Here is a 72,089-nt window from a genome sequence, read left to right on the forward strand (position 1 = left end):
TTCATGTCCAACTTTAAAATGTTTGTGTGTGATACAAGCACAGGCTTTAAGATTGTGTTGTGGTACTGTAAGACCATCCCCTGTTTCAGCTTTACTGGTTGAAATAGGGCAATTGCCCTTACAGGGACAGAGGCTGAAGTTGATGTTAACAAATTGGATTAATTTGAGGGGGCAAAGAAATTATCATCCTGTGCTAGAGGACAGTTGGGAACATCACAAAAAGATTGTTTTTAGTTTCAGGTGATTGGGTTCATATCACGGTGGGAATATGGGTGTATCTGATGATCCAATATGTCCCACTGTAGCTTTCTCGGTAACCCCATTTTGTTTTTTTTTCCCCAATGACTTTAGTTAATTATAGGTTACACAACTGGATTCTGTTCGGCCTGAGAGTCTATTGGTTCATGAGTATATTAATGACAGTTATTATCATACGGTAACTATTTTTACAGATGGATTGAAACATAATTTAACTGGGAATGTTGGTGTGGCTGTTTTCTTTGTGTGTGTGTGAGTTGCAGGTAATGATAAAGAAATCACTTACCAGCCATTTATGGGTATATGAAGCAGAATTCTTTGTCAGCATTACAGTGGGTGGAGTAAATTGCAGACATCTCACCTCTCCCGGAAGTTCTGGGAGTCTCCCGCATGTCGAAAGTGGGTCCCTGACGCCTGAAAATTATATACAATATCCCAGAAATCGACTTTTTTTTGAGAGGGACAGCGAGCATCCTGATTGGACTCTCTTCATGCTAAGCGTGGTCCCCAACTACCGGGCCACGAGGAAACAATATAACCGCGCCCCCGCCTCCCCGGGGTCAGCCGGTCTGCAAGAATATTGTCAATATTTAACCGGTCTGTGATGCAAAAGAGGTTGGGGACCCCTGATTTAAACTAGCTGGCTGGCTGCCAAGGAGCTATGCTATTGATGTCCAACGTGATGAGGCCAAACTCCCTGTAGGCTTGCTTAATGTTGTAATAGAATAAACATGATAATATAATAGAATGTAAGTACATATTTTAATGTCATTTGCTGCATATAACCAACGGTTTACAGATTAGACAAAATCACTAAACAAAGTATTACATACACCCCTGGAGGTCGAGGGGGTGGGGGGTGGAGGGAAAATGGGATTGCAGGGGGGGCGGGGGGTGGGGTGCTACCTCCCTGAAATGACTTTTTGCAGGGTGGGTTGTCTGAAATTGGTCGTTGCAGACTTTTAATATGCTCATAATCCTTTTCGGATTTGATGAGGCTCAAAACAGGTCATTCTAGCAGTGGGTCAGATTGACTGTTGGAAACTCATCAAGCAGTATTTCATGTACAAAGTTTGGTTTATGTGTCTGCACATTATGGACCCTGCACAGCGCACTGGTGAGGGAAATGATCAGGCTGACTGTTTAGCAACAAAACCTGTTGGAAGTTCAACTGTGGATATCGACCTTCCACTTAGCAAATTAGAAGTTATGGGGTTGGTAGTGTTAAGAATTGGGGACTTATGCAAGACTCGTAGGATAAAGGACAGGCACCTTTACAGAATACATAAACCAGCTGGGTTTATAGAAGAAGGGCTTTAAACAAGAACGGTAGAAATAATATTGACACGACTTAGAACTGCCAAGTCTGTGCTTAATTATGCCTTGTATCTAATTGGAAAACTTCATTCTGTGTCGTGTACATATTGTCATTATGAAACTGGTAAACACATACTATTTCAGTGTGAAGCAGATATGGCTGAAAAAAAAAATCAAATGCAATCTTCAGTACAATCTTTTGGGGGGGGGGTTGGTAGTTTTCAGATAAAAACTTTATTAAGTTAACGGACTGACTTTAAATTAATTCGCAGTATTGAACGGGCAAAGGCCTATAATAACGGTAACGTCACAATTATATCGGGGAGATCAATATGCAAAGGGTTGGTAAAATCAGGTTGTTGTTTAATCACGATAGGGCATTTGCTGAATACCTACGAGATGGATTTTTAAAGCAGATTGTGTTTGGGCCGACTTGTGACAAAGACCATCTTGGATTGGGTGTTGTACAATAACCCTGATCTTATTTGGGAGCTGAAAGTAAAGGAACCGTTCGGAGGCAGTGATTATAATATAATTGAATTCGTTCTGCAATTTGAGAGGGAGAAGCCTAAGTCACATGTATCGGTCTGGCAATGGAATGAAGGGAATTACGGAGGCATGAGAGAGGAATTTGCCCGGGTGAATTGGAGGAGGATACTGTGGGGATGTTGGCTGAACAGAGGGGCTGACGTATCTGGGAATAGTTTACAAGGCGCAGGAGAGACATGTCCCACAGAAGAATTTCTCAAATGGCAGGGGTAGGAATTGGTGGCTGACAAGGGAAGTTCAGGACTGTGTATTATCTAAGGGAATGGCATATAATGGCAGGATACTGGGTAGTGTGGAGGAGCAGAGGGATCTGGGGGTACATGTCCACAGATCACTGAAAGTTTCCTCACAGGTAGATAGGGTAGTTAAGAAAGCTTATGGGGTGTTAGCTTTCATAAGACGAGGGATAGAGTTTAAGAGTCGCGATGTAATGATGCAGCTCTATAAAACTCTGGTTTGGCCACACTTGGAGTACTGTGTCCAGTTCTGGTCACCTCACTATAGGACGGATGTGGAAGCATTGGAAAGGGTACAGAGGAGATTTACCAGGATGCTGCCTGGCTTAGAAAGTATGCATTATGATCAGAGATTAAGGGAGCTGGGTTTTACTGTTTGGAGAGAAGGAGGATGAGAGGAGACACGATAGAGGTGTACAAGATAATAAGGGGAATTGATAGAGTGGATAGACAGCGCCTCTTCCCCAGGGCACCACTGCTCAATACAAGAGAACATGGCTTTAAGATAAGGGATGGGAAGTTCAAGGGGGATATTAGAGGAAGATTTTTTACTCGGAGAGTGGTTGGTGCGTGGAATGCACTGCCTGAGTCAGTGGTGGAGGCAGATACACTAGTGAAGTTTAAGGGACTACTAGACAGGTATATGGAGGTATTTAAGGTGGTGGTTTATATGGGATGCAGGGTTTGAGGGTCAGAAAAACATTGTGGGCTGAAGGGCCTGTACTGTGCTGTACTATGCTATGTTCTGTATAAGGTAGAAAAGGTGAGCAGGATGTTGGATTATTGAAATGCTCATAAAATCCAACAAAAGGCAACGAAAAAAGCCATAAGAATGGTAAAGATGAAACATGAGGGCAAACTAGCCAATAATATAAAGCAGGATACTAAAAGTTTAGTTTTCAGTTACATGAAGAGTGAAAGGAAAATGAGAGTTGATATTGGACCACTGGAAAATGATGCTGGTGAGGTAGTGATGGGGACAAAGAAATGTCAGATCAACTTAATGAACACTTTGTATCAATCTTCACTGTCTTTCCCAGTCAGCACCGCCCCCACTTGTCCCATTTAACCTGTCTCAGTGCGGGTGGACTTTAGGACCCGGGGGAGCTCAGGACCCGCCGCCCGCGGCTGCTGCTGAATCCGCGGTGTTTCTGTTCTGTTGTCGGATGCGGTGAACGAGTTAAAATTAACGGATCGATAATTCTCATCTCGAGTTTATTTCACTCTCCGCACATTTATATTTACAGGGACTTTACTCCTGACGCCGGTCCCGGGACCCGACCCGTTTACAGATCCGGAGCGGAACCGGAGCAGATTCTCAGCCACTGGTTTTCATCCCGAGGCCAGAAGAAAGGATAAAGTTTCCCCGTGAATTTATTCCCAGTGAAGGTGTGGAGATGGGACTTGGTCTCCGCGTTGTAAAATGAAACTGTCCCGGACTGGTAACTGAGATAAACTCCCACCCTCCCGAGGATGGAACCGGCAGCGAGACGGGACTCAGGGGCGGGGCGAAACACGTTACAATCCCGATGTAACACGTCATCAACCCGCCCGATGACCCAGAATCCGGTCTCCGGTCTCAGTCTGACCCGTCTCTTCCTCTCCACAGACTCTGCGGCGACTCCCAGACACCAGAACCGATTCTCCGCCACCTCCACCTCCCAGTAATGTCTCCCCGATGTGAATCCCTCCGATCCCAGCACACATTCCCAGTCTGTGAATCTCTTCCCGGTGTCAGGGAGATCCCTCCGGGTCCGGGTCCGGGTCCGTCTCACACTCTTCCGATCCTCAGACACCTCGAGCTCCGGATTCGCCGTTTCCACATCCAGGGTGACAGAGACTGGGGGGAGAAGCAGAGAATTAGAGAGTCCCCGGGGATCGGGGGGAGACTCGGGCAGCGTGACCCCGGGGATCGGGGGGAGACTCGGGCAGCGCGGCCCCGGGGATCGGGGGGAGACTCGGGCATCGCGGCCCTGGGGATCGGGGGGAGACTCGGGCAGCGCGGCCCCGGGGGTCGGGGGGAGACTCGGGCAGCGCGGCCCCGGGGATCGGGGGAAGACTCGGGCAGCGCGGTCCCGGGGATCGGGGGAAAGGCCGCTGGGCCTCAGGCGCGGTCGGGTGGCCGACGCGAACCTTTCCCGAGGTTTGACCCAACGAAAGCGGACAGATAACTAATGTCTCCCCAGGGATTTCCGCTGGACGGAGAGCAGAGATTTCCCGATCAAACAGACACAAAATGCTGGAGGAACCGAGCGGGTCAGGCAGTATTTGTGGAGAGAGATGGACAGTCTCCGTTTCGGGTCGACATCTTCCCTCAAGAACCGAAATAAATAGGGGAGATAGACAGCAGAAACGAGTGCGGGAAAGTGGTGGATTAAGATGGGAAAGGGGTGGGTGAATAGATTTAAATTGGAGGTCACGGAGGCCCATCGGCCCAACTAGTTTGTGCTGACCAACTTGCTCTAGTGAGCTAGTCCCATTTGCCCATTATTCCTTTCACCTTTTCTTATCCACGGTCCTGCCAAGATGTATTTTAAAACATTCTCCCTGTACCCATCTCTACAGTTGATCAAGGGCCCAGTGTAAACAGAGATAACCCTCTTCCCTGTCCACTGTACCATGAATTTTAGTGTCATTAAAAAACCTACTAACTATGTCACCGACATTATCATCCAAATCATTAATAGGAATGACAAACAACCCCGGCCCCAGCACCGACCTCTGCAGGTTACAGTCCTCCAGTCCTCTGTGTTTAAGAGACACTTGGACAGACACTTCAACAGGCAAGGCACAGAAGGAGACTGACCTAATGCTGGCCAATGGGATGAATGTAGATGGGTAAATAGGTCAGCAGAGATGTGATGGGTCGAAGGGCACATTTCTATGCTGTACGGCGATGGCTCTGTGAACTGAATGGATAAGAACCCCCAAACCCCCATCTCCCTTCGGGTGCTCAGAATTCCAAACAGACAGTGACCCCTGACCTTGACTCCTCAGACAGGGGAAACATCCTCCCTGTATCCTGCCTGTTGACCCCAGAAGAATTTTTTGTTTCCCTGAGATCTCTTCTCTTTCTTCTGAACAGAGAACAGGGAACATGGAACATAGAACCATACAGCACAGGTACAGACCCTTCATTCAATGTTACCATTCATTTGTGAGTGTGAAGTGTGGAGTGGGGGAGTGTGAAGGTTCGAGACAGTAAAGGAGGTGATAATGGGAACCAGCAGTGGAGAGATAAACGTCAGATTGAACCAGAACCAGGTGGGGGAGGCGTGGAGAGCCTGTGGGTGAACTGTGCGTGTAGACGTAACGAGAAGCTGGCGGGGGACAAAGATGGAGATGAGGACCTCTTTGTCCCCTTTCCCACAACCCCATCGCCTGCAGCCCCTCATTTGGACGGGGGAGAATTTGCAGGGACCCTTAAACAACACAGGTCCTGATGCAGGATTTCAGCCTGAACCATCAACAGTTCACTCTTTTCCATAGATGCTTCCTTGCCTGCTGAGTTCCTCCAGCATTTTGTGTGTGTGGCTTCACCTTAAATATACTCAATGAAATATATTCCCTGTGGCGGATTCACTATCCTGTGGATAAAGGAATTCCTCCTCATCTCTGTTCTAAATGGACATCCTCATGTCGGAGGCTGTGCCTTGTGTTCTCGACCCACCCACTACAGGAAACATCCTTCTGACATCCACTCTCTCCGGGTAGGTTTCAATGAGATCAGGCCAAGACCCTTCATCAGGACCTGTGTTGTTTGGATTACCAGCATCTGCAGATTTTCTCGTGTGTGATTTTTAAAGCAGAAGTTGATATGTAAACTTCTTGATTAGTCAGGGTGTCAAATGTTATGGGGAGGAGGCGGGAGAGTAGAGTTGAGAGGGATAATAAATCAGCCATTCTTCTAAACTCCCATGAGTACAGCCCAAAACCATCAAACACTCCTCATATGTTAACTCTTTCATTCACAAAATCATTCCTGTGAACCTCCTGGACCCTTTCCAATGCCAGCACATCTTTTCCGATATAAGGGACCCAAAACTGCTCACAATACTCCGAGTGTGGTCTGACCAATGCCTTATAAAACCTCAGAATTACATCCTATTCGAGTCCTCTCGAAACGAATGCTAACGTTCAGCTTGCCGACCTTAACACTGACTCAAACTGCAATTAACCATTAGGGAATCCTGCACAAGGACACCCAAGTCCCTTCTGCACCTCTGATTTTTGAATTTTCTCACTGTTTACAAAATCGTCTATGCCTTTATTCCGCCTGCCAAATTGCATGCACGACTTCCCTACTGGATAATCCATCGATCACATCTTTGTCCATTTTCGAATCTGTCTCTGTCCTTCCCCAGACTCTGAGTTTCTGCGGCGCTATCTTCCCCTTCACCTAACTTCATCTCATCTGCAAACTTGGCCACAAAGGCAACAATTCTGTCATCCAAATCATTCTTTGTCTATCTCGGCTTTGTGTTCCTCGAAAAATTCCAACAGATTTGTCAGGCAAGATTTCCCCTTCAGGGAAGGCATGCTGTCTTTGCCCTATTTTATCATGTGCCTCCATGCACCCAAAAGCAGTTCCATTAATACTGAACTCCCAGCATCTTTCCAAGCACACCACATCCAGACTAACTCACCTGTAATTTTCTTTCCTCAGCTGCTCTCCCGTCATAAAGAGTGAATTGACATTTGCAATTTCCATTCATCTTGAATGTCCAATTATCTAGTGATTGCTGAAAGATCATTACTAATGCCCCCATATTCTCTTCAGCTAACTCTTTCCGAACACTGGGGTGTAGTCCATCTGGTCCAGGTACCTTCAGACCTTCAATCTTCCCACGCACTTTCTCCTCAGTAACATCAGCAACACTCAATTCTGTCCCCAGACACTCTCACATTTCTGACATACAGCTGGTATCTTCCACAGTGAGGATTGACACACAATATTAAATAAGTACTTCGACAATGTCTTTTGTCACATGTCTCCTCTCCAGTGTCAATTTCTTGGGGTCCAATATCCACTCTTGCCTCTCTTTTACTCTTTAGAGTTTTGTGTCCTCTTGAGTATTGTAGGCAAGCTTTCCCTCATATCTCATTTTCTCTCCTTCGGGCTTTGTAATTGCTTTCTGTTGATTATCACAATCTCCTCAATACTTCAACATCCTGCTAATTTTTGCTCTATTGTATGCCCTCTCTTTCACTTTTATGCTGTCTTTGACTTCCCTTGTTAAACAAAGTTACCTCATCCTCCGTGGATAATACTCCTCCGTCTTTGAGATTTATCTATCCAAATTGCCCCCAGAAATTCCAGTCTTTGTTGTTCTGCAATCATCCCTGCTGGCGTCCCCTCCCAATCTACTTTGGTCAGCTCCTCCCTCATGCCTCTGTAACTAACTTTACTCCACTCTAATACCGATACATCTGACTTTATCTCCCTCTCAAACTCCAGGGTGAATTCTATCATTTTATGATCACTGCTTCCGAAAGATTCTTTTCCCTTAGTCTCCCAAATCATATCTGGTTCATTATACAAACCCCACTCTAGAATTGCCTTTATTCCATTGGGCTCAACCAGAAGTGGTTCTAAAAAGCTACTTTGGTGACATTCTACAAATTCCCTCTCTTGGGATGCAGCACCAACATGATTTTCCCAATCTACTTCCATGTTGAAATCCCCCATTCCGACTGTCACATTGCATTTTTTTTTCCATTTCCTAGTGTAATTTGTATCCCATTTCGATCCTGGCTACTATTTGAAAGTTTGTATATAATTACCATCAGGGTCTTTTAACACTTGCAGTTTCTTAACTCTACCCACAATGACTCAACATCTTCCAATCCTATGTCACCTCACTCTAAGGATTTCATTTCATTTTTTACAACAGGCCCTCCCCCATCCCCTCTGCCTACCTGCCTGTCCTTTGAATACAAGGTGTATCGTTGAATGTTGAACTTCAAGCCAGGATCTCCTTTCAGCCACAACTCAGTGATGCCAACAACGTTGTACCTGTCAATCTCTACCTGTGCTACAACATCATCTACCTTATTCCGTATACTGGAGCATTCAAATATAACACCTTCAGTCCTGTATTCATCAGCCTATTCGACACTGTCCACATGAGCTTAAGCAAGGTCTATGAGGGACCAATATCCTGGCAGGGAGATTAGCGACGGCTACTGAGGTGACTTTAAACTAGAATGGTTGGGGGGTGGGAATCAAATTAAAGAGGCTAGGCGTGAGGAGGTTAGTTCACAACAGGGGGATGGGAATCAGTGCAGAGAGACAGAGCGGTGTAAAGTGAGGGTAGAAGCAAAAAGTACTAAGGAGAAAAGTAAAAGTGTCAGGCCGACAAATCCAGGGCAAGCATTAAAAAGGGCCACTTTTCAACATAATTGTATAAGGGCTAAGAGAGTTGTAAAAGAGCGCCTGAAGGCTTTGTGCGTCAATGCAAGGAGCATTCGTAATAAGGTGGATGAATTGAAAGTGCAGATTGTTATTAATGATTATGATATAGTTGGGATCACAGAGACATGGCTCCAGGGTGACCAAGGATGGGAGCTCAATGTTCAGGGATATTCAATATTCAGGAGGTATAGAGATGAAGGAAGGGGAGGTGGGGTGGCGTTGCTGGTTAAAGAAGAGATTAACGCAATAGAAAGGAACGACATAAGCCGGGAAGATGTGGAATCGATATGGGTAGAGCTGCGTAACACTAAGGGGCAGAAGACGCTGGTGGGAGTTGTGTGCAGGCCACCTAACTGTAGTAGTGAGGTCGGAGATGGTATTAAACAGGAAATTAGAAATGTGTGCAATAAAGGAACAGCAGTTATAATGGGTGACTTCAATCTACATGTAGATTGGGTGAACCAAATTGGTAAAGGTGCTGAGGAAGAGGATTTCTTGGAATGTATGAGGGATGGTTTTTTGAACCAACATGTCGAGGAAGCAACTGGAGAGCAGGCTGTTCTAGACTGGGTTTTGAGCAATGAGAAAGGGTTAATTAACAATCTTGTCGTGAGAGGCCCCTTGGGTAAGAGTGACCATAATATGGTGGAATTCTTCATTAAGATGGAGAGTGACATAGTTAATTCAGAAACAAAGGTTCTGAACTTAAAGAGGGGTAACTTTGAAGGTATGAGATGTGAATTAGCTAAGATAGACTGGCAAATGACACTTAAAGGATTGACGGTGGATATGCAATGGCAAGCATTTAAAGGTTGCATGGATGAACTACAACAATTGTTAATCCCAGTTTGGCAAAAGAATAAATCAAGGAAGGTAGTGCACCCGTGGCTGACAAGGGAAATTAGGGATAGTATCAATTCCAAAGAAGAAGCATAAAAATTAGCCAGAGAAAGTGGCTCACCTGAGGACTGGGAGAAATTCAGAGTCCAGCAGAGGAGGACAAAGGGCTTAATTAGGAAGGGGAGAAAAGATTATGAGAGAAAACTGGCATGGAACATAAAAACGGACTGTAAAAGCTTTTATAGATATGTGAAAAGGAAAAGACTGGTAAAGACAAATGTAGGTCCCCTACAGACAGAAACAGGTGAATTGATTATGGGGAGCAAGGACATGGCAGTCCAATTGAATAATTACTTTGATTCTGTCTTCACTAAGGAGGACATAAATAATCTTCCAGAACTAGTAGGGGACAGAGGGTCCAGTGAGATGGAGGAACTGACCGAAATACATGTTAGTAGGGAAGTGGTGTTAGGTAAATTGAAGTGATTGAAGGCAGATAAATCCCCAGGGCCAGATGGTCTGCATCCTAGAGTGCTTAAGGAAGTAGCCTAAGAAATAGTGGATGCATTAGTGATAATTTTTCAAAACTCGTTAGATTCTGGTCTCGTTCCTGAGGATTGGAGGGTGGCTAATGTAACCCCACTTTTTAAAAAAGGAGGGAGAGAGAAACCGGGGAATTATAGACCGGTTAGCCTAACGTCGGTGGTGGGGAAACTGCTGGACTCAGTTATCAAGGATGTGATAACAGCACATTTGGAAAGCGGTGAAATGATCGGACAAAGTCAGCAAGGATTTGTGAAAGGAAAATCATGTCTGACAAATCTCATAGAATTTTTTGAGGATGTAACTAGTAGAGTGGATAGGGGAGAACCAGTGGATGTGGTATATTTGGATTTTCAAAAGGCTTTTGACAAGGTCCCACACAGGAGCTTAGTGTGCAAACTTAAAGCACACGGTATTGGGGGTAAGGTATTGATGTGGATAGAGAATTGGTTAGCAGACAGGAAGCAAAGAGTGGGAATAAACGGGACTTTTTCAGAATGGCAGGCGGTGACTAGTGGGGTACCGCAAGGCTCAGTGCTGGGACCCCAGTTGTTTACAATATATATTAATGATTTGGATGAGGGAATTAAATGCAGCATCTCCAAGTTTGCGGATGACACGAAGCTGGGTGGCAGTGTTAGCTGTGAGGAGGATGCTAAGAGTATGCAGAGTGACTTGGATAGGTTAGGTGAGTGGGCAAATTCATGGCAGATGCAATTTAATGTGGATAAATGTGAAGTTATCCACTCTGGTGGCAAAAATAGGGAAACAGATTATTATCTGAATGGTGGCTGATTAGGAAAAGGGGAGGTGCAACGAGACCTGGGTGTCATTATACACCAGTCATTGAAAGTGGGCATGCAGGTACAGCAGGCGGTGAAAAAAGCGAATGGTATGCTGGCATTTATAGCGAGAGGATTTGAGTACAGGAGCAGGGAGGTACTACTGCAGTTGTACAAGGCCTTGGTGAGACTACACCTGGAGTATTGTGTGCAGTTTTGGTCCCCTAATCTGAGGAAAGACATCCTTGCCATAGAGGGAGTACAAAGAAGGTTCACCAGATTGATTCCTGGGATGGCAGGTCTTTCATATGAAGAAAGACTGGATGAACTGGGCTTGTACTTGTTGGAATTTAGAAGATTGAGGGGGGATCTGATTGAAACATATAAGATCCTAAAGGGATTGGACAGGCTCGATGCAGGAAGATTGTCCCCAATGTTGGGGAAGTCCAGAACAAGGGGTCACAGTTTGAGGATAAAGGGGAAGCCTTTTAGGACCGAGATTAGGAAAAACTTCTTCACACAGAGAGTGGTGAATCTGTGGAATTCTCTGCCACAGGAAACAGTTGAGGCCAGTTCATTGGCTATGTTTAAGAGGGAGTTAGATATGGCCCTTGTGGCTACAGGGATCAGGGGGTATGGAGGGAAGGCTGGGGCGGGCTTCTGAGTTGGATGATCAGCCATGATCATAATAAATGGCGGTGCAGGCTCGAAGGGCCGAATGGCCTACTTCTGCACCTATTTTCTATGTTTCTATGTTTCTATGTTTCTATATCGATGATAGACCACAGTTCGGGTATTGTCTGCATGTCCACTTCCCCGAATATAGTGAAACATAGAAACACAGAAAACATAGAACACAATAAAGACCCTTTGGCCCACAAAGCTGTGCCGAACATGTCCCTACCTTAGAACTACCTAGGCTTTACCCATGGCCCTCTATTTTTATAAGCTCCATGTAGCCATTCATGAGTCTCTTAAAAGACCCTATCGTTTCCGGCTGCAGCACCACCACCAGCAGCCCGTTCCATGCACTCACCATTCTCTGCATAAAAAACATACCTCTGACATCTCTGTATCTCCTTCCAAGCACCTTGAAACTATGCCCTCTCATGCTAGCCATTTCAGCCCTGGGAAAAAGCCTCTGACTATCCACACGATCAATGCCTCTCATTATCTTGTACACCTCTATCAGGTCACGTCTCATCCTCAGTCGTTCCAAGGAGAAAAGGCCGAGTTCACTCAACCTATTCTCATGAGGTATACCCTCCCCCCAAAAAAACAGGCAACATCCTTGTAAATCTCCCCTGCACCCTTTCTATGGTTTCCACGTCCTTCCTGTAGTTGCAGTGAGGTGAGCAGAATTGAGCACAGTACTCCAAGTGGGCTGACCAGGGTCCTATATAGCTGCAATATTACCTCTCGGCTCTTAAACTCAGTCCCACGATTGATGAAGGTCAATACACCGTACGCCTTCTTAACCACAGAGTCAACCCGTGTAGGATGTCATTACACTGGACAGGAAGCTTCAGGAGGATGTTACCAGGACTGGGGGGTTTGGATTAAAAGTGGAGAGTGGATAAGCGTGGGCTATTTAGCTGTAGTGTAGGATGTTGAGGGATGACCCCTTATCGAGGTAAATACATTCACAATGGGCTGAGATAAAGTGAGTCTTTTTCTGAGAAATGGGAGTACAGAACCAGAGGGCTCAGATTGAAAGTGAGAGGGAAAATTTTCATGAGGGACCTATGGGGTAACATTCTCACAGAGAGGGAGATGGGCAGATGGAATTTGCTGTCAGATGCTGTAGAAACAGCTAAAATTAAAATATTTTAAAATAAATTTACACAGGTATATAGATAGGAAATGGTTAGAGGGATATGGGGTAAATACACACAAGGGGGACATGCTCAGGAAGACACCTCAGTCTTGCAGATGTATGAAGTGGTTCGTGGGTTCAAACCCTCCCAGATCATCCTCCTGAGGAATCTCACCCGGGAGTCTGTCTGTGAACTGTTGATGTGACGTCACATCAGAGGGCAGCTCAGTGCACAGAACAGACAGACTGGGTAAGGACGGCAGATTTCATTCCTAAGTCAGAACGTGGACCTATTTCTTTGACCATGTGTCACACTCAGATATTATGTGTGTGTATGTGTTACTCTATACGTGTGTGTGTTACTCTGTGTGTGTGTGTGTGTGTGTGTTTTTGTGGTAAATATCAGTGTGTTTGTGTGTACACATTGAAGGAGTGTGTGCACATTGAAATATTTGTATGTCACAGTGTGTCATCACATGTCTGGTGTGAGCAGAATTTGGCCATTTGGCCCACTGTGACTGCTCCACCATTCAATCACGGCTGATCCTTTTCTTCTCCTCCTCAGCCCCACTCCCCGGCCTTCTCACCACAACCTCTGATACTGTGTGCAATCTAGAACCTGTCAAGCTCGGCCTTAAATATGCCCAACAACCTGGCCTCCACGGCTGCTTGTGGTAACAGGTTCTGCAAATTCACCACCCTCTGGCTGAAGAAATTTCTCTGCGTCTCTGTTTTTAAATAAGACGCCCCTGTATCCTGAGGCTGTGCCCTCTTGTCCCAGACTTCCCCACTATGGGAAACATCCTTCCCACATCTACTCTGTCTTGGCCTTTCAACATTCGAAAGGTTTCAGTGAGATCCCCCCTCATCTTTCTAAATTCCAGCGAGTACAAGCACAGAGCTATCAAACGTTTCAAGTCTGATAACCCTTTCATTCCCGGAATCTTCCTTGTGAACCTCCTCTGGACCCTCTACGATGCCAGCACATCTTTTCTCAGATGAGGAGCCCAAAACTGTTCACAATACTCAAGGTGAGGCCTCACCAGTGCCTTATAAACCCTCAGCATCACATCCCTGCTCCTGTATACTAAACTCCTGGAACTGAATGCTAACATTGCATTTACCTTCCTCACAACTGACTCTACCTGCAAGTTAACCTTCAGGGTGTTCTGCAGAAGGACTCCCAGATCCATCTGCATCTCAGATTTTTGAATTGTCTCCCTATTTTAAATAATCTGCATATTATGTCTCCTACCACAATGCATGACCATGAATTTCCCAGCATTGTGTATCATTTGCCACTTTCTTGCCCAGTCTCCTCATCCAAGTCCTTTGAAGCCTACCTGTTTCCTGCACTACCAGCCCCTCCACCAATCTTATTATATGCTGACTTGTCCTATCTTGTCCAGTATCACCAAGTATTCCATAACCTCATACTTAACAATTGACACTAATGTCTTCCCAACCACAGAGGTGAGGCTAACTGGTCTATAACTTCATTTCTACTGCCTTCCTCATGACTAAGAGTTGGGTGACATTTGTAATTTCCAGTCCTCTAGCACCATACCAGAGTCCAACGATTTTTGAAAGATCATTTCAAATGCCTCCACAATGTCTACCGCTACCTCTTTCAGAACACTAGGGTGCAGTTCATCTGGTCTGAGTGACTCATGTCCCTTTTTGAGCCCCTTCTCCCGTGTAACAGTAACTGCACTCACTTCTCTTCCCTCGCACTCTTCAACACCTGACACAGTGCTCATGTCTTCCACAGTGAAGACTGATGAAAATACTCATTTACTTCATCTGTCATCTCTTTGTCCCCTGTTATTATATATCCAGCCTCATTTTCTAGTGGTCCTATATCCACTCTCATCTCTATTTTATTTTTTTACAATACTTGAAAATCAATTTGATATTGTTTGTTTGTTTGATCTGCTGCGTTCGCCAGCAACTTTGATGTGTGTAGCTTGATATTGTTTGCTTACTTCTTTTATAAAGACAGGTGTGTAGATAGGGCCTGAAGGATCACTGGAGACCCAAGTCACCCCAACAACAAACTGAGCCAGTTGCTACCATACAGGAACTGGTATGGCAGCATAAAAGCCAGGACCAACAGGGTCTGGGGACAGCTTCTTCCACCAGGCTATCAGACTGATTAACTCGTGCTGAGACAACTGTATTTCTATGTTATATTGACTAGAATGTTATACATATTATTTATCATCAATTGCTATAAACTGCACATTTAGATGGAAGATTTTTACTGCTTGTTTATAGAAAGGGTGTAAGTAATAAAGCTAATTCAATTCAATATCATATTTCATTTTTCCCCTCCCAATCATCTTTTCAGTTCCTCTCTGTAGGTATTTAAAAGCCTCCCAATTATAAGACCATAAGACAAAGGAGCAGAAGTTGGCCATTCGGCCCATCGAGTCTGTTCCGCCTTTTATCATGAGCTGATCCATTCTCCCATTTAGTCCCACTCCCCCACCTTCTCACCATAACCTTTGATGCCCTGGCTACTCAGATACCTATCAATCTCTGCCTTAAATACACCCAATGACTTGGCCTCCACTGCTGCCCTTGGCAACAAATTCCACAGATTAACCACCCTCTGACTAAAAAAAATTCTTCGCATTTCTGTTCTGAATGGGCGCCCTTCAATCCTTAATTCATGCCCTCTCGTACTAGACTCCCCCATCATGAGAAACAACTTTTTCCCATGCCTTTCAACATTCAAAGTGTTTCAATGAGGTCTCCCCTCATTCTTCTAAACTCCAAGGAATACAGTCCAAGAGTGGACAAACGTTCCTCATATGTTAACCTTCTCATTCCTGGAATCATTCTAGTGAATCTTCTCTGTACCCTCTCCAACGTCAGCACATCCTTTCTTAAATAAGGAGACCAAAACTGCCCACAGTACTCCAAGTGAGGTCTCACCAGCGCCTTATAGAGCCTCAACATCACATCCCTGCTCCTATACTCTATTCCTCTAGAAATGAATGCCAGCATTGCATTCGCCTTCTTCAGTACTGACTCGACCTGGAGGTTAACCTTAAGGGTATCCTGTACGAGGACTCCCAATTCCCGTTGCATCTCAGAACTTTGAATTCTTTCCGCATTTATATAATAGTCTGCCTGTTTATTTTTTCTGCCAAAGTGCATAACCATACACCTTCCAACATTATACTTCATTTGCCACTTCTCTGCCCATTCTTCCAATCTATCCAAGTCTCTCTGCAGACTCTCTGTTTCCTCAGCACTACCGGACCCTCCACCTATCTTCATATCGTCAACAAACTTAGCCACAAAGCCATCTATTCCATAATCAAAATCGTTGCAGCCCCAACACTGATCCCTGCGGAACACCACTCGTAACCGGCAGCCAACCAGAATAGGATCCCTTTATTCCCACTCTCTGTTTCCTGACAATCAGCCAACGCTCTATCCATGTATGTAACTTTCCCGTAATTCCATGGGCTCTTATCTTGTTAAGTAGCCTCATGTGTGGCACCTTGTCAAAGGCCTTCTGAAAATCCATATATACAACATCCACTGCATCTCCCTTTTCTAGCCTACTGGTAATTTCCTCAAAAAATTGTAATAGGTTTGTCAGGCAGGATTTTCCTTTAAGGAATCCATGCTGAGTTCTGCCTATCTTGTCATATGCCTCCAGGTACTCTGTAACCTCATCCTTGACAATCGACTCCAACAACTTCCCAACCACCGATGTCAATCCTATTAATTTTCACTTTGTTGTATGCCCACTCTTTTGCATTTACATCAGCCTTATCAGCCACAATTGTACTATTTTGCCATTTGAGTATTTATTTATTTTTTAAATATATCTATCCTTCACCTTCCTCATTTTCCCAGAATCTGATATCATTTCTGTTCTGCTGTCATTCCGGACAACATCTCCCCCCAATTTACTTTGGCCAACTCCTCTTTCAGGCCACTGTAATTTCTTTTACTCCTCTGGAATACTACAACGTCAGACTTTACTTTTTCCTTATCAAATCTCAAGTTGAACTCAGTCACGTTGTGAGCATTGCCTCCTCAGGTTTTTTTCCTAAGATATCACCTGTGGTTCAATACATAACATCCAATCCAGTAGAGCTGTTCCCCAAGTTGGCTCAACGACAAACTGCTCTAAAAAGTTATCACATGGCTTTCAACAAATTCACTCTCTTGAAATCCATACCAACCTGATTTTCCCAATTGACCTGCTTGTTGAAATCTCCCATGACTATCGTAACATTGTCTGTTTCATCGGCCGTTTCTATTTCCAGTTGTAATCTGTGGTCCACATCCAGCTACTGTTGGGATCCTGTATATGACTGCCATCAGTGTCATTTTCACTTTTGCAGTTCCTTCACTCAACCCACAAGGAACCAACATCTTCCAATCCTATGTCACATCTTTCTATTGATTTACCAGGAGAGCCATTTCACCCCTTCTGCCTAACGTCCTATACCACCGATACATTGTGTAACCTTGGACATTCAGCTCCCAACTACAACCATCCTTCAGCCATGATTCAGTGATGGCCACAACATCAGACCTGACAATCTGTAATCGAGCAACAAGATCATCCACCCTATTTCTCACACTCCATGCATTGAGATATAACACTTTGGGTACTGTATTTCCTATCCTTTTTAATTCTGCATCCCTAATGCACTAATACTCACCCTGCTGGCTGCAGTTTTGTCCTCATATCTGTCTGCCCCATCTGACTGTCTGACTGCACACTATCTTTGCATTTTTACCATCAGTCCTACCCCTTCACTCGTTCCTAACCACCTCAACCCCCCCAACAAATTAGTTTAAACCCTCCCCAACAGCTCTATCAAACCTCTCTGTGAGAATAGTGTTCTCCGTCAGGTCCAGGTGCAACCCGTCACTTTTGAGCAGGTCATTTCTCCACCAGAAAAGATCCCAATGATCCAAACACCTGAAGCCCTGTCCCCTGCACCAGCTTCTCAGGCATGCTTTAATCTGCCAAATTATCCTGCTTCTACCCTCACCAGCACGTCGCACAGGCAGCAGTCCAGAAATTATAAACCTGAAGGTACTGCTTCTGAGCTTTCTACCAAGCTCTCCAAATTCTATTTTCAGGACCTCTTTGTTTTTACTTCCAATGTCATTGGTCCCAAAATATACCAACATATCCAGCTGTTTTCCCTCACTCTCTAAAATGCTGCAGACACGATCCGAGGCATCCCTGATTCCGGCACCTTGGAGGCAACATACCATTCGGGTGTCCCGTTCACATCCACAGATTCTCCTGTCTGTTCCCCGACTGAGTCCCCAATCACTACCGCTCCCCTCTTTTCCCTCGAACAACAGTGAGAGTTGCTGATCCAGAAGGGGGAAGACCTGCATCAATCAGAGTCTGCACTCACAGCGCACGAAGGACTTGTGCATTTTTCTGACAAGCCCGGTGACCACACTGATGCCCGCTTTTATTCCCTGCAATATCATCAAGTCAGTATTAATTTCCCAGCTCCTGTGGTAGGATTCAAACTCATGTCTTGGCGTATAAGTGCAGTGGCCTGGGATCAGGACACAGTGGTTCATCTGCCAGTCCCGTGTATTGTGACCCTGTGCTGGTGTGTTCAGGGGTCTGACATCTCCAGCTGACTATGTGACAGTGACACCCCCGCCCCAGTCGGTGGGGTTGATGTGGAATAAACTTCAGTTCCACTTCAACCCAATATTACAGCAATCTTTGCCTCAAATTTGAACTTAATTGTGATTTCACAAACAAGAAGAAATGAATCTTTGTAAGTTTTACCTCGATTAATGGCATCAAGTGTTTCTCTCAGCACTGTGTTCAACAAATAGAGGTGATCGAATTTTTCAACCGGTAGGGCCTCATCTGTCACTGACAATTCCGGGACATCATCATTAATCCTGTAAATAATAAACTGATGGTGATAAACTGCTATTCTAAACTATTTTACAAATCCATACAGTGTTTCAGTAAAGAGCAGGTCCTACCTCTTGTTCTGACGAGCTTCCTCCTGAAATAAATAAAAACACAAATCTGAATAGACCGAGACTGTCGACATCCTGAATTTCATCCAAACCATTACAAGGTGTTGAAAATTCCCAGTCCTGCAGTCACTCACACACACAGACAATACAGAACCAGGGGTTGAAAATTCGCACTCCTGCTGTCACTCACACACACAGACAATACAGAACCAGGGGTTGAAAATTCCCACTCCTGCAGTCACTCACACACACAGACAATACAGAACCAGGGGTTGAAAATTCGCACTCCTGCAGTCACTCACACACAGAGACAACACGGAACTAGGGGTTGAAAATTCACACTCCTGCAGTCACTCACACACACAGACAATACAGAACCAGGGGTTGAAAATTCACACTCCTGCAGTCACTCACACACACAGACAATACAGAACCAGGGGTTGAAAATTCCCACTCCTGCAGTCACTCACGCACACAGACAATACAGAACCAGGGGTTGAAAATTCGCACTCCTGCAGTCACTCACACACAGAGACAACACAGAACTAGGGGTTGAAAATTCCCACTCCTGCAGTCACTCACACACACAGACAATACAGAACCAGGGGTTGAAAATTCCCACTCCTGCAGTCACTCACACACACAGACAATACAGAACCAGGGGTTGAAAATTCCCACTCCTGCAGTCACTCACACACACAGACAATACAGAACCAGGGGTTAAATTACAGGAAAGGTTTCTGAAAGCTGGGCCATTACTGAGAGGATGAAACTTGCAAGGAAGACAGGACAGGTCATGCATTTTCATCTGGATGAAGCGTTAGAATGATGAGATGGGCGAACTCAAATCAGTGATGGATTTGATAATGAATCCGATAAGAAATTTAGTGAAGAGGATGTGGAACTCACTGGTACAGGAGTGGTTGAAGTGGAACAGCAGAGATTGAATGTCATGGGTAAACTAGATAAACAGATGAGGGACCGTGGAGATCAGAGCACTGTCGCTGGGTGTGGTGGGTAGGTGGGAGGAGGCTCGTGAAGCAGGGAAATTGATAGCAGAATATGGACCGAATGGCCTGTTTATGATGGAGAATGGGATGTAATCCCGTGTGAAATTTATCTGAAGATGTAGAGTCGGTGAATGTATCCGTAATCTGGCGGAAACCGGATATAGCGGATAAATCTGATGTGTGGGTCACATTCTTTGTTCTCAGTGCCTGACAGAGAGACCATCACACCCACCGCACCAGGCACACTCACAGTCTGTGACTGGAACTGTGTGTCAATGTGAGATTTAGAGAATATTTAATGTGATAATCAAAGACACAATCAGCTGCTCTGCGTTGTAATCAGAGTAAACCATTTCAGGGAAGATTGGATTCTGTTCTGGGATGTACAGAAGTTGTGGAAGTCCAGTTTTGGGACAATAGCAGCACTGAATAGTTGTATCAATTTTCTGGTGAGACAGTTCACTGCCGTTTGTCCATGTTGTGTGTAGGAGCAACGCATCTGTTTTCTGTCTACATTGTATTCTGAGTTACATGGTTATTATGGTAACTAGTCACGTGAGTGGGGTGTGGTAAAAGGAAAAGGTGAGGTATTAGTACTTTGTTCTGGGCTGTTTTGAGCTGCGGACAGATGGATGGCATACCTCTTGTTGACCAAGTCGCTGCAGTTTAATTTACCATTAATTACGCTTAAGTTTCATCGCTTCAAGATTGTATGTTGCTATTGAAGGATGGAATATATATCTTTGACATTTTGGAACATGATTATTGGAGTGATCGGAAGGTGCAACATACTAGTATAACAAACTGTGTGAGGTCGCCAGCAGCGGCAACTGATTTGTTAGAAATGGCCACTGTTTACTTCAAATATTCCACTGTTCATTTAGTGTCCTTTGACAGAAATAAATTGAAATATAATCCCTCACCTTGAGAAATATCACACTGTCTTTTTGATCCATCTGTTCCTTTATCTTTGAGATTTCCTCCTGAATAATCCTTATATTCTTTTGTATCTCTCGAAGATTTTTCTCCATTGGATTGAGAATCCTCTCCTCTTCCTCCCTGAGATCCCTGAGTAAACACTGCTCTTTCTCAGTGATAATCTGACGCAGTTCAGTAAACTGGGATGTGATGTGGGTCTGAACGCTGTGTGACTGTTTCTGTCGAATGAAAGGTGAAGATTAATTTACTGTATTGCTGTGTGAATTTTCTTGATGACATTAAGGTGACCATTCGGTCCATTGAAGACCATGCTAATTCTGAGAGCATTCCCGTTAACCCTATTCCCTCAGATTTTCCTGAAACCTATTCTCCGTCATTAACCCATTAACTCCCACCTGATTCACATACAGCATCCCCAGACTTCACAGGGTTAATTGTAATTAACCATTTTTCCAGCCTATCCTTGGGATGTGTCTGAAACTGTCGTGGTCACAGGGAGAACATGCAAACTCCACACAGACAGCACCAGAGATCAGGATAGAACCCAGGTCACGGGAGCTGCGATACTCGGCTATTCTGCATTAAAGGGAGGAAAACTATACAGTAATATCAGAAGTTCCTCTCAGGAAGCCTCACCCGAACTCCGGAAATCTTCTCTTTCTGTTGCTGTTCCTTTTCCTGGAAGTCTGATTTCGTTTTTGTGAGAGAGTCTAAGGAAGATTTCAACTGATCCTGGAACGATGGAAATAGAAACGAAGATGGATGAAAAGAAACAGGTGATCAATCTCGATTATCGCACAAAATGCCGGAGGAACTCAGTGAGTCAGACAGCATCTGTGCAGGGGAAATAAACGGTCGGTATTTCGGGATGAGACCCTTCATTCGGACTGGGAAGCAATGGGGCAGAAGCCGGAATAAAAAGGTTGGGGATGAGAATCAGCTGACAGGTGACGGGTGAGACATCGTGAGGAGGGTCGTGGGGGAGGATGATGAAGAAAGAAGCTGAGAGGGGGCAGGTGGAAGAGGTAAAGAGCTGAGGGAGGATTCTGATACGAGAGGAAAATCGAGCATTGAAGAAACGGGAGGAATTGGGTCCGTTTGGGCCCTTGAATTTTGACGAGGGAGGCGGGGCAGGAGTCAGGTGTAGCACTTGTACCGCTTCCAGGTGGCAGTGCCGGGAGGTAGATCAGTGGGAAGGAGCGAGTGGATAAGGGAGTTACGTAGAGAGCGATCCCCACAGAGAGCGGGGAGCTGTGGGGAGTGGGTGGGGGTGGGCTGTGGGAGGGAAAGCTGTGCTTGCTGGTAGAATCCTGATGGAGATGGCGAACGTTGCGGAGAGTAATATGTTGGTTATGGAGGCTCGTGTGCTAAGTAGGACAGGACAAGCGAGGATGGGGTGAATATCAAATTCGGGTTAGTTTTACCTTGTAGATTTTAACAGCTTCTTTAATCAGCGTGAAGCGGTGCTCTTTGTGATCCTCCGCAGCTGCACAGATCACACAGATCAGTGTCTTGTCCGTTTCACAAAACAACTTCAGTTCTTCCTCATGTTCCTCGCAGTGAAGTTTACTTTCCTTCCCTTTGGGGTTCAGGTGTAGGTTTCGAACTTTTTCAGCCAGATTTGCTAAGGCCCGACTGACTCTGAGGGTGCGGTCAGCAAACACCTCTCTACATTCCGGGCAGGAGTTTCTCTCCTCCCTTTCCCAACACAGTGTGATACAAGAGCGACAGAAGTTGTGCCCACACTCTAGGACAACCGGATCGGTGAAGAAATCCAGGCAGATGGGGCAAGTTACCTCCTCGGTTAAACTCTCGACCTGTCCTTGCGAAGCCATGTCCGGGTTGAGAATGCTTTCAGTTTCGGGGAGCTGCGGATCCCCTGCAGTACCGCGATTGTCCACTATACGCGCTGCAGTCTCAGGGAATCATGTTGCTGCCTGTGTCAGTGGGGAAAAAAATCATGGTGATTTCCACACCAGTGAGGGATTGGAAACACGTTAAGCAGGTCGGAAGTGAAAAAAAATAACTCGGCCATGGACTGCCCAAGCCCGGGTGCAAAAGGAGGACGGTTGGTTATGGGGCGAGCAACTTCATCCCGTAAAATCCCAGTGCGACAGAAACGTCAGCTGAATCTCCAAAGTCCTCAACCCTGCGATTGCAATTCCTTTCCCCTGGAAGTACCTCGCAGAAAAAAGCGCAGGACTGAACATTCCACGTTATTTTGTTTTGTGAAGTCCTGAAGAAAAGTCCAGACTTTACCCATTTCTGTCCCAACTCCAATAGAAGGCTGGTTTCCATAACTCTGGACAGAGCCCAGAAGTTGAGCAAAATAAACTTAATTCACCATAAAATATTCACAAGGATAAAACGTGCAATTCCTTTACCCGAACATCAGTGAGTCTTCTGTCACGCAGCTACTGTGGCACAGGCCCTTGCATCTTTCTCCACATATCTTCGCCAGCCCACAGTCCGCAAAGAGGTGAGTGACCATCTCGTCTCCACTGCAGTAATCTCGGGGCAGCGCGCTGTGGGAGGGATCTCCGGGCATGCAGCAAGGATCAGACTGGGAGGCCCCTCTCGCCGCCAGCCAGGTAAGATTTGTCACGATGATCAAAGTAGTTCATCGCCCTCCAGATGAGCCGACACACGTATTGGATACGGCCCGGTACATCACGGTAAAGCCCTCCCAGCCATTGAGCACATCTACATGAAACGCTGTCGGAGTAGAGCAGCATCCATCATCAGAGATGCTCACCACCCAGACCAGGCCCTTTTCTCGCTGATGAAATCGGGTAGAAGGTACAAGAGCCTCAGGACTCTCACCACCAGGTTCAGGAAATAGTTCCTATCCCTCAACCATCAGGCTCTTGAACAACACTCACTTGCCGTTCATTGGGATGCTCCCGCAACCAATCATCGTACTGGGCTTGGATCAAAATTAGTGACATTAGAGATGGTTTGTCTGAGACAGATCGCGTTGGGCCTGTCTCAGAATTAGAGGGATAAGAGACACCCACAGTCTCACAGGATATCGACAGGGTGGTGGCAGGACTGATGTTTCATCCCGCTTGGGTGTGGAACCAGGGGTCACAGACTCAAAATCGAGTTCACCTCCGCTGGACTGAGATGGGGAGAAATTTCCCCATCCAAAGCGCAGTGAATCTTTGGAATTTTCTCCACAAGGTTTCTAAATTGATTAGACATATTTGGGGGCTCAGCGGTGATGGGAACGTCGTACGAAAGTGGCGCTGAGGTCAAAGGTCAGGCATGTTCTCAGTGAAAGGCAGAACAGTCGCAAAGGGCCGAATAGCCACGCATGCTTCTATTTCTTACTTTCTAAAACACGAGTTTATTTTTGCGCCTTTCTCTCCCTTGATCTTCAGCCTGTCGGATTGCACAGGGGAGCGGTGAGAGCTCCAGAGATCCATCAGCAGCCGCTGCGGTTATTTCATGTCTCATTATTTATTGCTATTGATTTATATTTCATTTGCACAGTTTGTCGTCTTCAGCACTCTGGTTGATCTTTCACTGATCCTGTTATAGTTACTATTGCATAGATTTTCTGAGTATGTCCGCAGGAAGTGAATCTCGGGGTTATATGTGGTGACTTATATGTACTCTGATAATTAAATTTACTTTTAACTTTGAGCTTGGGGGAACTTCCATTGATTCTGAGAACAAACTGTGACTGACAGCTCCAGCTCACCGCAGCGCCCGCCCTCAGACACACTCACAGCCAATCAGCGAGTCCCGCTGGGAGAATGTTGCTCCCATTGGCTGAGGAGTGTCAGTGGGCGGGACGGTGAGCGCTCGGAGCGGACTGGGGAGAGGCCGGAGATTGGGAGCTGCACCTCGGGTAAAGGCTGCAACACCGGCCGGGGCCGTGAACCCTTCCGATGGCAGAGATGAAAAGACTGGCGGGGATTCAGTGAGATGTTTCAGCCACACAGAGGGTGCCCGGCCGTTCCCGCCGTGGATCGGGGCCTGTTGTCCGGAGCTGCCTCCCAGACCCGACCCCTGCTGCTGGGAGACGGGAGCTGCCCCGCAGCGGCTGCCGGTGGATCTCCGGTGCTCTCAGCGCTCCGCTGTGCAATCCGACTGGCTGAAGGCCAAAGGACAACGAGACACAAAGGTAAACTCGGACTTTAGGAAATAAGAAACAGGAGCAGGCCATTCGGCCCCTTGCGCCTGTTCTGCCTTTCACTCAGAACATGCCTGACCTTTGACCTCAGCGCCACTTTCCTGCAACGTTCCCAGCATCGCAGGGCCCCTAAATTTGCTCTTTATATTTAGAAACCTTGTGAAGCAAATTCCAAAGATTCACTGCACTCTGGGCGGGGAAATTTCTCCTTATCTCAGACCTGCTAAGCTGACCTCAGATTTTGTGACCCCTGGTTCCTCACCCCAGCCAGAGGAAACATCATTCCTCCCTCTACCCTATCAATAATCTGTGTGACTCTATCTCTCTCAGTCAGACCACCTTTTATTTCTCTAAGTTTGAGACAGGCCCAGTCAGTGTAATCTCTCTGAGGACACTACCTCACCCCCCAAATCAATCTGGGAAACCTTCTCTTCATTCCCATCATCCCACAGGCTGACTCTGGGAGGGAGACCAGACCTGTGCACAGTGTTCCATATACGCTCTCACCAGGACCCCATATACCCTCAGAGGAGATCTTTATTCTTGTATTCCAACCTTCCTCCCCATTCAATGCTCTTCATTTAATATCGATCTCAAACGGTGAACAGATACAACACACCCTCAGCCATGAATTTAAAGGGCAGGTGGTGCAACAGTTTTCGCTTCATACCGGGGGCCACGGAGCAAGCAGGGAGTCACAAAGGCAGGAGTGAGTGTTGTGTGTCTGAGTCGAAGGCGGGACTGAAAGGGGCAAGTTCTGAAAAGGGAAGCACAAGAGACTGTCAATGCTCGAATCTCCAGTAAGAAACATGAGGCTGGAGGGACTGAACGAAATCTACAATTCACTTTCCGGGTCCAGATCCTTCATCTGGACTGTCTCATCCCGAAATGTTGATAGTCCACAGTTGCTGCCCGATCCGCTGAGTTCCTTCAACAGAACGTTTTGATTTTTTCTCGAGGTCTAAAGAGAGTCAGACTGGGGTGTAAAAGTGGGCTTCAGTAAATATTGAAAGCAGCTATTAAATTAGTTCATACTATGTAACTGGGGATGTGGAGAGACTATTGTTCTGTGAGGAGACAGATGCAGTGGTGATGACGGACCCGTGGCTGCAGGAGAAAACACGGGATTGGACATTCTAGTTCGCAGGGGGGGAAATATTTTTTTTGTGAAATCCTGAAGAAGCTTTCTGACTTTACCCATGTCTGACCCAGCTCCAAGGGAAGTCTTCACAACTCTAAACACAGCCCAGAAGTTTATCAAAACAAACTTTATACACCATTACATTCTTCACAAGGGTAAATCGTGCAATGCCTTTATCCGAAGATCAGTGATCTTTTTGTCATGCAGCTGCTGTGGCCCAGGTCCTTGCATCTTTCTCCACATATCTTCACCAGCCCACAGTCCGCAAAGGGGTGAGTGACCGTCTCGTCTCCACTGCAGTAATCTCGGGGCAGCGCGCTGTGGGAGTGATCTCCGGGCATGCAGCAAGGATCAGACTGGGAGGGCTCCTGTCGCCGACAGGCAGTTAAGATTTACTACGATGATCAAGCAGTTCATTGCCCTTTGATGAAACTACACAAGGTATTAGATTCGGTTCAGTCCATCTCGAGTAAAGCCCTCCCAACCATGGAGCTACACGAAACCCTGTCGCAGCAAAGCAGAATCCATCATCAGAGATACTCACCACCCAGACCAACCTCTTTACTCTCGGCTGCAATCAGGTAAAAGGTACAATGGCCTCAGGACTCGCAACACCAGTTTCAGGAACAGTTGCTACATCTTCAGTGATCACCTTCGTTTCGCTGAACACATATGCTCTGTCCGCCAGAGAAAGCAGGATCTCCCAGTGGCCACACATTTTAATTCCACATCCCATTCCCATTCTGACATGTCTATCCACGGCCTCCTCTACTGTAAAGATGAAGCCACACTCAGGTTGGAGGAACAACACCTTATATTCCGTCTGGGTAGCCTCCAACCTGATGGCATGAACATCGACTTCTCTAACTTCCGCTAGGCCCCACCTCCCCCTTGTACCCCATCCGTTATTTATTTTTATACACACATTCTTTCTCTCACTCTCCTTTTTCTCCCTCTGTCCCTCTGACTACACCCCTTGCCCATCCTCTAGGTCCCCCCCCCCCCGGCTTGTCTTTCTCCCCGGACCTCCTGTCTCATGAACCTCTCATATCCCCTTTGCCAATCACCTGTCCAGCTCTTGGCTCCATCCCTTCCCCTCATGTCTTCTCGTATCATTTTGCATCTCCCCCTCCCACTCCCACTTTCAAATCTCTTACTCACTCTTCCTTCAGTCAGTCCTGACGAAGGGTCTCGGCCTGAAACGTCGACTGCGCCTCTTCCTATAGATGCTGCTTGGCCTGCTGCGTTCACCAGCAACTTTGATGTGTGTTGCTCCAACCTCTTTACTCTCGGCTGCAATCAGGTAAAAGGTACAATTGCCTCAGGATTTATAGAAACATAGAAACATAGAAAATAGGTGCAGGAGTAGGCCATTCGGCCCTTCGAGCCTGCACCGCCATTTATTATGATCATGGCTGATCATCCAACTCAGAACCCCGCCCCAGCCTTCCCTTCATACCCCCTGACCCCTGTAGCCACAAGGGCCATATCTAACTCCCTCTTAAACATAGCCAAAGAACTGGCCTCAACAGTTTGCTGTGGCAGAGAATTCCACAGATTCACCACTCTCTGTGTGAAGAAGTTTTTCCTAATCTCGGTCCTAAAAGGCTTCCCCTCTATCCTCAAACTGTGACCCCTCGTTCTGGACTTCCCCAACATCGGGAACAATCTTCCTGCATCTAGCCTGTCCAATCCCTTTAGGATCTTATACGTTTCAATCAGATCCCCCTTCAATCTTCTAAATTCCAATGAGTACAAGCCCAGTTCATCCAGTCTTTCTTCATATGAAAGTCCTGCCATCCCAGGAATCAATCTGGTGAACCTTCTTTGTACTCCCTCTATGGCAAAGATGTCTTTCCTCAGATTAGGGGACCAAAACTGCACACAATACTCCAGGTGTGGTCTCACCAAGGCCTTGTACAACTGCAGTATTACCTCCCTGCTCCTGTACTCGAATCCTCTCGCTATAAATGCCAGCATACCATTCGCCTTTTTCACCGCCTGCTGTACCTGCATGCCCACTTTCAATGACTGGTGTATAATGACACCCAGGTCTCGTTGCACCTCCCCTTTTCCTAATCGGCCACCATTCAGATAATAATCTGTTTTCCTATTTTTGCCACCAAAGTGGATAACTTCACATTTATCCACATTAAATTGCATCTGCCATGAGTTTGCCCACTCACCCAACCTATCCAAGTCACCCTGCATCCTCTTAGCATCCTCCTCACTGCTAACACTGCCGCCCAGCTTCGTGTCATCCGCAAACTTGGAGATGCTGCATTTAATTCCCTCAGCCAACCCCCACTAGTCACCGCCTGCCATTCTGAAAAGGTCCCGTTTATTCCCACTCTTTGCTTCCTGTCTGCTAACCAATTCTCCACCCACACCAATACCTTACCCCTAATACTGTGTGCTTTAAGTTTGCACACTAATTTCCTGTGTGGGACCTTGTCAAAAGCCTTTTGAAAATCCAAATATACCACATCCACTGGTTCTCCCCTATCCACTCTACTAGTTACATCCTCAAAAAATTCTATGAGATTCGTCAGACATGATTTTCCTTTCACAAATCCATGCTGACTTTGTCCGATCATTTCTCCGCTTTCCAAATGTGCTGTTATCACATCCTTGATAACTGACTCCAGCAGTTTCCCCACCACCGACGTTAGGATAACCGGTCTATAATTCCCCGGTTTCTCTCTCCCTCCTTTTTTAAAAATTGGGGTTACATTAGCCACCCTCCAATCCTCAGGAACTAGTCCAGAATCTAACGAGTTTTGAAAAATTATCACTAATGCATCCACTATTTCTTGGGCTACTTCCTTAAGCACTCTAGGATGCAGACCATCTGGCTCTGGGGATTTATCTGCCTTCAATCCCTTCAATTTACCTAACACCACTTCCCTACTAACATGTATTTCCCTCAGTTCCTCCATCTCACTGAACCCTCTGTCCCTTACTATTTCTGGAAGATTATTTATGTCCTCCTTAGTGAAGACAGAACCAAAGATTCGCAACACCAGTTTCAGGAACAGTTACTACACCTCAATGATCAGGCTCTTGAACAATAGAGGATAATTGCACTCACTTGCCCATCCATTGAGAGGCTCCCACAATGAATGATCTCACTGGGCCTGTCTCAGAATCACAGAAATAAGAGACAGACACAGTCTCACAGCATATTGACAGGGTTGCGGGAGGAATAATATTTCCTCCCGCTGGGGTGTGGAACCAGGCGTCACAGACTCAAACTCCGAGCTCACCTCAGCAAGACTGAGCTAAGGAGAAATTTCTCACCCAGAGTGCAATGAATCTTTGGAATTTTCTTCACAAGGATTCTAAATTTAAAAGACATATTTAGGGGCTAAGTGATGATGGGAAAGTTGCAGGAAATTGGCCCTCAGGTAAAAGATGAGGCAGATTCTCAGTAAAGGGCAGAATCAACATGAGGGGCCGAATGGCAACGCCGGCACCTGTTTCTTATTTATAAGCACGAGTTTACCTTTACCCCTTGTTCTCCCTTGGCCTTCAGCCCATCAGATTGCACAGGGGAGCGGTGAGAGCTCCGGAGATCCACCGGCAGCCACTGCTGTTATTTCATGTTCTCGTTATTTATTGCTATTTATTAAGATTTTAATTTGCACAGTTTGTTGTCTTCTGTACTCTGCTTGTTGTTTCACTGATTCTGTAATAGTTACTATTCTACGTATTTTCAGAGTATGTCCGCAGGAAAATGAATCCCGGGGTTGTACGTGGTGACTTATCTGTACTCTGACAATAAAATTTACTTTGAACTTTAAGCTTCGGGGAACTTCCTTTGATTCTGAGAACAAACTGAGACTGACATCTCCGTCTCCCGGCAACAATCCGTCCTCAGACACACCCACAGCCAATCAGCGAGCACCGCTGGGAGAAGCATGCTCTCATTGGCTGAGGAGTGTCAGTGGGCGGGACACAGCGTTCAGCGCGGACCGGACTTTGGAACCGGGAGCGAGTGGACTCGGGGAGAGGCCGGAGATCGGGCACGGCACTTCGTGTAAAGGTTACTTTACTTTATTGTCGCCAAACAATTAATACCAGAGCGTACAATCATCACAGCGATATTTGACTCTGCGCTTCGCGCTCCCTGAAGTACAAATCGATAGTAAATATTAAAAATTTAAATTATAAATCATAAATAGAAAATGAAAAAAAATGGAAGTAAGGTAGTGCAAAAAAAGAAAAAACCGAGATGCAGGTCCGGATATTTGGAGGGTACGGCCCAGATCCGGGTCAGGATCCATTCAGCAGTCTTATCACAGTTGGAAAGAAGCTGTTCCCAAATCTGGCCGTACGACTCTTCAAGCTCCTGAGCCTTCTCCCGGAGGGAAGAGGGACGAAATGTGTGTTGGCTGGGTGGGTCGTGTCCTTGATTATCCTGGCAGCACTGCTCTGACAGCGTGCGGTGTAAAGTCAGTCCAAGGACGGAAGATTGGTTTGTGTGATGTGCTGGGCTGTGTTCGCGATCTTCTGCAGCTTTTTCCGGTCTTGGACAGGAGAACTTCCATACCAGGTTGTGATGCACCCTTGAGGAATGCTTTCTGCAGTGCATCTATAAAAAATAGTGAGGGTTTTAGGGGACAGGCCAAATTTAGTTAGTTTTCTCAGGAAGTAAAGACGCTGGTGGACCTTCTTGGCAGTGAACTCTGCTTGCTTGGACCAAGTCAGGTCATTTGTGATATTGACCCCGAGGAACTTAAAGCTTTTGACCTGTTCCACTTGCGCACCACCGATGTAAATGGTTTCGTGCAGTCCGCTACTCCTTCTGAAGTCAACAACCAATTCCTTCATCTTGCTGACATTGATGGATAGGTTATTGTCTTCGCACCAGGCCACCAGGTTCTTAATTTCCTCTCTGTACTCAAACTCATCATTACCCGAGATACGGCCGACAATTGTGGTGTCATTGTGGTTGCAACAACTGCCGGGGTGTTGAATCCTTCCAATGGCAGAGTTGAGGAGATTGGCGGAGATTCCGTGAGATGCTACAGCTACACGGGTGGTGTCTGGCCTATTCTCGCCATGGATCATGGAGTCCTGTCCGGAGCCTCCTCCCAGACCTGTCCCGTGCTGCTGGGAGACGGGAGGTGCCCCTCAGCGGCTGCCGACGGATCTCCGGATAGCTCACTGATCCCTTGTGTAAATTGACAAGCTGAAAGCCAAGGGACAACAGGGCGCAATGGTAAACTCGTGCTTTTTAAAATCAGAGCCAGGAGGGTCTGTGGCCGTTCGGGCTCTCGCGCCTGTTCTACCCTTCACTCAGAACATGGCTGATCTTCCATCTCCGCGCCACTTTACTGCACCGTTCCTATCAGCGCTGAGCTTCCAAATTTGCTTTCTTGTCATAAGGTGGGCGCTGGGAGCTGACCCAAATGCAAGACACAGACACTGAAGCACTGACAACAGGACAGCACAAAAATAAAGGACGGGACGGGTCGCAGACCAGGAGTTGGGACAGGAACACAGACTTCGCTAGGGAAGCAGGACCAGAACGAGGGACTGGGAATAAGGAGCCTGGGCGTGGACTCCGAGCCAGAGACTGGACAAAGACCCTGAACCCAGGACATGACGAGGCTAGGGTGCCTGTAGACTAGGTGATGGCGTGACGAGGCTTGGGTTCTTGGAGACCAGGCGAAGACGTGACGAGGCTTGGGTTCTTGGAGACCAGGCGAAGACGTGACAAGGCTAGGGTTCTTGGAGACTAGACGAAGACGTGACGGGTCAAGGGTACTTCGAAGCAACTCCTGGGCAGGACGCGGGACTCTACGCCACGGAGGCAAAGACAGGGAAGGATAGACCCAACCGTAGGGTAACGGCAAATGGCCTGACTTACACGACGGAGGCAAGGGACTGGAAGGGACAGAACCAACCACAGGGCAACGGCAAGACGGCCTGGCTTACCCGGCGGAGGCAAGGGAAAGGAAGGGACAGAACCAACCAAAGGTTAACGGCAACCGGTCAGGCTTACCCGGCGGAGGCAAGGGACAGGAAGGGAGCTAGGTCCGGAGTGACACCAAGACTCGATGCGGCCGATAACCTCGGCAGGCTGTGGAGCAGCTGAATCCATATCTCGATGACTGCGCTAAGCTTCCACCAGTGGGTTGTTCCAAGGGGATACTGACGAGAAGAACCAGCAACCACACTCGATCCCAGGGCCACTTATATTCCCAGCCCCAAGATGAGCATCAGGCTCTCACGTTTAAGTCCAACCGAAACAAGGGACGGCTGGAAGACCCGGAGTCCGGAGTCCGCGGACCGGACCGTGAACCGGAATGCGGACTTCAGACCGGACCATGACATTTTTAATTAAATAGAAATCTCCTCATATCAGTCCTGCTGAGATGACCTTGGATTTTCAGTCTGTGAGACCTGGTTCCTCATCTCAGCCAGGGGAAGTATCATTCCTGCGCATACTCTGTGAGACTGTGTCTGTCTCAGTCAGACCACTTGTTATTTCTCTCATTCTGAGACAGTCCCAGTCAGTGTAATCTCTCCGAGGACACTACCTCAGCCCTCAAATCCACCTGGGAAACTTCTATTCATTCCCTTCATCCCACAGGCTGACTCTGGGAGGGAGACCAGACCCATGTCCGCTCTCACCAGGACCCCATATACATCCAGAGAAGATCTTTATTGTGGCATTCAAACCTTATTCCCATTGAATGTTCTTCATTTAATATCGAGCTCAAACAGTTATCAGATACAACACACCCTCAGCCATAATTTATTTCACATTTTATTGATTTACAACATTGAATCACAGTGTACTTAATTCGGCTTTTTCCGACACTCATCGACAGAAAACAAAAAAAAACCTTTTCTCTACAGTGATTGCATAAGTAGTCCCCTCCGTCAAGTCAGTGCCATACGCCTCTTTCGAAGATTTGATATCATTTTTACCTACACAGCCTCCCCATCCCATCTGAAGATCTTGTATTGAAGAGTGCATCTTCACACTGCCGCTGTTTGTCAACCAACTACACGCTCCTCAGCCCCATCACTCCGGTTCTCATCCGCTGCCAAATTAGTTTCAACTCTTTCGAACAACTCCAGCAAACCTACCCACTCGAGGGGATATTAGTCCCCCTCGATTTCAGGTGTAAACAATCCCTTTTGTACAGGTCCTAGGTTCGCTGGTGTTCCAAGAATTTGAAGTCCCGCCCATTCGCACCAAATTCGCAGCCACACTTTGATCTGTCAAAATATCCCATTCTTACCTTCACTGGCAGCTGGCACAGGTAGCAATCTTCCTTTGAATTAGTTTATAGTTTCAAAGGTATAACTGGAACAAATTCGTCCTGTCCATCACGGGTAAAGCCCTCTCCCTCAGTCAGCACATCTACATGAAATATTGTCAGGGGTAAATCCCTCTCCCCTAGTCAGCACATCTACGTGAAATATTGTCACAGAAAGCAATTTCCATCCTTTTATCCCCAACACCAAGGTAATTCTCACTTTACCCTGCTGACATCGGAAAAAGGTACAGGAGCTTCAGAACTCACACAACCAGTTCAAGAATCGTTGTTACCCCTTGTTGGAAACCACTGTTTACGGTCAAATAATGCTTTAAAAAAAAATAAGGTTTGTACTTTTTAAGAAACTCCTGCATCTTTCACAGTATCTGACGTTTCATCGCCACTTACTGGCAGAAAGCGGTAGAACAGTCTGTACTCTATAATGAACTATAGATATGATTAAATCTCGTCTCATTCATGAACTCAAAGGTTCAGAAAATAAACAGAAATCGAACAGCCTGAACCGTTAGACATTTGAACTAGAGGAGATAACTTTACAACTCAACTTCACGCGCTCCATCATTGAATGGATTTTGCAACTAATGGACTTTTCACTGCATATTCTCGATATTATTGCTTATTTATTTATTTATTTATTTATTTTTCTGTTTACACAGTTTGTTGTCTTCTGCCTTCTCGCTGAGTGCCCAAGTTGGGCAATTTTTTCACTGGTTTTGTTATGGTTAATTTTCTTTATATTTAATGTGCATGCATATCAGAAAATGGATCTCACGGTTCTATATGGTAACATATATGTACGTAGATAATAAAACTTACTTTGTACTTGTCTTCTTATCGTCCGCAATCGCGGCCCCAAAGCCGTCAATTCTTTCATCCAAGTCGCTGCTATAAATTGTGAAAAGAAGCAAACCCATCACCGACCCTTGCGGCACAACACCAGTCACTGACAGTCAACAAGGAAAGGCTGTCCTTATGCCAATTCTTTGCCTTCTCCCAGTTAGCCAATCTCCTCTCCATGATACACGCACGAAACGCTGGAGGAACTCGACTGGCCAGGTGTGTGTTGCTTGGATTTCCAGCATCTGCCGATTTTCTCTTGTTTCTATTCATGTTCGTACCTTTCCTGCATTAGCATGGATTCATATTTTAAATAGCCTGATGTACAGCAACTTGCCAATGCTTTCTGAAAATCTATATGCACAGCAATCACTGACGCTGTTTTGTGTATCATACTTGTTATTTCCTCCAGGAAGTCGGAACGGAGCGGAAGTAGATTCGAGACCCGTACACCTAAACCGTGAGCGAGGTTTGGTCAATCTAAGCCCCAGACTGATTTGGAAAGGTCAGGAAGGGGCCGAAACGTGGCGGAGAGATCCCGGCCCAGTGTGCATCGATGCGACAGGGCCAGGATCGGAGAGCAAGGAAGGAACTGATGTTTGGACGACTTAAATGCCAGACTAGATAGATTGAAAACGCAGGGTGTCCTGACCAGAGATACGGGTCAGGCTGGTTCTACAAGCTGCTCCACGATGTTTACTCGCCTCTGTGGTGAACCGAGCCTGAGGCTGTGGCCTGTTCCGGCTACTCCAGACTTCCTGTCTCTGGCCTCACTTTCATTCCGAATGCATTTGTTCACTTTTATTGTTTGCGTGATTTGTTTTATTTATCTCTCTGCACCTTGGGTGTTTCACAGAATTTTTATGCTTTTTACAGTTTCCTGTTTTGTGGTTGCCTGCAAGGAGACGAATCTCAAGGTTGTATAATTTATACATACTTTCATATTACATGCACTTTGAACTGTAAATTCCAATAAACTTCTCAGGAACGATTTCTCCTTTCGAAATCTTTGCTGACTTTGGCCTATTTTCTCGTGTGCCGCGAAGTGCCCGGAAACCTCATCCTCAATAATAGACTCCACATCTTTCCAACCACTGAGGTCAGGCTAACTAGCTCGTAATTTCCTTTTTTCTTCTGCCTCCCTGCCTTCTGAAAGAGTGAGGTAACACTTGCAATTTTCTAATGCTCAGGATCCATTCGAGAATATTGTGAGAATTAAAGGATGATTACTAATTTCTCCACGATCTCTTCAGGTACCTCTTTCAGGCACATAGGATGTAGTCCTCTATTCCAGGCGATTTATTTACCTTCAGACGTTTCACCTTCCCAAACATCTTCTCTGGCAAACAACAACTGCGCCAATTCTGCCCCTGACACTCTCGAACTTCCTGCATACTGGTAGTGTCGTCTGCATTGAAGACTGATGCAAAATACTTATTCTGCTACTAGAGAAAATATATTTCTTGGTACGAGAGTAATTCGTATTGCTGTTTCTTCTAATACAAGTCCGGTTCCCTTTGTATCTGTCTAACTCTCATCACAAAATGCACTAAGAATAGTTGGCACTGCAACGGTTCTGGTATCAGTTGCTGTCGACCCCACCATGGGACAAGGTACTGTACACACTGAAGATCTTGGAGCTCCGGAGCGACTGGGTTTGAGTTGCCTGGGACACATGCTAACACATGGCCTCCTTTCTGATTTGTATCCATGACAACAGCATCATTACATTCACAATGAAATTGTAGTTGAGCTGGAGCCCTTTTCTCCTGAAGCAGGACGTAATGTGTAACAACTGTCTCCAACAAAATCCTGGCTGTTACCAGTAGGGAAAGTCTCGACCCACTTGCTGAAAATATCCACTGTCACTGGGATATATTTCAGTCTACTTCGGGATGGAGGTAAAGATCCTAAAATATCGATCTGCATGTTAAACCATGGTGTGTCTTGAAACTGCTTTTCTATCCGATTTATCTGGGTTATACTGGGCCCAAATCAAACAATTCTGACCATCATGTTCTACATCTCCTCTCATTTTCAGCCACGGTCGCAGCTTATTCAGCTGTCCCATAGTACTATCTGTGCCCAAAGATGTCCTGCTCCCAATGCGTCATCTGGTTTCTTTCACCGTCTGGCACCACAAATCTACCATTATTGAGTACAATCCCATTCTGTATCTGTATTCCCGGATATTTCCTATACTATGCAGAATTCTCTCCTCTCTGTACCTTTGCTAACTCCTGGTCCTGTTGCTGTACCGTGACTATGTCTATAGACATACGGTTTGCTGGTTTCAGTGTCGCCCCTCCCTCTATATCTGGATTCCATTTCCCCACATCTTGCTGTCAGTTTTTGTTGAACCCATCAGCCTTCCTGTTCCCTCATGGGGATGTCCTTCAGTGAGCTTCGCGGTTTTCACTCCATCCGTCTTTCATCTTGCCGTCTCAAGTATCTACTTCAACAAGGGTGCTGATGGTAAAGGTTTACGATCTGCTCAGACATAACCGCTCGCCTCCCATTCCGGTAAATATTCAGTCAAACTGTTACAAGAATCCATACTATCTGAGTGTATGACTGATTCTGAAGGATATCTGCCTGGATGCTGACAACAAAAGCTATAGCAGCAAACTCTGTTGCTTGTGCCCTCATTTTTTGGGTAACGTGATTGCAACACTTTCCATCTCTACTCCTTCCTCACCCTCTATATATATATCTACCACATCCTGTATGTCTCTCTCCACCCTGAACTGATCAAGCAACAAATATACTTAAAGAGGAATTTCCTGGTCGAATGACTTTATTTTCCTCTCCTGATTTTAATATGGGAATAAATGGTCCATTCTGTACTTCTACTACTGTCTTCTGACACTCATGAGGTTCACCCGGTAAGTTAAATTGTCTGCGAGCTTGTTTGTACTGTTAACACTGTTACCAACGACATTACGATCCTATAATAACAATGTCCATCGGACTAGTCGAGTTTGACTGACTGTTCCATCTTCGATACGACCATCCATTTGGAGTATCCACTGTTAAAATATTCAGTGGATTGAAAACCACGGCATTTGTGAAATGGTTGACTGTCCAAAAAATTGCTAACAGATGCTGCTCGCATGTTGTATATCCTTGTCCGACCGGAGTAAGCGTTCGATATGCGTACACCACTGGCTTCAGTCGGCCACGTGTCTCCTGAAGTGACAGAGCAGATATTGTGTTATTGTTGGTCGTAGCCTCCAAACGGAATGGCTCAGAAGTGATTGGGGTCTAAATAGCAGGGGCTTCTACAGGGCCAGTTTAAAGATCTGACACAACCTTAGTGTGTTCTGTTTTCTATTTCCATTGAACTTATTTCTTCAGAAGCTCCGTAAGTGAGTAAGCTTTGGTGGCAAAACCATCTATATGGTTTCTATAATTCCCCACCAAATCGAGAAACGATCTCAATCCCCTCAGATCAGTGGAGAGAGGTAGGTTTACAATTATATCCACATGCTGTTTATCAGTCTCTTGTCTCCCAGGGGTTATGACCACTCCCCAGTAACTAATCTGCTGCCCCAAGATTTTAACTTTTCACGGTTAACCTTAAAACCTATCTCCTGTAACACTTGCAGTAGTTCTTTAAATAACTCATAATGATATTCTCGTGTCTTTGTACAGTAGGTAATGTACATATCGAATTAAACACTGGGGAGATGAAAAAGCTTTCATCTCATTTAGCAACCACTGATTGGAAATGGAGGTCTAATTATGAAATAATTATGGCAAAGCATCCATGTATATTGTTGTCCTCTCCAACTGAAATCAGTTTTATACTGACACCCTCCTTTCAATGGAACAGACCGAAATCCATTACTTATTTCCAATACTGTGAACCATTTTGCTACAGTATTCTGCTGAATCATTGTCTTGGGGCTGATGGCTTGTAGAGACAGTTAAAGGGATAACTTTTTCAGTTCCCAGTCTCCAACTAACAGCAGATTTCTGAACTGGCCATATGGGTGAATTAATTGCAGATGCTACTTGATTCGAAATTCCCTGCCTTAACAAACTCTGACTAATCTCCTTACATTTGTTACAGAAATCTGCATTGCTTCTGGAGTTTTGTGATCAGGGCCTTCTGTGCATAATTCTCCTTCATTCTGCTATTGTCGTGTTTATGGTTAGCAAAAACCGCCTGGCAATCTAAAATAATTTGTCTGGCCTTTGAGTCCTCTGTTATATATTCTGCCTTCATCCACATCTCTCCGTGAGTACATATCCTGTCCTCATGTAGTCCGATTAGAATGTCGATAGGGGCCTGCTTTCTATTAACAGTAACCCGCTAAATCCTAAAATTAATCATATCAAAAGGCGAATCAAAATCAAATTAAATCAAAGTTTAATTATCAAACATACATGAATACAGCGAATGAAACAATATTCATCTATGGTCAAGCAACACACATCAAAGTTGCTGGTGAACGCAGCAGGCCAGGCAGCATCTATAGGAAGAGGCGCAGTCGACGTTTCAGGCCGAGACCCTTCGTCAGGACTAACTGAAGGAAGAGTGAGTAAGGGATTTGAAAGCTGGAGGGGAAGGGGGAGATGCAAAATGATAGGAGAAGACAGGAGGGGGAGGGATGGAGCCGAGAGCTGGACAGGTGATAGGCAGAAGGGGATACGAGAGGATCATGGGACAGGAGGTCCGGGAAGAAAGACGGGGGGGGGGTGACCCAGAGGATGGGTAAGAGGTATATTCAGAGGGACAGAGGGAGAAAAAGAGTGAGAGAAAGAATGTGTGCATAAAAAAGAGTAACAGATGGGGTACGAGGGGGAGGTGGGGCCTAGCGGAAGTTAGAGAAGTCAATGTTCATGCCATCAGGTTGGAGGCTACCCATACGGAATATAAGGTGTTGTTCTTCCAACCTGAGTGTGGCTTCATCTTTACAGTAGAGGAGGCCGTGGATAGACATGTCAGAATGGGAATGGGATGTGGAATTAAAATGTGTGGCCACTGGGAGATCCTGCTCTCTCTGGCGGACAGAGCGTAGGTGTTCAGCCTCATCTACGGTCAAGCTGCAAATCATTCACAGTAAATTCAAAATAGCGAGCCAAAAATATGGTCACGTAAAAAAAACATCCACACTGCCCGATGCCCTGACCAACTGGTCGAGTACTACTGACACAATTCCCAACAGTGCACATTGTAACTTATGTACACAATCCAGCCTGTTATTCCACTGATCAAACGTTGGAGGGCAGAGCCGACAGCAGAGGCCAGCCCCCTATAGCATAGACGCCACGCTACACCGCCTCTCCTCAGGTGTCCTCCCTGGACTGCAGTAACAGGCAACCCGCGGCTTCAGCCCTAGTCTAGGCTGCAGCACCTTTCATAATCAATGTCCGACAGGGTCTTGCGACCGGAAGAGAAGCATCCACAAGTTGCCCTGCACGCCGCCTTCATGCATCAACTCTGATGCCTCAGTTGCACTCCTGTAGCAGACAGCAAAACAGTCTGCACCTAGTCCAGCACCTCTGTCACAGAGCAGATCACTGACAGAGACACAGTAACACGGTCTGTACACGTTCCAACTCCTCCGTCACAGAGCAGATCACTGACGGAGACACAGTAACACGGTCTGTACCCAGTCCAGCACCTCTGTCATAGAGCAGATCACTGACGGAGACACAGTAACACGGTCTGTACGCAGTCCAGCACCTCCGTCACAGAGCAGATCACTGATGGAGAGACAGTAACACGGTCTGTACCCAGCCCAGCACCTCCGTCACAGAGCAGATAACTGACAGAGACACAGTAACACGGTCTGTACCCAGTCCAGCACCTCCGACACAGAGCAGATCACTGATGGAGAGAGAGTAATACAGTCTGTACCCAGTCCAGCACCTCCGTCACAGAGCAGATCACTGATGGAGAGAGAGTAATACAGTCTGTACCCAGTCCAGCACCTCCGCCACAGAGCAGATCACTGATGGAGAGACAGTAACACGGTCTGTACCCAGTCCAGCACCTCCGACACAGAGCAGATCACTGATGGAGAGAGAGTAATACAGTCTGTACCCAGTCCAGCACCTCCGTCACAGAGCAGATCACTGATGGGGAGAGAGTAATACAGTCTGTACCCAGTCCAGCACCTCCGCCACAGAGCAGATCACTGATGGAAAAAGAGTAACACGGTCTGTACCCAGTCCAGCACCTCCGCCACAGAGCAGATCACTGATGGAGAGACAGTAACACGGTCTGTACCCAGTCCAGCACCTCCGCCACAGAGCAGATCACTGCTGGAAAAAGAGTAACACGGTCTGTACCCAGTCCAGCACCTCCGTCACAGAGCAGATCACTGATGGAGAGACAGTAACACGGTCTGTACCCAGTCCAGCACCTCCGTCACAGAGCAGATCACTGATGGAGAGACAGTTACACGGTGTGTACCCAGTCCAGCACCTCCGCCACAGAGCAGATCACTGATGGAGAGACAGTAACACGGTGTGTACCCAGTCCAATACCTCCGTCACAGAGCAGATCACTGATGGAGAGACAGTTACACGGTGTGTACCCAGTCCAGCACCTCCGTCACAGAGCAGATCACTGATGGAGAGACAGTAACACGGTCTGTACCCAGCCCAGCACCTCCGTCACAGAGCAGATCACTGATGGAGAGGCAGTAACACGGTCAGTACCCAGTCCAGCACCTCCGACACAGAGCAGATCACTGATGGAGAGACAGTAACACGGTCTGTACCCAGTCCAGCACCTCCGTCACAGAGCAGATCACTGACAGAGACACAGTAACACCTTCTGTACCCAGTCCAGCACCTCCGACACAGAGCAGATCACTGATGGAGAGAGAGTAATACAGTCTGTACCCAGTCCAGCACCTCCGTCACAGAGCAGATCACTGATGGAGAGACAGTAACACGGAGTGTACCCAGTCCAGCACCTCCGTCACAGAACAGATCACTGATGGAGAGAGAGTAACACGGTCTGTACCCAGTCCAGCACCTCCGCCACAGAGCAGATCACTGATGGAGAGACAGTAACACGGTCTGTACCCAGTCCAGCACCTCCGTCACAGAGCAGATCACTGATGGAGAGACAGTTACACGGTGTGTACCCAGTCCAGCACCTCGGTCACAGAGCAGATCACTGATGGAGAGACAATAACACGGTCTGTACCCGGTCCAGCACCTCCGCAACAGAGCAGATCACTGATGGAGAGACAGTAACACGGTCTATACCCAGTCCAGCACCTCCGTCACAGAGCAGATCACTGATGGAGAGACAGTAACACGGTCTGTACCCAGTCCAGCACCTCCGTCACAGAGCAGATCACTGATGGAGAGACAGTAACACGGTCTGTACCCAGTCCAGCACCTCCGCCACAGAGCAGATCACTGATAGAGAGAGAGTAACACGGTCTGTACCCGGTCCAGCACCTCCGTCACAGAGCAGATCACTGATAGAGAGAGAGTAACACGGTCTGTACCCAGTCCAGCACCTCCGTCACAGAACTGATCACGGATGGAGAGACAGTAACACGGTCTGTACCCAGTCCAGCACCTCCGTCACAGAGCAGATCACTGATGGAGCAGACAGTAACACGGTCTGTACCCAGTCCAGCACCTCCGTCACAGAGCAGATCACTGATGGAGGGACAGTAACACGTTCATTACCCAGTCCAGCACTCCGTCACAGAGCAGATCACTGATGGAGAGACAGTAACACGGTCTGTACCCAGTCCAGCACCTCCGTCACAGAGCAGATCACTGATGGAGACACAGTAACACGGTCTGTACCCAGTCCAGCACCTCCGTCACAGAGCAGATCACTGATGGAGAGACAGTAACACGGTCTGTACCCAGTCCAACACCTCCGTCACAGAGCAGATCACTGATGGAGAGAGAGTAACACGGTCTGTACCCAGTCCAGCACCTCCGTCACAGAGCAGATCACTGATGTAGAGACAGTAACACGGTCTGTACCCAGTCCAGCACCTCCGTCACAGAGCAGATCACTGATGGAGAGACAGTAACACGGTCTGTACCCAGTCCAGTACCTCCGACACAGAGCAGATCACTGATGTAGAGACAGTAACACGGTCTGTACCCAGTCCAGCACCTCCGACACAGAGCAGATCACTGATGGAGAGACAGTAACACGGTCTGTACCCAGTCCAGCACCTCCGCCACAGAGCAGATCACTGATGTAGAGACAGTAACACGGTCTGTACCCAGTCCAGCACCTCCGACACAGAGCAGATCACTGATGGAGAGACAGTAACACGGTCTGTACCCAGTCCAGCACCTCCGACACAGAGCAGATCACTGATGTAGAGACAGTAACACGGTCTGTACCCAGTCCAGCACCTCCGCCACACAGCAGATCACTGACGGAGTAGTCGTGCAGTTCCCCAAATTACTGGAGTCCAGCATTGTTTTGCATTTGTACGAGAAAGACAGATAAAAAAAAATCTTTGTTTGGTCCTCGAGAGGCTGCTGCATCCGAATACATCACCATTTTAGTAACGAATCTGCTTACCTAATAAAAACACTTCCTACAACGTGTCGTTGAGCAGCCGCCGAGTCGATGAGTACAACCGAGTTGTCAGTTTCCCAATAAGTGCTGCAGGAAAGAGTTTGAAATATGGATGAACTGAAACAGTCTGAACGGAGGAGTGGACTCAATTTCTCCGCTCTCTTGTACAGGGCTGATCAGCAGCTACAGGACGCACAAGGTGGAGGTTATTGCCTCTAAAGCAGGTTCTACCATCCATTAAATGTGATTGTAGCCCCCCTGGCCACCCTCATGATCGCTCGGCTCGCTGCCGTCAAGGGAAACAGCCTCGGCCCCGCCAAACTGGATAATTAGTTTGTGTGGATGCTGTGTGATGTACCCACCCCGCCCAATTCACAGACACTACACCAGATACGATTAAATGATTTACAGTTTATAGATATTACTGGAACTATATAACTAATAGAGAATAAAATATAAAAGTAAAATAAAAGACGCCACATTTATCAAAGTTCAATCTCTTCGTGCACAAAACGGTTGGAGCTCAATAACCTTCTGCTTCACCCTGCGACCCCTCGGACCAGCTCGACCTGCCGCCTGGGTCCAACAACGGTGGTCAACCAGACGCTCCACACGAGTCCGTCTCTGTCTCCTCACCGAACGCCCTCCTCGGGTCCGACCCCGTTAGCGGACATCACAGCACCTGGTCCATCCTGTGACGCTCTCCCGCCTTCTCTCCCCAAACCCCGCGCATACACTATCTTCAAATACACCAAAATCATAACAACTATCCCAATTGGTTCATAACATCTTCGTATCAGTAACGCGTTTCAACAAACTGCTAGCGGGAAGGACCTTCTCAGCGCTTAACATAACAAAGAAGCATTCTCAAGTATAACATAACAAAGAAGCCATTTTAAATTTAGCATACAATAAAGGAAAGACCCCGTACACTCACCCCCAACGAATAAAAGTCATGCCCTCATGACTTCTAAATAACTCGCCAACCAGTCCTACAGACACACACACACACACACACACACACACACACACACACACACACACACACATACACAGATACACACAGTGACAGTGCTCCCGAAACAGTGGACTCTACTCCCGTCCCACGGGCGCTACATAGGCCAACCGATCTTGGAACTTCTTAACCCTCCGAGACCTCCGTACCCCCTCACCTAAACCCAAAAGGCTCAGACACTACTCGGGATACCTCGGGCCTGCTTGCCAACTCCTCTGTCACTCAGGCCACCATTACACCTCGGAGCTCCCTGTCCCGAGTCTGGGGCCCCACCTCTCCTCCTTCCCGATCCTGCCGGCACTCAGATTGCCCACAGCTAGCCCTCCCCACTACACCTGACTCAGTGGGAGAAGGGTCAAAGGTCTCTTCCTGAATCACGGGGAAGTTAGCGAAAGGCAGCATGTTCCACATGTGCAGCACATCATCCTTCGAATCCGTATCCTTCCTCATTCCCTCGATCGATAGCTGCTGGTTAAGTTTCTCCAAACTGAAAGATTTAGCCCGGGCTACCCCCTCAGCCTCCAGCAGTCGAGACGTCAGCTTCTTCGGGGACTCCTTCAACTCTCGTCACAGCCCTAGCAGTTCTGACTCAGTGTTCTTGGTCATCTCAATCTGGGACGCAGTTACCCCACCAGCTTCTTCCACCCTGACCTGAAACGCAGCAGTTAAAGAATGTTCAGCCTCCGGTTGTTTCTTCCTGAGGATGTCTTCCAGGTCAACGTTCAGTTTTTCCACTTCATTTAAACTCGCGATAGTCACCTTCAGGTTCCTTTCAAGCGTCCGCCTCCCTTTTCCGAGATCTGTCCTCCATTTCTTCACCTCCTCGGGAGTGTAGTCAAACTCCCATCCTTGGGCTCTCCGTTTTCTGTTGACCTTAGTCAGAATACTTCCTTGATCTTCCCCAACTTGTAAGTCTTCCAATCTGTTCTGAATCGACGTCTTGAGTTTCTGCTGATCCCTTCGAAGGCGGGTCGTTGTTTCTTCTCGCTGGATTAATTCATCAGTACGTGACCGCAGTGTGGTGCAAATCCCCTCTCTTCCCTGTGTCTCATTCAGGTTGACGAACTGGGTTTCCATCCCCCTGTCCACCACCGTCTGTCCCAACACCAGGAAGTTCAACTGGTATGTCGGGTCATTTTTCTCACATTGCACCAAACTCTTCCGGCCAAAAACTCCTCCACATTTGACACTTCACTTCGGTCGCCCGGGCTCAGCCACTCGCCTCGCCTCATAGTCCCCCCAAGCGAATCCAAGCTCTAGGTGGTCGTCCACATACGCCAAAACTCCACACACCTTCACTTCCCCCATGGTCTTCCTCATGCCCTGCGGGAAGGATGCAGGGGCTCCGGATATGCCCTTGGTCATCTTTTCGGATCGGAAGAATCCTAGGGAACTTGTAACGGCCGTCTTCAGCTCAACAGCCGCACTCCTCAGGATCTGGCAACATGCACCCCTCAGATGCAGCACATTAAACCACATCGCATAATCCACGCACACGCTGCCTTCATCTTCCACGCCGCCAGGGTCCAGTTGCCGCGACCTCTGTCTCACTGAGGTGTCTTCAGCGGTCAACTCCCCTCCCTCGTGGTAGTTCGGAGCATCTACTAAGAGGGTCTCACCCTCAGCTACTTTCCCCAAACCGCACCACGCTGGGTCTCGTTTAAATTCGGTACCGGCTCAAGGCTGCTACCCACGTCCTCAGAAGCAACTCGACTCGCTGGGTGCCCAGACAATGCCTCCATGAACTCCAGGGTCATTAACCAATCATCGTCTTCTGGATAACTACTGCCACTAGTACCCAAAGTCTCCGGTGCCCTTGTGGTTGTCAAGGATAAATGCTTCAGACACCGGTTGCAAACCGAACTGTACAACAACTTGATCTGTGCCCCGGGGTTGAGGATAGCTTTAGCATCGCTTTCCTCTATCCATAGCGACACCCTGGGGCGTCGACCCTCTAAGCCTTCATGAATAGGGTCTTTTCCTTTCGGAAGTTCATTGGTACATTGCTGGGAACATGCTTCCTCAGAGACCCCAAGCTGTTCCCCCACTGGACCTCCACTAAGTTTCCCGACACCTCTCTGATCAGCTGAACAACTGAAGCAGGGGCTGATCCCCCGAAATGATCCCCCTGGCACTGCAAGCAATTTAGCCGCCCTCCTAGCCAGGGAAAACACACTGAAAACTTTCTCCCCTCTTTGAAATAACTGACAGCTGTCACTACGGTGTAAGTAAACTTGACAGCTCCAACAGCGTCACCAGCCCGCCTACTCAAACTTTCAATCAATCCCTGTCGCTCTCCCTCAACCGAGCACTGCCACTCATCTAATAACTGAGAGGTCCGCTCCGCCCACGTCTCACACGCCTCCGCCCCTCTTGGAGTGGACACTATCCCAAACGCCAGGCGGAGCCTGCCATAGCCAGAACATTTATTCGCAGACTCTACCTCCAAATCAGACCACTCTTTCCTCTCTCTCCCAACCGCATGGACAGCCCCGAGTGCCACCTCCAACTCGTCAATGCCAGCCCGAGCTCGAACAAAGACCGCACCCACAACACATACAGCAATCACCAGCAAATAACCCACAGAGACACACATTACAAATTTAAACAGGGCACCCACACAGCATACCAACAGACTCAATCTCGGACTAGGCCCCCACAATGTAGCGACACCCCCCCCCCCCGGCCACCCTCAGGGTCGCTCGGCTCGCTGTCGTCTAGGGAATCAGCCCTCGACCCCGCCGAACTGGGTAATTCGTTTGTGTGGATGCTGTGTGATGTACCCCACCCCGCCCAAATAACAGACAATACACCAGATACGATTAAATCATTTACGGTTTATAGATATTACTGGAACTATATAATAAAGGGAGAATAAAATATAAAAGGAAAATAAAAGGCGCCACACTTATCAAAGTTCAATCTCTTCGTGCACAAACAGTTGGAGCTCAAGGATCTTCTTCTTCACCCTGCGACCCCTCGGGCCACTTCGACCGGCCGCCTGGGACTACCAACAGTGGTCGACCAGACGCTCCACACAAGTCCGTCTCCGTCTCCTCGCCGAACGCCCTCCTCGGGGTCCGACCACGTTAGCGGACATCACAGCGCCTGGTCTATCCTCTGTTCTCTCACCCGCCTTCTTCCCCCAAAACCCCGCGCAAACAAATCTTCCAGATACACCAAAAACATAACAACTATCCCAATTGGTTAATAACATATTTCTTATCATACTCTAAACCAAAACAAGCTGCTAGCGCAAACTTTCTTAGCGTTTAACACAACAAAGCCGCATTCCCCAGATTAACATAACAAAGACGCCATTTTAATTAGCCTCCGCAGTAACATAAAAGTCGAAAGCTCCTTATAGTTATTAAGGTGAAGGTAGCCATTTTGTGAACTGTTTGAAATGATTCTCCCTCTGGGATAATCTCATGTGTATGTGTGGGTATCAGTGCTTTTAGGGTGTGCACGGAATTGGGGGTACATACGGATTTAAGGATTTGCGCTAATTTAGAGGGGTGTCAACGAATGTGCAGATAAACATGAGGTTTCGGGGTGCATGCAGATTTGGTGAAGTGACGGAATATTTGTAGGTACACACTAATCTGGTGTTGACGGCGGATTTGGGGTATCTGTGGATTTGGAGGGGCACACTGATTTAGGGATCCACGCGGATTTAATTGTATGTCAGCAAATATGGGAGTGTACACGGTTCTGGGGATTGTGCAAATTTGGAGCTGTCGATCAATATGAGGGTGCAGACAGATTTGGCTTTGTCGGCGGATTTGGAGGAGCACTCACAGGGAGATGAACACCGATTTGGGGTGCTGGTGGATTTGGGTTACACACACATTTGGGGTTATCGACGTTTTGGGGTGCCAGTTCATTTCGGAGTGCACACGGATTTGGGGAGCTGCGCTGATTTAGATGTAACGTTCCGTTATATTGGCTCGTGTATGTCTAGGGGAAATCCAGCCCAGCTCCTGCTTCAACACTCCCCACAGGTTTGGTCGCCGCCCGAATCAATCACAAACCAATCATCAGCCAGCACACCCAGTAAATTTTAACAAATACACTTTATAGATATTACTAATTCTATGACATTAATATGCATTTGATACAGAGAGGAAAGTAATGAAAAAAAAAAGGCGCCAACACTTATCAAAGTACAAGTTCTTCGCGCGCTACCGTTGGAGCTCAGTTCGACTTCAGACGACCACCCGAATTTCGTCGACTCACGGCTCGGGACCACCCTGAGTGATCGACCGGAACCTCTCCGCACGTCCGCCGTCCTCCTCGTCTCTCCTCCGACTCCCCGCCAAAACTCAGTCCTCAGTCATATCATACAGCATGGTATCCGAAAGCAAAACGATACATAATCACCCATTGGCTAATAGAAGGCTGCTATATCAATTTAAAGTAAAACAAACTGCTAGCGCAAACTCTCTTCAGCGTTAAAGCACAACAAAGCCGCATTTCCCAGATTAACATAACAAAGTCGCCATTTTAAATGTAACAAAAGAAAGACCCCGTACATAGAAGTTTGTCAGCGAATATGGTGAGCACACGGATTTTAGCGGTGCGTGGGGATTTGGGATAATGCAATGCATTGATTTGGAGCTCTGACGAATCTCACGATTGTTCCATTTGTGCATACATTAATAATAATTGTAACAGTAGGCGATTCAATACAATTTCACAAGCTGCAATGATAGTCGTTACTTCATGTTCTGTACTTGTCAAATTATTCCTTTGAGGTAAATATTTAAAGTGGAAGCATATTTAATTGATAAGAAACTTCGGAAGATTAAGGTACTTTTGTTTGGACTAAAAAAAAATCACTAAATTAATGACAATCTGTCACCGCAGGGATTACAAGTGTCTGACGTAATTGGTTTGTAAATAATTTTAAAAGCTTTATTATTAAATCAGTTGAAATCTGTCCCTGTGGAGATACTAAATGGTATTAAAAATCCAGGCATGTGTTGTGTCAACTTTATTCCAAGAGATCGCCTGGAGCAGAGGGGCGACAAGTCACTGGTGAGAGACAATGTTTGCAGTGTGGGATATGTCCCACGGTGTGCAGAAAATATTGTACGTGATCATTGCCGTCACTGGAGTTCCTCGTAAGTGAGCAGAACAATTCATGTTTGGTATTTCTGTGTGTTAACTAGAGTGAACCTGTTTATGATCATTTTACAAGCTTCCAATCTGATCATCACAAATATCTGTGAGAGATATCGATCCTGTCGGTTCAACATTCTGTGTTTTCATATTTAATGGGAAGCAGAACTAAACATTTGTTTCTCCGCTGACTCACGGGATCGACTCGAACGTTGTTTTTTCCCATTTAATGACAGCTTGTCCAGAATTGTCACAGTGCTCGTACGGGTAGCTCTCCGGGAAGGGGTGACCGGGAGAGTTTTAATGTTACCTTGTCCAGAGTTGTCACAGTGCTGGTACAGGCAGCTCTCCGGGAAGGGGTGACTGGGAGAGTTTTAATGTTACCTTGTCCAGAGTTGTCACAGTGCTGGTACAGGCAGCTCTCCGGGAAGGGGTGACTGGGAGAGTTTTAATGTTACCTTGTCCAGAATTGTCACAGTGCTCGTACGGGTAGCTCTCCGGGAAGGGGTGACTGGGAGAGTTTTAATGACAGCTTGTCCAGAGTTGTCACAGTGCTGGTACGGGTAGCTCTCCGGGAAGGGGTGACCGGGAGAGTTTTAATGTTACCTTGTCCAGAGTTGTCACAGTGCTGGTACAGGCAGCTCTCCGGGAAGGGGTGACTGGGAGAGTTTTAATGTTACCTTGTCCAGAGTTGTCACAGTGCTGGTACGGGCAGCTCCCCGGGAAGGGGTGACTGGGAGAGTTTTAATGTTACCTTGTCCAGAGTTGTCACAGTGCTGATACGGGCAGCTCTCCGGGAAGGGGTGACTGGGAGAGTTCTAATGTTACCTTGTCCAGAGTTGTCACAGTGCTGATACGGGCAGCTCCCCGGGAAGGGGTGACCGGGAGAGTTTTAATGACAGCTTGTCCAGAATTGTCACAGTGCTCGTACGGGCAGCTCTCCGGGAAGGGGTGACCGGGAGAGTTTTAATGTTACCTTGTCCAGAGTTGTCACAGTGCTGATACGGGCAGCTCCCCGGGAAGGGGTGACTGGGAGAGTTTTAATGTTACCTTGTCCAGAGTTGTCACAGTGCTGGTACGGGCAGCTCCCCGGGAAGGGGTGATTGGGAGAGTTTTAATGACACCTTGTCCAGAGTTGTCACAGTGCTCGTACGGGTAGCTCTCCGGGAAGGGGTGATTGGGAGAGTTTTAATGTTACCTTGTCCAGAGTTGTCACAGTGCTGGTACAGGCAGCTCCCCGGGAAGGGGTGACCGGGAGAGTTTTAATGTTACCTTGTCCAGAGTTGTCACAGTGCTGGTACAGGCAGCTCTCCGGGAAGGGGTGACTGGGAGAGTTTTAATGTTACCTTGTCCAGAGTTGTCACAGTGCTGGTACAGGCAGCTCCCCGGGAAGGGGTGACCGGGAGAGTTTTAATGTTACCTTGTCCAGAGTTGTCACAGTGCTGGTACAGGCAGCTCTCCGGGAAGGGGTGACTGGGAGAGTTTTAATGATACCTTGTCCAGAGTTGTCACAGTGCTGGTACAGGAAGCTCTCCAGGAAGGGGTGATTGGGAGAGTTTTAATGTTACCTTGTCCAGAGTTGTCACAGTGCTGGTACGGGCAGCTCTCCGGGAAGGGGTGACTGGGAGAGTTTTAATGACACCTTGTCCAGAGTTGTCACAGTGCTGGTACGGGCAGCTCCCCGGGAAGGGGTGACTGGGAGAGTTTTAATGACAGCTTGTCCAGAGTTGTCACAGTGCTGGTACGGGCAGCTCTCCGGGAAGGGGTGACTGGGAGAGTTTTAATGTTACCTTGTCCAGAGTTGTCACAGTGCTGGTACGGGCAGCTCCCCGGGAAGGGGTGACTGGGAGAGTTTTAATGTTACCTTGTCCAGAGTTGTCACAGTGCTGGTACGGGCAGCTCCCCGGGAAGGGGTGACTGGGAGAGTTTTAATGTTACCTTGTCCAGAGTTGTCACAGTGCTGGTACAGGCAGCTCTCCGGGAAGGGGTGACTGGGAGAGTTTTAATGTTACCTTGTCCAGAGTTGTCACAGTGCTGGTACAGGCAGCTCCCCGGGAAGGGGTGACTGGGAGAGTTTTAATGTTACCTTGTCCAGAGTTGTCACAGTGCTGGTACAGGCAGCTCTCCGGGAAGGGGTGACTGGGAGAGTTTTAATGTTACCTTGTCCAGAGTTGTCACAGTGCTGGTACAGGCAGCTCCCCGGGAAGGGGTGACTGGGAGAGTTTTAATGTTACCTTGTCCAGAGTTGTCACAGTGCTGGTACGGGCAGCTCCCCGGGAAGGGGTGACTGGGAGAGTTTTAATGTTACCTTGTCCAGAGTTGTCACAGTGCTGATACGGGCAGCTCTCCGGGAAGGGGTGACTGGGAGAGTTTTAATGTTACCTTGTCCAGAGTTGTCACAGTGCTGATACGGGCAGCTCTCCGGGAAGGGGTGACCGGGAGAGTTTTAATGTTACCTTGTCCAGAGTTGTCACAGTGCTGGTACAGGCAGCTCTCCGGGAAGGGGTGACTGGGAGAGTTTTAATGTTACCTTGTCCAGAGTTGTCACAGTGCTGGTACGGGCAGCTCTCCGGGAAGGGGTGACTGGGAGAGTTTTAATGTTACCTTGTCCAGAGTTGTCACAGTGCTGATACGGGCAGCTCTCCGGGAAGGGGTGACTGGGAGAGTTTTAATGTTACCTTGTCCAGAGTTGTCACAGTGCTGGTACGGGCAGCTTTCCGGAAAGTGAGACTGGGAGGTTTTAATGGGACTTTGTCCAGCGTTTCTCTCTCCTTCTCTCCAGTGAATTTGGTGGCGATTGTGATCCTGTCCCGGGGAAAGTGCGGCCTCTCTACCTGCACCACTCGCTACCTGGTGGCCATGGCAGCGGCCGATCTACTGACCATTGTCACCGAGGTCATTTTATATCAAATCATTGGATTTTACTTCCCCGGGAGTTTTCTCAGCATCACCCCTGTGTGCAGTGTTATCGATGTACTGATGTTCACAGCCACAGACTGTTCTGTCTGGTTCACCGTCACCTTCACCTTTGATCGGTTTGTCACCATTTGCTGCCAGAAGCTGAAAACAAAATATTGCACCGGGAAAACTGCGGCTGTGGTTCTAACAACAACCGGTGTGCTGTTCTGTCTGAAAAACGCTCCCCGATATTTCCCATGGGAACCCTTGGTGCTCATCGATAATATACCGTGGTTCTGTGATCTCAAGGACAATGTTTTCACTGACCCCGGGTGGGTAGGATATGACTGGCTCGATACGGTTTTAACTCCGTTCCTCCCTTTCGCTGCGATCCTGCTTCTCAACGCTCTGACAGTCAGACACATTTTAGTGGCCAGTCGGGTCCGTAAGGGGCTGAAGGGTCAGAGCAAGGGGGAGAACCGCAGTGACCCGGAGATGGAGAGCAGGAGGAGGTCTGTGGTTTTACTCTTCACCCTCTCCGGCAGCTTCATCCTCCTGTGGATGACAGCGTTTGTAAATGTCATATATTACCAGGTCTCAGGAAAAGGATCCGATTTCAATGATTCTGAATGGATCTTTCACCGCGTCGGGATTTTGCTGAGTGATTTCAGCTGTTGTACAAATACATTTATTTATGCGCTGACTCAGTCGAAATTCAGGGAACAGGTGATCAGAGCGGCGCAATATCCGGTCACCTCGTTGCTTCTGTTCATTAATAAATCCGCGTACTAAACACAAGCCGCAGTGTCTCAGTCCCGGTTCTTGCTCCTCGCATTCACCACTTGATCTTCCAGTTAGTATTCCGGGGGTTGATCGTCCCATTAACCGGTAGCTCCGGGGACGTTAGGATCGTGTTGTGGGAGGGGCATGAAAATGACGTGCAGAATCAGTGTCTCATTGGCCCGCCAGTTGTCAGTCGAAGAACAACTCCGGAATACCGCACAGCCATTGGTCTGTGGATATGTCCATTTATTCCTATTCCCGCTGACCAACCTCATTCTGGAGTTTCCACAAGCCGACGGAAATTTAGTCTGGTGATGGTTGGCTAATCTAGTGTCAATCAGAAATTCCCTAGAATAATTGGCTAACGTGAAACAATAGGGCGGACTTTGGTAGAAACGGCAGTTGGCAATTCAAATAAAGGCGCATTCACACCATGAACTCTCACTGCTTTATTTATCATTCAAATTAAATCTATAAGGGTACGTCCATACTACGCCGGATAATTTTGAAAACGATACTTTTTTCTCTTCGCTTTGCCCTCCCGTCCACAGTGAGCCGGCGTTTTCGGTCCCGGAAAACGGAGATTTTCGAAAACACTCTCCGGAGTGAATAAATCTGAAAACGCTTAATATCCGGCGTAGTGTGTACGGGGTAAACGGAGAGATTTAAAAACGCTGTCATGACGTGCCGGAACAGATGTAAGTTGTTTTCTTGAAGGCCACCAGCTAACAATTTCCGAACAGACGGACGAGACTGAAGCCAGTTGACCCATAGTTTACGGAATAAATAAGTATACTCCCTTTGCCCTGTTTTCTGTCCTTGTTTGTATGTAGGTAGTTCACCTATTTATGCAAGTACTTCTCTGACAATAGATGTGTAACAGCCTAATGTAACATTGTATGGAAATACAAGACAACACTGATGCAGACGTTTTATACATTTAACAAGGTGCTTTATTGATGCAACAGAGTCAGTCAGTTTTTCAATGTTCGTCGTCAGCCGGGTCACACTGTCCGTGAACTCCCTGTCGGTTGCCTCCATACGCTCCAGTATTTGTTTTTTTTTAAAGTTTTAAGTCCTACTGCGCGACAGCCAAGAGCAATCCCTTTAAAGTTTTTCTACTCTGTAACTGGACAAACACGCACTAAGTATATCGTTTCCTCTTCGCTTGTTTTCGCTGTGTGAGCTGCGCATGCCCAGTAGGAGGAAATTCGCCCAAATATGTGCCTAATGTGGACGGAGATATTTTGAAAAACGCTTAGTGTGGACGCCTGTCGTTTTTACTCGAAACCGGCGTTTTCAAAGTTGTCCGGCGTAGTGTGGATGCAGTTGCCCCGAACAACCCAATAAATTTCTGTAATAAAACACAATGCTGTTATTTGAATAAGATATTGCCATAACTTAAGAAAGCTTTAAAATTAAAACTACCATCCCAAAAAGCTTGTAATAAAGCCTGTATTTGATTTCTGTCAAACATACACGCTTCGCAATGTAATAATTTTTCTTTAACTGCTTCATAATGTCAAAACAGTCAACCCATGCAGCTGGGTCGGAACCGTCTTTCCCCCACCGAACGACACAGAGATTGAGAGCGGGTGAATGTCTATATTGCATCCATTCCGCCACTGCAGTGCAACCTGTTCCCCTCGGCCAGAGAGGGAAGGCCCGCCTGTAGGAAGGGGGACCCTGGTGAGCCAGACAGCATTCCCTTCCGTCCCCTGAGCCCGGATGCAGATCCCAGCTACTTTACGTTACAACCAGCGGTCCCTGCCTCTGTCAGCTCTCGTGGTCTCCGGTACTGAGGGAAACCTTCTGGATGAAGACATAGCTTCCCGTCCCGGAAATCCTCGGGAGCCGTTGAGTACCCCTCTGGAAGCCCGGGCACCAGACGCTAGACTTCTGGTTCGCGTCACACACTGCACACCACCCCGTCTCTTATTCTCTCCGGAAACCATCAGGAGCAGGTACAATTTAACCTAATTCCCTCTCCTCAAACTCCTATTGTTCTTGGGTACCTCTGGTTAAGCTGCCGCAATTCCCACTTTGATTGGCCCACTGGGAAGATAGCCAGCTGGAGTCTGGTCTGTCACTCTACTTGTCTTCAGTCGGCCCTTTCCCCTGTGAAAATCACCGCGACCTCGTCTACCGCTGAAACCCCCGACTTATCCAGGGTTCCAGCAGAGTACCGCGATCTGGGAGAGGTGTTCAGCAAACAACGGGCTCTTTCCCTGCCTCCACCCCGACCTTACGATTGTGCTATTGACCTTCTCCCCGGAACCCCTCTACCCACCAGTCGGCTGTGTAACCTGTCCCGGCCAGAAAGGGAAGCAATGGAGGCTTACTTAAATGAATCTCCCGCGGCGGGCAGTATCCGACACTCATCTTCCACTGTTGGCGCAGGTTTCTTCTTTGTGCGGAAGAAACACGGATCACTGCGCCCCTGCATTGACTACCGAGGCCTAAATAGCATCACCATAAAGAAATAAAAAATATCTACCACCCCTTCTCAACTCTGTTTTCGAACCACTTCACGAAGCCACCATCTTCTCCAAGTTGGACCTACGAAGTGCCTATCATCTGGTCAGGATAAGAGAGGGAGATGAGTGGAAAAGAGCGTTCAACACCCCTCTTGGTCAATTCGAATACCTGGTCATGTCATTCGGCCTTACCAATGCCCCCGCCGTTTTCCAAGCTCTGATAAACGATGTCCTTAGAGATTTTATTAACAGTTTCGTGTTTGTTTATTTGGATGACATCCTAATCTTCTCCCGCAGTCTTCAGGAACACACCCACCATGTCCGTCAGGTTCTGCAGAGACTATGGGGGAGCAAACTATTCATAAAAGCTGAGCATTGCGAGTTTCACGTTCCTTCTGTCAGTTCCTTCGGATATATAATCGAAAGCGGGCAGGTGAGGGCGAATCCCGGAAGGATCCGGGCGGTGGCGAAGTGGCCAACACCCCCGACACTCAAGCAACTCCAGCGATTTCTGGGGTTCGTCGTTTCATCAGGGATTACAGACGATTGAAGGCGCCCCTTACTCCACTCACCTCTTCTGAGACCCCTTTTCACTGGGACACCGAAGCAAACTCTACCTTCTCGGAGCTGAAGAGGCGTTTCACCTCCGCTCCCATCCTGGTTCAACCAGACCCCTCTTGTCAATTCATTGTGGAAGCTGATGCCTCCGACTCTGGGGTGGGAGTGGTCCTCTCCCAACGTTTGGGCCCTGAACAAAAACTTCATCCCTGTACCTTCTTTCCTCTCTGGCTGTCCCCCGCCGAACGAAATTACGACATAGGGAACCGGGAGTTCCTGGCGGTCAAGCTTGGTTTGGAGGAGTGGAGGCCCTGGCTGGAGGGAGGGAGCGGAACATCCGTCTATTGTCTGGACCGAGCACAAGAACCTCGCGTATATCCAAACCGCCAAACGCCTGAATTCCCTTCAAGCCCGTTGGGCATTATTCTTTTCACCGGTTCTGATTTACACTCACCTGTCGTCCGGGGTCCAATCCCCTCCTTTTGCCCGATTTTGTTCGGTCACAGGTTCTCCAGTGGGGACACACGTCTCGTTTCGCTTGCCATCCCGGGATCGATCGGACTCTGTCCCTTCTGAATGTTGGACGCTGACACCCGTTTCTTCGTCTCTGCCTGTCCAGTTTTTGCCGGCGGGAAAAGCTTCCCACCGACCACCTGCTGGGTTGCTTCGTCCCCTACCTTTCCCCAGCAGGCCTTGGTCTCACATTGCGCTGGATTTTGTTACTGGACTACCCTTTTCACATGGAAACACTGCCGAGGGTACTCACCGTGGTGGACGGCTCTTCCAAAGCTGTGCACTTCGAAGCCCTTCCCAAACTCCCCGCCTTCACGGGATTCCCTCTGACATTATTTTACGACCGGGGTCCGCAATTTGTCTCTCAAGTCTGGAGATCTTTTTTTTCTAAAGCCCTTGGAGCATCAGTAGGTCTGTCGTCCAGCTTCCATCCGCAGACAGACGGTCAAACAGAACGAGCTAACCAGGACTTGGAAGCAACACTGCGGTGCATAACCGCCAACAACCCGTCTTCCTGGAGCACCCATCTCGCTTGGGTAGAGTACGCCCACAACTCCATGGTTAGCACCGCCACGGGAATGTCTCCCATTGGATGCTCCCTTCGCTCCCAACCCCCTCTGTTCTCAGCTCATGAAGAGGACATTGCTGTGAGTTCTGTCCAGGCCCATCTCCGCCGGTGCCGCAGATCTGGAAAGACACACGAGCGACCCTGCTCCGCTCAACCGATCGCCATCGGATTCCTGCACCTGATCATTGGCCAGAGCAGAAGGTTTGGCTCTCTTCTAAAAACATCTCCCTCAAGGATGAACCCAAGAAACTCGCCCCTCGCTACCTGGACCATTCCAGATTGAGAGCATTATCAACCCTTCGGCAGTCAGACTCAAACTGCCCAAATCTATGCACATCCATCCTACACTCCACGTTTCCCAATTGAAGCCGATGTCTATCAGCCCTTTGTGCCCCCCTGCCGAACCCTTTCCACCCGCCCGGATCATTGACGAACACCCAGCGTACACCGTCCGGCGAATACTGGATATGCGCCAGTGAGGCAGGGGCCTCCAATACCTCTTCAATTGGGAGAGATATGGCCCGGAGGAACGTTCCTGGATTCCCCACTCCTTCATCCTGGACCCTTCCCTCATCCGTGATTTCCATCGGGACACTCCAGACATTCCCGGTGACTCGCCTGGAGGCACCCGTTGGCGGATGGGGGGTATTGTCATGGTCTCGATCGTTAATTCCCTATCTTGCTCCTAATTTCCTTTGATTATGCCTTGATTCCGACTGTTAATATGCCATTTACTGCCAATTCTCTTTGACGACGTCACAGCTGGTTTCTATCAAGACCTGCAGCATAAGGACTCTGGGGTTAGAGCCACTAGTCGCCAGATCGTTGTTTGTTTCCCCCCCCCCCACCCCCCGTGAGATAACTACGTTTCCTGACCGCTGAGAACCGCTTGTTCTAAGTTTAGCTCCAGTTTCAAGGATTATATATGAGACTCCGCGTCAAGTCTCTGAGTCAAGGCTCCGTGTCAAGGCCAGTGTCAAGGCTACATATCAGGGCTCCGTGTCAAGGCCAGTGTCAAGGATACATATCAGAGCTCCGTGTCAAGGCCAGTGTCAAGGCTACATATCAGGGCTCCGTGTCAAGGCCAGTGTCAAGGCTACATATCAGAGCTCCGTGTCAAGGCCAGTGTCAAGGCTACATATCAGGGCTCCGTGTCAAGGCCAGTGTCAAGGCTACATATCAGGGCTCCGTGTCAAGGCTACATATCAGGGCTCCGTGTCAAGGCCAGTGTCAAGGCTACATATCAGGGCTCCGTGTCAAGGCCAGTGTCAAGGCTACATATCAGAGCTCCGTGTCAAGGCCAGTGTCAAGGCTACATATCAGGGCTCCGTGTCAAGGCCAGTGTCAAGGCTACATATCAGGGCTCCGTGTCAAGGCCAGTGTCAAGTCTCTGAGTCAGGGCTCCGTGTCAAGGCCAGTGTCAAGGCTACATATCAGGGCTCCGTGTCAAGGCCAGTGTCAAGGCTACATATCAGGGCTCCGTGTCAAGGCCAGTGTCAAGTCTCTGAGTCAGGGCTCCGTGTCAAGGCCAGTGTCAAGGCCAGTGTCAAGGCTACATATCAGGGCTCCGTGTCAAGGCCAGTGTCAAGGCTACATATCAGGGCTCCGTGTCAAGGCCAGTGTCAAGGCTACATATCAGGGCTCCGTGTCAAGGCCAGTGTCAAGGCTACATATCAGGGCTCCGTGTCAAGGCCAGTGTCAAGGCTACATATCAGGGCTCCGTGTCAAGGCCAGTGTCAAGGCTACATTTCAGGGCTCCGTGTCAAGGCCAGTGTCAAGGCCAGTGTCAAGGCTACATATCAGGGCTCCGTGTCAGGAGTCCGTGCTGTCAAGGCCTAGTGTCAAGGCACACTACATATCAGGGCTCCGTGTCAAGGCCAGTGTCAAGGCTACATATCAGGGCTCCGTGTCAAGGCCAGTGTCAAGGCTACATATCAGGGCTCCGTGTCAAGGCCAGTGTCAAGGCTACATATCAGGGCTCCGTGTCAAGATCCCTCCTGTTTACTCTTCTGTGTTTACGCCCGTGTAAGCATCCAGACTCAATCTCCGTGCCTGGCCTGCACTTGGGTTTGCCTCAGTCGCTCATTGCAACACTCTCCTCATATCAGACATATACTTCAGATAAGGCTTCGGTGGTAAGTCACCCGCGTCAGTCCCAAAACAAAGGTCAACGGCCAACCTCGCCTCGCGCCCAAACATCAGATAATTTGGCGAGTATCCAGTAGCTTCATTTCGTGTACAGTTGTAACAGTGAGTCAGATGCCCAATATGTTAACTCCACCTGCTCTTCTTGCTGATCTCCAGGGTCCCGAGCATGTCCAGCAAGGTTCGATTGAACCTCTGAGGCTGGGGATCGCCCTGCGGGTGATAGGGCGCGGTCCTCGACTTCTCAACTCCAAGCATGCCCAGTAACTCATAGATGAGTCTGCTCTCAAATTCCCGTCCCTGGTCACTATGTATCCGCCTGGGAAGGCTATAATAAACGAAATACTTCTCCCATAACACTTTTGCCACCGGAGTCACCCTCTGGTCCTTGGTAGGAAAAGCCTGAGCATATCTGGTGTAGTGGTCAGTGATGACTAAAACATTCGCCGTGCTGCTGGCATTGGGTTCTATGGACAGGAGATCCACACACACCAGGTCCAGGGGCCCTGCACTCTGTAAGGGGGACAAAGGAGATGCCCGCGTGGGCAGTGTCTTCTGCCGTACGTAGCTAAAGCACGATTTGCAGTATTCTTCAACCCCGACTTCATTCGTGGCCATTAAAACCGGTCTCTGGGCAATCCATAGGTCTTTTCCACCCCCAAATGTCCAGAATCATCATGAAGTGCCTTTAACACAATCCTCCAATACTTCTCGGCAGAACTAGCTGGCAACGCCGTGGTCGGTCTGGGGTTGACGTGACCCGGTATAAGATCTGCTTTGTTCAACTCCAACCGAACCATTCTTTCAGTAGTGGAGACACCAGTTGTGGTTCGTCTTCTCCACGGGAGCCGTGTCTCTCTTTTCAACCGCGGACCAAATAGTGCCAATGCCCGGATCATCTCGCTGCGTAGCTGCCACTTCCCCAGAACTCAATTCCGGCAGCTGGTTTGTCTTCAGAGCAGTCAGGTTACAGTAATCCTGGGCTATGGTGTCATCGGAAGCCCCCCATTGATCCATTGCTCCATCCTGCCTCTCCTTTTCCTCTGCCTTCACGGTGATGGCAAACTGTCACATGGCCGTCACCCCAGGGGCAGGAACGCTCTCCCACTCCTCGTCCCTGTCCAGTCCCTAATGCACCTGTCGGGACAAAGCATCCGCATCAATGTTCCGGCTCCCCGGCCGGTACTTCAGGCTGAAATCACAGGCAGACAACGCTGCCAACCACCGATGGTCTGTCACATCCAGTTTCCCCGAGGTCAGGATATAAGTTCGGGGGTTATTGTCCGTCCTCACCTCAAACTTGGCCTCGTACAGTTCGTCACTCAGCTTATCCACCACCGCCCATTTCAACGCCAGAAATTCCAACTTGTGCGTGGGATAGTTTCTCTCGTACGGCGACAAACTCCGGCTGGAAAACGCCATAGGCTTCAACCCGGTGCCCTGATTCTGATACAGGACGCTCCCTAAACTCTCTCGGATGGCATCTGTGTGCAGTACAAACGGCAATTGGGGGTCCGCAAAAGCCAGCACCGGCGCCTGGGTCAGCAGCTCCTACAGCGACTGAGAGGCCTCCTTAAATTTTACATCCCACCTCTGTCCAAAGGGCTCCGACGGGTTTAGATATTCTCCACCCTCCTGTCCTCCCCCCGCCCCACTCCCTTTCTTCCCCAGGGAAGGGTAACCACACAGAAGCAGATTCAAGGGGTGACTCACTTTGGCGTCGCCAATCAGGAATCTCCGATAATAACCACAGAACCCCAGGTACGAGCGCAGGGCGCTCACAGTCTGGGGCCTTGGCCAAGTGGTCACCGCTTCTATCTTAGCCGGCTGTAGCTACTCCATTTGTAAGATTATGTGTCTGACTTTGATAACAGACAGGGAAAGATTAAACACTTCAGCTTTCAGGTAGCCGAGCACCTTCAGCAGCCTCGCTTCGTGTTCTTCCAAGGTGGATCCAAATACTGTGAGGTCATCCAAATACACCAACACCTCAAGCAAGTTCATATCACCCACCGTCTTCTCCATGACCCGCTGGAAGGTTGCAGGGGTTCCCGATATGCCCTGAGGCATCCTTTCGAACTGGAAGAATCCCAGGGGACATAGAAATGCCGTCTTCTATTTGTCGGCCTCTCTCGTGGGGATCTGGTACTATCCACTCCTCAAATCCAGCACGCTGAACCACTTCGCACCACTCAGACAGGCCAGCGCGTCTTCGACCGTCGGGACCGTATACTGGTCAGGGACAGTGCGCCTGTTCAGAGTCCTGTAGTCCACACACATGTGTACCTTCCCGTTCTTCTTCCGGGCCACGACTACTGGGGACGCACAGGGGCTTCGGGACTCAGTGATGATCCCAGCTTCCTTCAACTCACACGAATGCTGCCGCACGTCTTCCACGTCTGCTAGTCGCCGCGATCTCTCTCTAAACGGGGTGTTCTCGGTCACCCGGGTAGTGTGATGCGTGCTCTTGGAACAACCCACATCAAACTCGACAATGGAAAATACGCCTTCCAATTTCACCATCTTCTCTGCCAGCCTCCTCTTCCAACCCGGCGGCACCGGGGAGTTCCCGAGGTTGAATGACTCAGCGGTCAACTTTCCCCGCTTTTCCAATAGTTTCTCCCCGGAGTGCCTCACGGGGGCGCTAAACATTACCGTCACCGGGAACAAATGCGCCAGGGGCATCCCCCGCTTGAAGGTGACCGCCCTCTTCGTAGTGTTCCTGACGATCACTGCCATCCTGCTCGCCTGCACAACCGAGGGCTTCTGCAATTCGGGCCTCACCAGTAGCCCAGCCGGAAATCCCGACACCCCCTTGTGGTTCTCCAGAGCGTCCACTAAGAGGGGTTCGCCCTCAGGCACTCCGGAAAATTTGGAGGCCCCCATCACTCTCGCTATTTCCCCGGGCCGTATCACCATTGGCTTCGACTGGGTGAACCACACAGTCCCTCGTTTAAATTTGGTATCCAGCCCAATGCTGCCACGCACTTCCTGAAAATCACCTTGAAACACTGGGAGCATGTACAGGGTCCCCAAAAATTTCTCACCCGCCTTCTCCTTAGAGGCCCCCAAGAGCCTCCTCACCAGAGGGATGTTGGTCCCCACCAGAATTGAAACGCAGCTCTTCTCAACTGGGAAACCAGCACCTCTGTATCAAGACCCTCAGACACTCCCACATCGGCCTCCGAGAACTCCAGTTTCACTGACAAATAACCGTCGTATGGATAATCACCAGCACTGAGACCCAAATCTCCAGTGCACTGAATGATGTCATTGTAAATGCTTCAGATACCGGTTGGAAAACGATCGGTACAGTAACGTGACCTGCGACCCAGTATCGAATATGGCTTTAGCGTAAATACTCTCTATCCGTAGCGACACACTGGAGTGTGGTCCCACAAACCCTTCAGGAATAGGGACTTTTCCTTTCGGTAATTCCTTGGTACATTGCTGGGAACGTGTTCCCCCAGAGACACCAGGCCGTTCCCTCACTGGGTCCCCTCTAGGTTTCCCCAACGACTCTCCCTGCCGAGGTACCCGGGGGCTCATTCTCCTTCTGGCGTGACACCTGCTGCCAGCAGCCCTCCGCACTGTTCATCCCCTTGGGGAATCTGCAGCCCTCCCATCAGCTCCATCATATGGTGGGGTGGGGGTCACACCCGCTGATAACAGCCGACGTATCTCCGTTCTCAACTCTGCCACAATCTCTTCTACTGCTCCGCGGGGTAGGCTATCTGTGGTCACTTCACCGCAGGGGACACTACCGAGGACTGTACCCTGCTGACTGAGTCCTCCCACGCTCCCGCCGCGTTCTCCTCTTCCCGTACCTCTCTGATCAGCTCAACAAAAGATGGAGGGGGCGCGTCTTGCGAGACTGTCAGAGACTCCACACAATCAGATCATGGGACAGGGCACCCCTGGCTATCTGGTCCATTCTTAACTGATCCACCTCAGTACCCTGAAGGACTTCTCTGCGCCGCAAGCAATTTAGCTGCCTCTGTAGCCGCAAAATAAAGGCAGCGAGCTTCTCCCCCTTCTCCTGATGCATGTTTTGAAACCCCACCAGGAGCTCCACTGGGCTTCCAGTCGGATCAAATTCATTGCCCAGTGCTTGTTGATAATTGACCGCTGTCTCTATGGGATAATGTAACCTAACAGCTCTCTCGTCAACGGCCCGCCCATTCAAACTTTCAACCAATCACTGTCGCTTTTCATCATCCGAGCACTGCCACTCATCTAACAACTGAGAGCTCCGTTCCGCCCACGTCTCATACTCCTCCTCTCCTTTAGGTGTGGGTGTTATTCCAGAGAATAGGTGGAGCCTGCCATAGCTGGGACTTGGCATCTGAATTTTCCATTTATTCGCCAGTGAAGTAAGGGCGGATACAACCTCAGAATTCTCACTCTTCACCAGGGGACGTGGACTAATTAGACCTTCCAACTCCGACCACTCTTTCCCCTCACTCCTCAGAAATGATAGAACCCTGTTTTTGAAATCTCCGCCGCCAGCTACCTCCGCGCTGGTCTGCATGAAGACAAAAGCTGCATCCGCCATTTTACCAAGGCTCCGCTCACAATCGCAACTTCAACAGAACTTAACAGTGGAATTAACAATTCATCCGGAGCACAAATATCTGCCCCACGGGTTCATTTCTCAGGGTAATTACACAGCATCCAACAGAATCAATCCCGAACGTAGCCCCCACAATTCTAAATCTCGCTTTGCCTAGCGGCTTAATCTAGGGGGTGATAACCCCCTGCCCGGCCAAACTGAAGAAATCTCGTTTGGGTGGATACTGCTCGATGTGTGACCTGTTACAAATCAGTGCCCAGAAATAACAAACAGAACACACTTTGCGATTAAACAATTAAGCTTTATAACTCTTACTTTGACTGTATGGTTAGCAGAGAAACAAAATTGAAAAAAGGGCCCAATCTTATTAAACAGTCTGTGCGCAAAATTGAAGCTCACTGATAGGCCGATCGGTCCCCATCGGCCTCCTCCGATCGTCACTGCCCTTTGGACCCTCGCTCCGAGTCCACCCTGTCCGGCAGTCCAGCAAATCTCTCCATTCGCGTCTTCTCTCTCCATCTCTGTCTCTGGCAAAATCCACTGCTCCCAGATTCACGAGACAGAGCAACAAAATCCTGATTGACTGACATGCATCCCACAGTACTGTTATCGCCAGCCATAAGACGAACATTGCTGCTGCAGAGAAACCGTTACTTCAGCAGTGAACATTACAAAGAAGCCATTACATTAGCAGTGAAACCTTACAGCGCGTTACACATACAAGAAGCATCTGTCTTCTCTTGGGCTGTATTCCCTGGAGTTCAGGGGAATGGGGGGGAGGGTACGGGAGGGGAATCTCATTGAAACATTCTGAATTTTAAAAGCTCGGAACAGATTAGATATGTGAAAGTTATTTCCCATGGTAGGTGAGTCTAGGACAAGAGAGCACAACTTCAGGATCGAAGGACATCCATTTAGAAAAGAGATGAGGAGAACTTACTTTAGTCAGAGGGTGGTAAATTTGTGGAATTTGTTGCCACATGCAATTGTGGAGGCCAAATCATTGGGTGCATTTAAGACAGAGAGAGATAGGTTCTTGATTAGCCAGAGAATCAAAGGGTATGGGGAGAAGGCAGGGGAGTGGGGATGACTGGAGAATTGGATCAGCCCATGACTAAATGGCGGAGCAGCCTCGAAAGGCCGAATGGCCGACTTCTGATCCTATATCTTATAGTCTTAATTGAGTTGACTGAGTGAATCCTTTCCCACATTCAGAACAGGGGAGTGGCATCCCCCAGTGTGAATTCACTGATGTATTTTAAACTCAGATGACCGAGTGAATTCCTTCCCACAATCTGATCAGGTGAACGGTTTCTCCCCAGTGTGAATTTGGTAGTGGCTCACAAGTTTGGATGACTGAGTGAATCCCTTCCCACATTCAGAGCAGCTGAAAGGTTTCTCCCCAGTGTGAACTCGCTGATGCACCTTCAGTCGAGATGACCAATGAAGCCCTTCCCACATTCAGAGCAGGTGAATGGCCATTCCCCAGTGTGAAGTCGCTGATGTTCCTTCAGTTGAGCGGAATGGGTGAATCCCTTCCCACATTCTGAGCAGATGAATGGTTTCTCCCCAGTGTGATCTAACTGGTGTGTCAGTAGTCGAGAACGCCGAGTGAATCCTTTCCCACAGTCAGAGCAGGTGAATGGCCTCTCCACAGTGTGAACAAACTGATGATCTTTCAGCTGAGCTGCATCGGTGAATCCCTTCCCACATTCTGAGCAGAGGAATGGTTTCACCCCAGAGTGGATTTGCTGGTGTCTCAAGAGCTGAGATGACCGAGCAAATACCTTTCCACATTCAGAGCAAGTGAACGGCTTCTCCCCAGTGTGAATTCGCTGATGCTCCTTCAGCACAGATGACCGAGCAAATACCTTTCCACATTTAGAGCAGGTGAATGGCCTCTCCCCAGTGTGAACTCGCTGGTGTGTCAGTAGGTCAGATGACTGAAGGAATCTCTTCCCACAGTCTGAACAAGTGAATGGTCTCTCCCCAGTGTGAACTAACTGATGTTGTAGCAGGTGATTTGACTGAATGAATCGTCTCCCACAGTCTGAGCAGGTGAATGGCTTCTCCCCAGTGTGAACTCGCTGGTGGGTCTGTAGGTTGGACAATTGAGCGAATCCCTTCCCACAGTCTGAGCAGGTGAATGGCTTCTCCCCAGTGTGAACTCGCTGGTGTCTCTGTAGTTTGGAGGAGTGAGTGAAGCCCTTCCCACAGTCTGAGCAGGTGAACGGCATCTTTTCAGTGTGAACTCGCTGGTGTTCATTCAGTTGAGATGATTGAGTGAACCCTTTCCCACATTCAGAGCAGGTGAATGGCTTCTCCCCAGTGTGAACTCACTGGTGTCACTGTGTTGTGGTTGAGTGTGTGAATGTCTTCCTACCGTCCGAGCAGGTCAACGTCCTCTCACAGGTGAATTTTCTGATATACCTTTTGCATCAATAACAGAATGGCTTCCCACAGTCAGAACACGTGGAGCATCTCACTATGGTGTGAACTTGCTGATGTATCTTCATTACTGGATGACTGAGTGGTTCCCCTCCCTCACACAGAGTGGGTGAATGGCCTCTCCCCACTGTGAACTCACTGGCGTGTCTGCGGGTAGCCTGTGAGTGAATCTGTTCCCACACTGAGAGAAGGAGAATGATATCTCACTATGATCAATTCTCTGGCAATTCAGAAAGTCAGACGTTTGAATGCCTTGTACAATCAGTGCAGTTGAGAACTGATCTCCAGTGAACAAATCCTGGTGTGTTCTCAGCTCCTGGTTCCAGTGAATTACACAGAGTTAAAACAGAAAACTTTATTTCAGAGACAGAATACATTTACCAGCTGGGATGAGATACTTCTTCATCTCCAAGGATCGACAACAGATGTGTTGGCGTTGCAAAGAAAATATTTGGTTACTCCTTAAATATCCAGACAGAGACAGAAAAACTGATGTTTTGTTGTTTTTAAGATTCCCGTACACAAGTGCTCTGCAATTTCAAACCTGTAAAAATATTTGCAAAAGGCATCAATTGGTGAAGGACAATATTTCAGGAGAGGTTTTAGTCTGTGGTGAGAACATCAGAACAAAAGAAATAGGAGCAGGAGTTGGCCATCTGGCCCTTAGAGCCTGATCTGCCATTGAATAAGATCATGGCTGATCTGGTCATGGACTCATCTCCACCGACTGCCTTCTCCCCATAACCCTTAATTCCCCAACTATGCAAAAATCTACCCAATCTTGTCTTAAATATATTTACTGAGGAATCCTCCACTCCCTCATTGGGCAGAGAAATCCACAGATCCACCACTCTCTGGGAAAAGCAGTTCCTCCTCATCTCCATCCCAATTTACCCGAATTTTGAGACAATGTCCTCTAGTTCTCGTCTCATCTACCAGTGGAAACAACTTTCCTGCCTTTATCTTATCTATTCCTTCCACAATTTTACATGTTTCTGTATGATTTCCTCTGAATGTGAGCTCTGGCATCACAATTTTACCAATTTCAACACAAGTTGGGGGTACTCAACTTGAGATATACCCCAGGATACTGTGGGAAGTGAGGGAGGAAATTGCTGAGCCTCTGGCGATGATCTTTGCATATCAATAGGGAGAGGAAAAGTAATAGAGGGTTCGAAGACATTTTTCCCTTTTCAAAAAAGGGAGTAGAGATCAGCCAGAACATTACAGACCAGTGGTTCTTACTTCAGTGCAGGGCAAGTTGTTGGAGAAGCTCCTGAGAGGCAGGATTTGTGAGCATTTGTAGAAGCATAATCTGATGTGGGATAGTCAGCATGGCTCTGTCTAGTGCAGATCATGCCTTACGAACCTGATTGAGTTCTTTGATGATGTAACAAAACACACTGATGAAGGTAGAGCATTGGATGTAGTGTACATGGCTTTCAGTGAGACTTTTGATAAGATTCCTCATGTGAGGCTCATTCAGAAAGTAATGAGGCAAGGATCCAAGTAGACCTTGCTTTGTGGATCCAGAATTGGCTTGGCCACAGAAGCCAAAGGTGGTTGTAGATGGTTTGTATACTGCATGGGGGACGGTGACCAGTGGTGTTCTGCAGGGATGTGTTCTGAGACTCCTTCTCTTTGTGATGTTTATAAATGATCTTGATGAGGAAGTAGAAGGGTGCTGATGACACAAAAGTTGAGGATGTTGTGAAGAGTGTGGACAGTTCTCCAGAGGTTACAGCAGGACGCAGATAGGTTGCAGAACTGGCAGATGGAGTTCAACCCAGTTAACTGTACTGTGGCTTATTTTGGTACATCAAATCTGAAGACAGAACACAATATTATGTTGGGACTATTGGGAATGTGGAGGATCAGCGAGATCTTGTGGTCCATGTCAATTTTACACTCAAAGCTGCAGCGCTGATTGACAATGTTGTTAAGAAGGCCTTCATCAACCATGGAACTGAGTTCAAGATCAGTGAGGTAATGTTACAGCTATATAAGACCTTCTTTAAACCCACTTAGAGTCTTGAGTTCAGTTACCTCATTACAGGAAGGATGTGGATACTACAGAAAGACTGCAGAGGAGATTTACAAGGATGTTACATGGAATGGAGAACATGCCTTATGAGAATAGGTTGAGTGAACTTTGGAGCGACGGAGGATGAAAGGTGACCTGACAGATGTGTATAAGATGATGAAAGGCATTGATCGTGTAGATAGCCAGAGACTTTTTTCCTAGGGCTGAAATGGCAAACACGAGGGGCATGGTTTTGAGGTGCTTGGAAGTAGGGTCAAAGGGGATGTCAGAGGTAGGTTTTTCACACAGAGAGTAGTAGGTGCATGGAATGCACTGCCAGTGATGATGGTAGAGGCAGATACCATGGAGTCTTTTGAGAGACTGTTAGATATGTACATGGAGCTCAGGAAAACAGAGTGCAATGCGGTTGGGAAATCCAAAGCAGAAAAATGTCTCGAATAGGTTACATGGACGGCACAACACTGTGGGCCGAAGGGCCTGTAATATATCGTAGATTTCTATGTTTCTATATACAATCATCTTCGAACAAGGCACCGATCAGACATTCTGACTGACCATCAAATTCTCTGACTGTATTCCCGTCTGTGTGAGAATGCGCTATTTCTGACTTCAATCAACCTAAGACTTGGCTCAATATGCCTCTGTCCTTTGGTATTATTTCAAGTTCTGGTCATGTTCCACAAGACTACAAAGAGCACTTGTTTCTACATGTATGATCCTGGAGATTTACCAATTACTCAGATACCCTCCCACCAGCCGATTGACAGTGATGAACCCATCGATGGCAATGCCAATGAATATAAAGTGGAAGGCAGTGGCGATTCACATTGGACTGCGTCACTTCTGTGATGTAAAAGCCACAAGTCACTTGTCATCGAGGCAAAGGTGTTTCATATCGTTATTTACTCAGAGAGAACTAAATCTGACGGAAGGTTTTATTTCCATACAGCTCAAATTGACATTTTCGCTGACTGGAAGGTGAACTCTTCAACCGAGATTAACTGGGAACTACATTTTTGTTCCGAGTTACTAATCCTCGGATTTACATAGCTGAAACACGGCAGTGTTTGGGAGATTCATTCGCTCGCATTTCCTTCGACTGTACGGGAACAACGCTTGGGACTGTCATCCATGACTGCCTCTTTACCCAGAAGGCCACACGAACCAGAAACCTGTCTGTCAGCCACCGAACAATAGAGCGATGCGCATGCGCTACAGAAACGGCGGCGGCCCAGCGCTCATCAGCCGAAAGCCTGGCGGCACTGGGTACGGATCGTGGGGCTGAGAAAGAGGGAACGGACCGGGGCTGTCCTGGGGTGCAGGACCAGTGCACCAGGAGCTCACAGTAATAGCCCGTCAATCACGTTTCAGACGCCGCTGATTAATTCCCCACCGGAGACCCCTCCTACCTGCGGCCGGTCTTTGTGAGCCTCTCCTCTGCAGAGCGCATGCGCGATATTTGGGATTACCTCATACCTCTGCGCATGCGCGTGTGAGCAAACAGAAGGAAATCTGCAGATGCCGAAATCCAAAACAACAGACGGAAAATGCTGGGGGAAAGTCAGGGAGACAGACGGCAACTATGGAGAGAAGTGAACAGTCGGCCTTTCAGACCCAGACCCTTCTTCAGCACTGGAAAGGAAGGGAGGGAGTCAGAATGTGGGGCAGGTGAGGTGATAGGGTAAACCGGGAGATGGGGAGGAGTGAAGTAAAGAGCTGGGAAGTTGATTGTTGAGAGATAAAGGGCTGGAGAATAATAATAATAATAATAATAATAAATACTCTATTGATTCCGAGTGGGAAATTCATTCGTTTCAGCAGCAACATCTAAAAGCACAGCAAGCAGCGGACAGACTTTACTGAAAATAAACTAGAGAATAATAACATACACAATAACACTGTATCAGTCTGCAATAATAATGTATGAAACAACAATGCAGAGACTATTGAACTATGATGTGTGTTCACCTGTCGCAGAAGATTTTTGTTACGATCCTTGTGAGGACGGAGCTGAGTGAGTTTGTTGAAAAGGGGTCGGGGGCTTTGCTGCCTATTCAGTAGGTCATGAAGAGGATGTTCCGGATTGTCCATAATCGATAACAGTTTGTTCAGTGACATCCACTCCACCACTCACTCGAAAGAGTCCGGGTTGTGGCCAAGGATGGATCCAACCTTTCTGATGAGTTTATTTAGTCTTTCCCAACGTAAAGCAGCGAAGAAGACTGCACTCGCTACAACAGACTGGTAAAAGATCTGCGACATCCTGCCTCACGTGTTCAAGGATCTCGGCTTCCTTAGAAAATAGAGTCTGCTCATCCCCTTCTTTTAAACAGTCTTGGTGTTGGTTTTCCAGTCATGTCTCTCGCCGGGGCGAACACCCAGGTATTTGTCCTCCTCCACCATCGCAACTTCTTCTCCCAGAATGTATCCAGGACTCATCACAGTCCTCTTCCTCCTAAAATCTATCACCATTTCCCTGGTTTTGACCACGTTCAGGAGCAGTTGATTCTTCCCTCACTATTCCACAATCCTGTTAAACCAGCCCTCTGTACCCCGAGTCCTGCCCGTCTCTGATGCACCCAACTACGGCAGAGCCATCAGAGAACATCTTTAAGTGGCCAGACTCAGAGTTGTACTGAAAGTCTGAGGTGTTCAGTGTGAACAGAAACAGAGACAGGACAGTCCCTTGTGGGGCTCCAGTGTCACTCATCTCCACCTCAGGCAGAGAACCACCCAGCGGTACAAACTGAGGTCTATCTGTCAGGAAGGCAGTAATCCAGGAGATAGTGAATTTGTCTACGCCCATCCTTGCTCAGACAACGTGGCTGGATTGTATTGAAGGCATTAAAGAAATCAAAAACAGTGACTCTCACAATGCCACCAGCATCATCCCGGTGGGAGTGAGCTCGCTGCAACAGGGAGATGATGGTATCATCCGCTCCCTCATCAGGTTGGTAGGGAAACTGTCGAGGGTCCGAGGTAAGTCAGGACCGGCCTCTGCATCACCTTCATCTCATAAGATGTGAGGGCAATTGGTCTGTAGTGATTGTCCTCATTAAGTTCAGATAATTACCATACTGGGTAAAGGACCAAGGCAGGAATTATTCCACATCTTTTCCTGACTCGGTCTCAGATTGTCAGGGTGCACCAAAATACCAGACAGCAGGCTCGTACAGGCTTTCAGTACCCTGGGGATGATACTGTCGGTGTCAGCAGATGCAGTCTCTCCGGCTGTTTCCTACCCTGACCTGCATTCACTGTCCGTCTCCCAGATGGCCTCATCTGCACGAGGTGCACCGAGATGCAGCTCCTGAGAGACCGTGTTAGGGATCTGGAGCCGCTGCTCGATGACCTACAGCTTATTGGAGAGAGTGAACAGGAGATGGAGAGCTACAGGGAGTCAGTCACCCCGAGGCTGCAGGAGTTAGATAAGAGGGTGACGGTCAGGAGAGCGAAGGAAAGAGCTCAGGTAGTGGAGGTATCCCCTGTGGCCTTGCCCCTCAGTAATATTTTTCTCGTTATGAATACGATTGAGGGGATGACCTGACAGGACGAACATGGCGATCGGGTCTCTGGCACTGAGCCTGGTTCCATGGTGCAGAAGAGAAAGAGGAAGATGCGAAATGCGGTAGTCATAGGAGATCCCATAGTGAGGGGAACAGACAGCAGGTTCTGACAGCCTGATAGAGATACCTGCATGGTGTGTACCATTACAGGTGCCAGGGTACGGGATGTCTCGGATCGGGTGCAGAGTATTCTGAAGGGAGAGGGTGAACAGCCGGAAGTCTTGGTACCTGTTGGTACCAATGACACAGGTAGAAAAAGGGAAGAGGTCCTGAAGAGAGAATTCAGGGGGTTAGGTCGGAAGCTCAAAAGCAGGACCTCTGGGGTAGTAATCTCAGGATTGTTGCCTCTGCCACCTGCTGGCGAGTGCAAGAATAGCATGATCAGGCGTATTAATGTGTGGCTGAGAGACTGGTGCAGGGGGCAGGGCTTCAGATTCCTGGATCACTGGGGCCTCTTCCGGGGGAGATCCGACCTGTACAAAAAGAAGGGGTTACACCTGAACCCAAAGAGGTCCAATGACCTTGCGGGCACCTTTAATAGGCTGTTAGAGAAGGTTTAAACGAATGTTGTAGGGGTGTGGGAACGGAGTGATCGGGTTGTGGAAGGGGAAAACAGAAATAAGTCAAAGATAGCGTGCATCAGAGATTATCGAAAGAACGGGCAGGAGATGAGGCATAACCACAGGGTAGATGAGTTGAAGGGCAATAATGACATGGTGCAG

General features: G+C 48.0%; 1 protein-coding gene and 2 pseudogenes across 1 annotated transcript; 1 reads left to right on the forward strand and 2 right to left on the reverse strand.

The window, feature by feature from the left end:
* Positions 1-1,038: 1,038 nt before the first annotated feature.
* Positions 1,039-27,687, reverse strand: LOC134340979 (zinc-binding protein A33-like; annotated as a pseudogene).
* A 20,988-nt stretch (positions 27,688-48,675) lies between these two features.
* On the forward strand, positions 48,676-52,484 carry LOC134340986 (probable G-protein coupled receptor 139). Its single transcript, XM_063038643.1, has 2 exons — positions 48,676-48,796; positions 51,577-52,484. The coding sequence occupies exons 1-2, from the start codon at positions 48,721-48,723 to the stop codon at positions 52,482-52,484; spliced, it is 984 nt and encodes a 327-aa protein (XP_062894713.1). The 5' UTR covers positions 48,676-48,720.
* Positions 52,485-63,596: 11,112 nt separating this feature from the next.
* Positions 63,597-68,934, reverse strand: LOC134340719 (gastrula zinc finger protein XlCGF8.2DB-like; annotated as a pseudogene).
* Between the last annotated feature and the right edge of the window lie 3,155 nt (positions 68,935-72,089).

Source organism: Mobula hypostoma, chromosome X2 (genome assembly GCF_963921235.1).
Source record: "Mobula hypostoma chromosome X2, sMobHyp1.1, whole genome shotgun sequence".
In the NCBI taxonomy this organism is placed as follows: domain Eukaryota; kingdom Metazoa; phylum Chordata; class Chondrichthyes; order Myliobatiformes; family Myliobatidae; genus Mobula; species Mobula hypostoma.

Bases quoted from the DNA above. Each gene is read 5' to 3' on its own strand.
- LOC134340986 (XM_063038643.1), top strand. From the start codon at position 48,721: ATGTTTGCAGTGTGGGATATGTCCCACGGTGTGCAGAAAATATTGTAC. The intron at 48,797-51,576 runs GTAAGTGAGCAG...CCTTCTCTCCAG, and splicing joins TGCCGTCACTGGAGTTCCTC to TGAATTTGGTGGCGATTGTG.